General features: G+C 37.4%; 1 protein-coding gene and 1 non-coding gene across 4 annotated transcripts; one reads left to right on the forward strand and one right to left on the reverse strand.

Moving 5' to 3' along the window:
- Positions 1-21,100: 21,100 nt before the first annotated feature.
- Positions 21,101-35,948, reverse strand: LOC110688677 (protein NLP3-like). 3 transcript variants are annotated; one of them, XM_021865412.1, is made up of 5 exons: positions 35,484-35,716; positions 35,076-35,372; positions 23,412-23,495; positions 22,814-23,023; positions 21,101-22,477 (listed from the first exon to the last, which is right to left on the reverse strand). In XM_021865412.1, the coding sequence occupies exons 1-5, from the start codon at positions 35,521-35,523 to the stop codon at positions 21,480-21,482; spliced, it is 1,629 nt and encodes a 542-aa protein (XP_021721104.1). In that variant the 5' UTR covers positions 35,524-35,716; the 3' UTR covers positions 21,101-21,479. The 3 variants fall into 3 exon arrangements, with proteins under 3 accessions (XP_021721104.1, XP_021721103.1, XP_021721105.1); XM_021865413.1 differs by lacking the exon at positions 35,484-35,716 and adding an exon at positions 35,738-35,948 and having other exon boundaries at positions 21,103-22,477; XM_021865411.1 differs by having other exon boundaries at positions 35,076-35,716.
- Positions 35,949-50,668: 14,720 nt separating this feature from the next.
- Positions 50,669-50,740, forward strand: TRNAD-GUC. Its single transcript has one exon. It is a non-coding gene; the product is annotated as a tRNA-Asp (tRNA).
- Positions 50,741-72,089: the final 21,349 nt, after the last annotated feature.

The raw sequence follows: 72,089 nt of genomic DNA on the forward strand, positions 1-72,089 counted from the left end.
TTCAATTCGGTAAGTTTTTAGATACTTTGAAGCAAATTCACCTTTCCATACCATTCACCGACGCTATAAAACAAATGGCTAACTATGCTAGGTTTTTGAAAGATATTTTGAGTGGCAGGAGGAATTGTGATGGGGTGGAAACTGTTAACCTCACCGCGAATTGTAGTGCAATCATCATAAACAAGATGCCTCCCAAATTGGTAGACCCAGGTAATTTCTCAATCCCTTGTGCTATTAATAAAATGAAAATTGATAATGCATTATGTGATCTTGGGGCTAGTGTTAGTCTTATGCCATATTCTGTATATCAAAGATTAGGGGTAGGAGAACTTCTTCCTACCAACATTACCCTACAGTTAGCTGATCGTTCGATCAAATTTCCTAAGGGTAAGGTAGAAGATGTTCCCCTACGAGTTGGGAAATTTGTGATACCTGTGGATTTTGTAGTTTTGGAAATGGATGAAGATAATCATATACCTATTATTCTTGGGCGACCTTTCCTAGCTACCTCTGGTGCTCTCATTGATGTGAAGAGTGCCAAGATTTCTTTAAAGGTAGGAGAGGAGGTCCTTGAATTTGATCTGAACAAAAGCATGCAATATCCTTTGTCTACTTCCGAAAACTGCATGATGATTGACACTATTGATTCGATTGTCTCTAGTATGCATACACTATTGCTTTCTACTAACCATGATCTTGAGCCAAGTGATACCGATGAGAGCAGGTACATAGAGGAGCAAATGCTAGAGGAAGATGATGGTGATAACGGTTTCAAGGAAATTACACCCATGTATGCACTTGCTAAGGCCACCACAAAAGAGGTAAACGAGGCCCCTAAGGTAGAATTGAAACCTCTACCATCACATCTAAGGTACGAATTTCTTGGCCCTGATTCAACTTATCCTGTCATTGTGAATTCTTCTTTAGATGCGGATCAAACTCGGAAGTTGTGTGATGTATTGAGAGAGCATCAAAGTGCCATAGGCTATACCATTGATAACCTCAAGGGTATTAGCCCCGCTATATGTATGCATCACATAACTCTCGAGGATGGTGCGAGGCCTTCTATTGAGAGGCAGAGGAAACTCAATCCTCAAATGGGGGAGGTGGTGAAGAAAGAGATCACCAAACTTCTTGATGCAGGTATCATATTCCCCATTTCAAGCTCTAGATGGGTTTCCCCTGTGCATGTTGTCCCTAAGAAGGGGGGAATGACTGTAGTTGAGAATGAGAATGGTGAGCTCATCTCAACTAGAACGGTGACCGGCTGGCGGATGTGCATAGACTATAGACGTCTAAACGCATCTACCAAAAAGGACCATTTTCCCCTCCCTTTTATTGATCAAATGCTCGAAAGACTAACTAGGCACAAGTATTATTGCTTTCTTGACGGTTATTCGGGGTTTTTCCAAATACCTATAAACCCGGATGACCAAGAGAAGACGACTTTTACTTGTCCATATGGTACTTTTGCCTACAGGAGAATGCCTTTTGGACTTTGCAATGCACCGGGCACCTTCCAACGGTGTATGATGAGCATTTTTGGGGACATGTTGGAGGCCGAGATGGAGGTTTTCATGGACGATTTTTCTGTTGGGGGAGCCTCCTTTGATGATTGCCTAGTGAACTTGGGGAAATGCCTACAACGGTGTGAGAGAGTGAATTTAGTCCTGAACTGGGAGAAGTGTCACTTCATGGTTGAAGAAGGTATTGTCCTCGGTCACAAGATCTCAAATGCAGGCATAGAGGTGGACAAAGCAAAGGTTGAAGTTATAGCAAAGCTACCACCACCGGTCAATGCAAAAGGGGTAAGACAATTCCTAGGGCATGCGGGGTTCTACCGGCGATTCATAAAAGATTTCTCTCTTATAGCCAAGCCTTTGACTGCCTTATTGCAAAAGGAAGTCGACTTCAAGTTCGACAAAGAGTGCCTACAAGCTTTTAACACACTTAAGAAAGCTTTGATTTCGGCACCGATTGTGCAAGGACCACGGTGGGATCTACCTTTTGAGTTGATGTGCGATGCTAGTGATACGGCTATTGGAGGTGTTCTTGGGCAACGAGTTGAGAAGAGGGTTCACGTGATCTATTACATGTCCAAGACCTTAAATGAAGCACAAAGGAACTACACCACTACAGAGAAAGAGTTCCTAGCCATTGTTCATGCATTTGAGAAATTTTGGGACTACCTCATTGGTTCCAAAACGATTGTTTATACCGACCATGCTGCCATCAAGTACCTAATTTCGAAGAAGGAATCCAAACCACGCCTCCTCCGATGGGTCCTCTCTTTACAACAATTTCATGTGGAGATCCGGGACAAGAAGGGAGCCGAGAATGTGGTTGCGGATCACCTTTCGCGCATGGAGTGGGAGCAACAAGAAGATGATGGGTTGCCCATTTGTGATGAGTTGAAGGATGATGTTTTATACCTCCTCAAGGAGAAGATTCTACCATGGTTTGCGGATTTGGTAAACTACTTGGCTTGTGAGGAGTTTCCCCCCGATTACTCCAAGAACCAACGGAAGAAGATTAGGAGAGATGCAAGGCATTACATATGGGATGATCCAATTTTGTTCAAGAGAGGTGTAGATGGTCTCCTAAGAAGGTGCGTTCCGGAGGAAGAAGTTCATAGTGTGCTGAAAATGTGCCACTCCGACCCTTGCGGAGGTCACATGGGGGCTAATAAGACAGCCCAAAAGGTTTTGCAATGTGGGGTATGGTGGCCCCATATCTTTAGGGACGCGTGGGCATTTGTGAAGACTTGCGATGCTTGCCAACGGAGTGGAAACATTTCCAAGAAGAATGAAATGCCTCAAAAACCCATACTTGAACTTGAGATCTTTGATGTGTGGGGCATTGACTTTATGGGACCCTTCCCTTCCTCCCGTGGGAACCAATACATACTTGTGGCTGTGGATTACGTGTCTAAGTGGGTGGAAGCAATTGCCTCCCCTACAAATGATCACAAGGTGGTGGTGAAACTCTTCAAGAAGATTATATTTCCAAGGTTCGGGGTTCCTAGGGCGGTTATAAGTGACAACGGGTCACACTTTGTGCATGGGGCCTTTCAAAGGATGCTTCGAAAGAATGGAGTACATCAAAGGTTCGGGACAACCTATCACCCTCAATCTAGTGGGCAAGCGGAAGTCTCCAATCGACAGATAAAGTCCATCCTTGAGAAGACAGTGGCGAAGAATAGGAAAGATTGGTCCGATAAGCTTGATGATGCACTTTGGGCATACCAGACTGCTTTCAAGACCCCAATAGGCACCACCCCATACCGCTTGGTCTACGGGAAAGCATGTCACCTCCCGGTCGAACTAGAGCACCGCGCTCAATGGGCTATCAAGAAGATAAATTTTGATCTAGCAAGCGCGGGAGAACAACGGATGTTGGACCTTCATGAATTGGAGGAGCTTCGGATGGACGCATATGACAGTGCGAACCTATACAAGTCCCGATCTAAGGAGTTCCATGACCGGAAGATAGAGCGGAAGGTGTTCAATGTTGGTGACAAAGTCCTCTTATATAACTCTAGGATGAAGCTCTTCCCCGGTAAGTTGATGTCAAGATGGAGGGGTCCATTCACTGTCAAAGATGTTTTCCCTTCCGGTGCGGTTGAGCTTTATGATTCTAGTGGGTTGCAATCCTTCGTGGTTAATGGGCAAAGGTTGAAGACATACTATGAGGGAGCCCATGTTGGTGTGATAGATGTGTTCGAATGCGGTCACAAGAGTTGAATGTGACCACGTCAAGCTATCGACGTTAAACTTAGCGCTTCCGGGAGGCAACCCGATTTTCTTGCTTTTACTAGAGTAGTTTCTTTTGTTTTGTAGTTGGTTTAGCTCCTAATTTGTGTGAGTTTTGTGTGCTCTTGTGTGTTTTTGTGCAGGTAGAGGATTGGTTAGAAGTCGGAATGAAGAGAGTGATGCGTGCCTTGAAGGAAAAGAAAACCTGCAGACTGCAGCAGACAGCACGGCCGTGCCATCAGACAGCACGGCCGTGCCAGTATCCAGCACGGCCGTGCCAAAATCTGCACGGCCATGCCAAACCTCAAAAGCCCACTGACATTCTAGCACGGCCGTGCCATTTTCAGCACGGCCGTGTCACGTACTAGCACGGCCGTGCTAATTTTAGCACGACCGTGCCATCTGAAATTCAATTTCGCAAAAAGCCTGCCAAGCCAACACGGCCGTGCCAAATTCGGCACGGCCGTGCCAAACCTCAGCACGGCCGTGCCAGTTATAGCACGGCCGTGCAGCGCGGGTTCCGGATAGTTTTTTCGTGTTTTTTAAACACGATTTCACTCAAACTCTCTAATTATTCCCCAACTCTCTAACACTCTTTCCTACCCTTTTTCTCTCTAAACTAACCCAAACCCCCAACCTCCTCCCTCAATTCCTCAAATCAAACCCTAATTCCCCATATTCTTCTTTCAAGATCTCGGCACCCTCCTTGCATTGGAGCATTTTTCAAGTGATTGGACGCAAAATTCGGCCCTCTTTGAGCTCGCCACAACTCCACTTCGTGGAGTCCTCGGTGAATTCGTTCTTAAACTCATTGATTTTCGCAATTTTTGTCCAATTTCATTCGTTTTATTGAATATTTGTTGTTGAATTGTGCTTTATTGTTGCAAGTTTGGGTGAACTAGTAGTGTTAGGGTAGTACATTGCATGCTAGGATAGTTTCTTGCTTGTTAATTGGTATATTGTGCTTAATATCTTGAATCAAACATGGCTAGAACAAAGACATCGACTAGGAGACCGGGTCGGGACGATGCATCCTCATCCATGGTTCCACCCACGGTGGACACCATGGGTATTGTTTTTAATAACCCGTCCTTTTTGGACAAATTTGTAGGATTATCCCACCGACCGATCCGGCCTACCAAGTTCTACGACCCTTTAGCCGCTAGGGCTCTAGGGATCGAAAGCGACATGGTTCAACTATTTTCATTTACCAACTTTGATTCTTTCCTTACCATGCATGCTCTCACTTACAAGAGGCTTACCCTCGAATTTTTGTCTTCTTTGTACGTGCATCGGGATGAGAATAACTCACCCCGGTACTTGTCCTTTCAACTAATGAACTCGGGCACCATTCAAATGTCGGTGGCCCAAGTTAATGCCGCCTTTGGGTGGACATCCGACCTGAAATATGGTCCTAAGGATGGCCACTCAAAACACTACAACTCCGGGTTGTTTTGGCGGCAAATCACGGGGAAAATGGATAGAGATCCCCGTAGGGATAAGGCGACTTCCATCGTCAATCCCGCCTTTCGGTTGTCCCACAGGACCTTCTCCTCTACTATCTTTGCTAGAGGAGATAGTTCGGGTGTAGTCTCCATTAGGGAGTTACAGTTTATTTGGCACCTCACCCGTGGGGACGGGCGTCTAGACATGGGAGCGTGGTTACTAGACCACCTCGACGGTGTAGCCCGGGGTAGGGGTGATATTACTATCGGTGGCATGATCACCATTCTTGCGCAATATAATGGGATTGATTTTTCTGAATTGCAGGCTATCCCAGGCAATACGAGGCTTGATATGCGCACCTTGAGAGCCATGCAGTGGCTTGAAGGGACATCCCAGCCGGATTGCTATTTGTGGCTCGTAGCAGGCAAGCCATACGCCTACTTGCCCGATCCGGAGAGGACGGTGGTTTACAACAAAGACAACTGGATCTTCGACCCCGACTTCGCCTGACACGAGGACGGAGGCACGGAGTATGTAGACCGCAATCCCCAGCCTCACCAGGGGGATGAGCAGGCCCACGGGGGCCAAGGAGGTGACGATGCTGATGATGATGATGATGACGAGGAGGGTGGCCCGGATGCGGCCCAGCAGATCCCGGCGCAAGACTTCGCCTGGCTCCGCCAAGGAATGGAAGATTTGAAGCTCGAGGTAGCGGATTTGCGCCGGTCGAACGAGGATATGACCTCCGCCTTCAGAGACCTGAAGAGGAGTGTTGATGATATGGCCTCCCGTTTCCCTTATGGCCCGGGCGGGCCTAGCTCGTGATCCCTTTCCCTTTCCCTTTCGTTACCTTCCTCTCCTTACTATTGTAAGTCCTTGATGTATAAACATTGAGGACAATGTTTGATTCTAGCTTGGGGGGGTCTTACTTGTATTCATTCTAAAACAAAAAAAAAAAAACAAAAAAAAAAAAAAGATTTACTGCTTTCCTAGACTAACCTTGACTTGTTTGCTAGTATGTCTTTCCTTTTTGCAGATTGGGAACATTCGAGACGCGACATGAGTTTGGAGAACGATGCTATGGCCGTTAATTGGAGCTCCCGGGAAGCAAATTTGGTGAGATCTTTTCTTTTTTTTTGTGTGCTTAGGATAGTTTAGTTTAGGAAGAAGTTGAATGGTTCGAGGATGTTTGATCGGTTCTAAGGAACCTGGGATCGTTGATGTTGATATCATTCGATCACTTGTTTGTCGATTGGGATTTTATGTGATTTTTATGCCTCGTTATGTGCCTTTCAACTTATTCAGTTGGCTTAGTTGTACATATGTTTGTGTTAGATAGGAAAAGCTTCTGCTATGAGGATGTGTGGTTTAGCTTATATGATATGCCTCGTAGTCTTTTCCTATGTTTTTGGATCATAATAAACTTGTCTAATTGCAAAATTTTGGAATATTGTTCATGTTGGATTCGAAATGTGAATGAATGTGTATGGAATGTCTATTTCCGCTTAAGCCAGTGATGAATACACAGTTCGAGTCTATTGTTGATCAATGTGGACGAGTCTAGGCGAAGGGTAGAAATAGAACACTTTTGTCATGTGAAACTCTATGCCTTTGGGCTGTGGTAAGATGGAGTCGCTTCCCGGTTGTGGATTTGACCCCCTTGATTGGTAGTTGCGTTATTTGTTAGATCCCGTGAGGTTTATTTGTTCTAGCCTTCATCATTCTTGTTGAGTGGCATATTTGGATCCTTGATTACGCATTTTTCGATCTTTGTGTTGACTAGTAGCTCCCGAGACTGACTTGACACTTTTAAGGGAGGAAGAGGGCACCTTTTTCATTTTTCTTATTTTGTTCCTTTTGTTTTGTTACAAATTGATTTTCTTTTTACATCATCTTACTTGCTAACCATGTTGAGCTTTAATTCCATTCTTGGTTAACCGTGTTACAAACCCGATGGCCAATGTTTTACCAACCCTTAGTTGTGAAGCGTTTACCTAGATAGGTTTGTTGAGCTTATTGTTTACTAATCAAGAAATAAAGTTTGATAGTTGGTTTGAGCAGGTGTGAAAGTGAGCCTAATTGTAAATATGTAATGTGAAAGTCATTTTGCCGTCAATAAAAAAAAAAAGAAAAAAAAGAAGAAGAGAAAAGCCGTCCGAATTGTGAAAAAGGCAAGGACACATAAATAAAGTTTTGAAGTTTGAAAGAGGTCATTTGAGTGTGTATTATATGGATAATTTGGGATGTGTAAGAATGTGAATCAATGAGATTGTGGAAAGTGAATTACATCTTTTGAACTATTGTTTTTGAGAATTGTGATTCTTGCGCTTCATTTAGGAATTAACCCCACTTTTTTAAATTGTTTTCACCTACCTTACCCATTGCCAATACATTACAACCCTTTTAAGACCCTTAGACTTTAGAGGTGTTCGGTTCTCAAACGGTGGAGGGAGATACCTTTCAACCCTATGGAAAGATTATGCGTAATCGAGATGTCAGGATACCTTTGTTATTTCCTCAAAACATCACTTCTTCCGGTTCCTTCGAGGAATCACGAGGGGCCAATTAGGGTGGTGATTTGAAGCAAAAGGGGAGGACGTGGCCGGTTTGGTCGGGTTTAGAGGGAAGCATGATTTCTTTGTTCTCTATGCTTGGTTTAGGTCTTGTTCGCATTTGATCAACGATATCTTGGATTGTGTGTCTCGTTGCTTGTTTGAGTGAGTTTTCCTTCCGTGCATGGTTGTTCTAAGTAGGATCCATTGATTTCATTCCGTGCTTAATTTGATTTGTTCGCAATGGCATAGTTTATTTGATCTTGTGTGTGTTTCCCTTGGTTTTTGCTCGAGGACTAGCAAAAGTGTAGCTTGGGGGGTTTTGACAAGCGCACTTTAGGGCGCGCTTTAGAGCATATTTTAGGATGATTTTGGATGTATTTGGGGCCGCTTTGGCCGATTATTACCTTGTTATGCTTACGTTCCCCATATTACGTGCTTCACGGGTTTTCGGTTTGTTTTTGATGTGTTTTCAGGTAATATCAACCGAGTTTAATCGGATCCCGAGCCCTTGATGCGTAACTGAGCTAGCCTTGACCGGAGTCCGAGGAGTTAAGGAAGTTCAAGTGCCGTGCATTGATTACATAGCACAGGCAGCACGGCCGTGTAACCATAGGCACACCCGTGCTGGCCTATAAGCTAGCAACCCCAGGCAAGGCAGCACGGCCGTGCAAGCCAATAGCACGGCCGTGTCAGTATCCACGCACCAGCACGGCCGTGCAGGCCATTAGCACGGCCGTGCCAGATGTTGCCCGTGCCCGTGTCAGCTTTAGTATGAGCCCGGTGCTAGAGCATATTCAGCACGGCCGTGCCATTTTTAGCACGGCCGTGCCAGGAAGCTGCACGACCGTGCCATATATAGCACGGCCGTGCCAATTTGAAGAAGAAATCCGGTTTACTTCCTGACAAGCTAGCACGGCCGTGCCAAATACAGCACGGCCGTGCTGATCCAGGGTTAACTGCGCGCTTGACTTCTCCGAATTAGAAGACGTATATAAGGCCCAACTTTAAGAGGATTCCAGGGATAGTTTTAGAGATAGTTTTGAGAGCCTTTGTAGAGAGTTATTGGAGAACGTTCTTAGTTTTAGATATTCATTAGTTTTCTTAGAGATTATTCTAGCGATTTTAGGTTTCTTGGATTGATTTGAAGCAAGATTTGTGAAGATTCTTTGTATTATTCATTGACGACGGATATCAAAGTTCTGAACTTTTCCATTGATTCGCATCAATACAATTGGTATTATTCATTCTTGTTTATTAATCAAGCTTTATTATTCCTTAATCAGAATTCATGTTTATATCTATTATGCTTTTGGAATTCATTATTGCTTTGATTATGAATATGTGTGAGTAGTCTCCTAGCTAGGGTTTCGGGATGAAACCCGGCCTAGGTAATCTATGTAATTGAGGGTTGATTTTGATAAACGGATTGTGATTAAATTGATTATATGCGATTGCATGTTAATTCATTATAATAGGAGTAGCTAACCTAGAATCTTGAATTTGATTGCATGATATTCTTGATTTGAACAAGAGATTATGAATTGAGTATTTCATTATTGAATGTGGTTTGATTATGTATCGAGTAATGTTAAGTGCATGAGAAATCCAAGCTTAGTATTGCCCGTTGTCTTCCTATCACATGATGTTGATCAGACATATAGTCTTTGCATATCCCGTTTGTCTCTGTGATTCCTTGTTGCGTAGTTACCGATGGTTTGGTGAATTCCCGTTCTCCCTAGTGTCTTAGTTTATTGATTTATTCCATCTTATTAGTATTATTTTAGAACACCATTTTCCATTGATTTCGAACTAGCTTAGGTTTAAGATTGATTTGCAATTACTCTCGTTCCTCGTGGACCGAACCTTTATTTGCCATTGTACTTGGTTATAGGGTGTTCGTATAAGTATTGTTTGATTGAGAGTTAGATTGTAGCGACCGATTTAACCCTTGTCAAGAGGATAAATCCTTGCTCATTCAAGCAGTCCTACAAAGCGAAAGCTTCGATCCCTCGAAGCTAATCACTCCAGCTGAAGAATCACTACAAGGGTGGCGCAAGACCGCCAAGGTGACAACTCCAAGTGGAAGAAAGATATCTATCACGACAGGGCAATGACCAATGTTTGAAGAGTCGTCTGAGTCAGAGTCTGAGTCGGAGTCTCTCCCTATAGAGTCATCTAGGTCTTTAGTAGTAGCACCTCCCCCCTCTATCTCTTCTCCTAGAATAGTTAGTGATCAAGTCCCTGAGGACATATCACTCTTTGATGTAATGATCTCAGAGTACAATAATATTTCTTCTTCTCCTTATTTCTTGTGTTCTTCTCTAACCCAAGATGATGAGCATTGCTTAACTAACAATGAAAAAGACAAAGAATTTATTAAAGCAATGGAAACACTTGAAAAGAAAACACCGGTAATTGAAGAAACTGAGACGGTTGATATCTCAAATGATTCAACCAATAAAAGAGAAGTTAAAATCGGACTAACACTTAACGAACAAGAAAGAAACGATTTAATTAACTTATTTAAAGAATTTATCGATGTATTTGCTTGGTCATACGAAGATATGCCAGGAATTAATAGAGAAATAGCTCAACACACTATACCACTAATTCCAGGAATGAAACCTGTAAAACAAAAGTTACGTCGAATGAAACCCGACGTAGCTCTTAAAATAAAAGAAGAGGTTCAAAAACAAATAACTGCAGGTTTCATCAAGGTATCTAAATACACTGAATGGGTCTCTAACATCGTCCCAGTTCCGAAAAAAGATGGAAGGGTAAGAATGTGTGTCGACTATCGAGATCTAAATAAGGCAAGTCCAAAGGACGAATTCCCTTTACCACACATCGACATTCTAGTAGATAACACGGAAAATCACGCGCTTCTCTCGTTCATGGGCAGGTACGCAGGTTACAATCAGATCCTCATGGCAGAAGAACACATGGAGAAAACAACTTTTATAACACCATGGGGCACTTACTGCTACACGGTAATGCCATTTGGGTTGAAAAACGCGGGTGCTACTTACCAACGTGCAACAACTGCCTTACTCCATGACATGATGCATAAAGAAGTCGAAGTATATGTCGACGACATGATTGTGAAATCAAAAGACTGTCCAGGCCATCAAGTAGCCTTAAGGAAATTTTTCGAAAGGCTAAGAAAATATAATATGAGGTTGAACGCATCTAAGTGTGCTTTTGGAGTCACCTCAGGCAAGCTTTTGGGTTATGTCATAAGCTCTAGAGGAATAGAGATAGACCCAACCAAGATCAAAGCAATCATGTCAATGCTACCGCCCAAAACCGAAAACAGATTCGAGGATTTATTGGCCGGTTGTAATACATAAGTAGGTTCATATCAAAATTGACGACGATATGTGAACCAATCTTCAAAAAGCTCAAGAAGAATGTACCAGTGATATGGGATGACGAGTGTCAAAAAGCCTTTGAAAAGATCAAAGCCTATCTCGCAAATCCTCCCGTATTAGCACCAGCACTTCCCGGAATACCTCTTAAGTTGTATTTGACGGTTACCAAAGAGACAATGGGAGCTATGCTAGCACAAAAAGTAGAAGGCAAAGAGAACGCAATCTACTATCTAAGCAAGAAGATGCTCGAATACGAAGCACGTTATACACCACTTGAGAAGTTGTGCCTCGCCTTAGTGTGGGCCACAACCAAGTTAAGACATTACATGCTAGTGCATACCGTCTTCGTAGTCTCCCGATTAGATCCACTCAAATATCTATTCGAGAAATATACACTCAATGGACGCATATCGAGATGGATAGTCAATTTAGCTCAGTTTGATGTAAGGTTTATGCCGCAAAAAACTATCAAAGGATCTGTGGTGTTAGACTTTCTAGCGGACTTTCCAATAGAAGACTCGATGCCAATACAAGACAATGAATTTCCAGATGAAGACTTAATGGTTACTGAAGATGATACTTGGACCTTGTACTTCGACGGACCTTCAAACCAAAAGGGATATGGCGTTGGAGTATTACTAGTGTCTCCTAAAGAAGAGCATGTTCCAATCTTCATAAAGCTTGATTTCAACGTTACCAACAACGCTGCCGAATACGAAGCATGCGTGGTAGGCCTCGAAACAGCTTTGGCATTGGGAGTAAAAAAGTTAAGGATATTCGGAGACTCTTCATTAATCATCAATCAAATATCTAAAAGGTGGAAAGTAAGGAGTGAAAGTCTAGCCCCTTACCAAACCTATCTAGAAACTCTTACTAATCAGTTAGAGAAGGTAGAATACACGTATCTACCTAGAGAAGAAAATCAATTTGCTGATGCCTTGGCAAGACTAGCCTCGATGGTTAGGATTCCCACGGAAATAGAGAAAATTCCTCTAACTATAGTGAAAAGGCACAAACCAGCATACATCCAGGCTATAGAAGATGACGAAGTAGTCCAAGATGAAGAAGAAGAAGAAGAAGAAGAAGAACCGTGGTACACGGATATACTCAATTATGTCACCAAAGGAGAATACCCTCCCCATGTTGACAAAAGAGCAAAACGAGCATTAAGACTCTTGGCTTCCCAATATGTACTCATAGACAACGAGCTACATAAAAGGGTACCTAAGGGTCGAGCTCTCTTATGTGTAGGAAAAAAGGATGCACAAAGAGCAATGAGGATAGTCCGTGAGGGAATTTGTGGCACTCACATAAACGACAAAATGTTAGTCCAAAAGAAAATGCGAGAAGGATATTATTGGACTACAATTAATAGGGATTGCCATCAATACGTAAAAAGATGCCCTAAGTGCCAAATATATGCCAATTTATAACATGTTCCTCCATCCTTGCTCTACACCTACACGTCGCCATGGCCATTCTCTACATGGGGAATTGACATCATCGGCAAAATCACTCCCCCAGGAACAGGAGGCCACGAATACATCCTAGTAGCAACTGATTACTTCACAAAATGGGTTAAAGCGCAATCATACGCTAAACTCACTGCAAAACATGTAGCACTCTTTATCGAGAAAAATATTATTTGTCGATATGGAGTCCCACATGAAATGATAAGTGACAATGGAACTCACTTTCAAGCCGAATGTGAAGAATTGATACAAAAATATGGCATTCAACATCATCATTCTTCCCCTTATAGGCCTCAAGCAAATGGAGCAGTCGAGGCAGATAATAAGAATCTAAAGACTATCATCAAGAAAATGACGGAAAATTATAAGGATTGGCCTGCCAAACTTCACTTCGCATTGTGGGGTTATCGCACGTCAATTTGCACATCAACAGGAAATACGCCATTTTCCTTGGTATATGGAATGGATGTCGTACAACCTGTCGAACTAGATATTCCATCTTTACGCATCGTGTTAGAGAGCAAACTCGATGAAGTTGAATGGACTAGGGCAAGATATGAAGAGCTAATTCTACTCGATGAAAAACGACTAGAAGCTCTACATCACACTCAGTGTTATCAAACTCGTATGGCTAGGCATTTTAATAAGAAGGTCAAGACAAGAAACATCAAAGTAGGAGATTTGGTGTTAAAAGCATTAAGGAAAAATGTTCTAGATCCAAGGGGAAAATTTAGTCCTAATTGGTCTGGACCCTACATTGTCAAAACAATCCTGTCAGGAGGTGCAGCAAAATTAACTGATATAGATGGCAATGAGTTCTCGAACATGACAAATCTTGATCAACTTAAGAAATACTACCCATAATTACTTGAGTAGGATACTCAAGAGAGCTACGTTTGGCCTGATTCCTTAAGAAAGGATACGTAGGCAACCCTTTACGGGTGCGGCCACTTTATTTTTTCGGTTTTCATTGCTTTAATAAAATAAATTTAAAGTAAATAATTTAATTAAAAGCTGAAATTTCATTAATAAAATAAAATTACATTATTGATGGAATTTAAATAAAGCTTAAACAGATTAACTTTAAATAAAAACTATAAACTAAGTGTAATAATTGAAAATTAAGCAATGCTCCTAATCTTCCTTTTCTTTCCTAGCCCTTTTCCAATTTTTTTTTGCTTCCTCCTCCTCATCCACAACCTTAGCTAGTAGGCATCCTTTAGAGGACATACATTCAATCTTGGAGTAAATAGTTTCCCCTTCAGCTAGGACTCCAAACTTCTTTTCTACCCAAGCTTTTTTCTCTGTGGTGTCAGCTTTCCTTTTCCTCTTATCTTTTGTAGTACTTTTCTTCCTAGGCATTGCAGGTGTTTTGAATTCAATTCTTTCACCTAAGCGTTCCCTAACAGGAACCACCTTGTAACCTAGACGACTCTTCACATCAGTTTTACCCTGATTTTTCTTCAAGTCCTTTGAAGGTTTCTTCAGCAGCCACTTCTTCACATCATTAGGCAAGGAAGGAGGAACCTTTTGGGTAATTACTTCCCATAGAGGTCTGGCACTCCAATAAGCGTTAAATGTGTCTACTTCTTGGGAGACAGGGAACTCGTAAGGAGGACGAAGATCTCCGGAAGGAATAGTGAGAAGTAGGCCGTATTGTATTTTTACCCTGTAGGGATAATAATAGGTCATACGGGACAAGCTTGGAAGACGGCAGAAAGGTTTCTTGTTGACACCAACCATCCTTTCTATTTTCCACCAAGAGATGACCCACTTGATGGCAAAATTGCAGGATTCGAAGACCCTCTTCCACTCGTGGCTCCCCATCTTAGAGAAGTGTTTCTTCCTCCTCACGAAGCAATTCGGAGTGTACTTCTCAATGTTGTCTGGATGGCGAATTAATTCCAGCCTTTCCATTAGCCACATCTGTAAAAAAAATTGCAATGCAAATAAATTATTATTACTATACAAAAATATATTTTTGATTTCTGTAATTAAAAATATTATTTTTCTACCTGTAATAAAATGGAGAGCCCCGAAAAGGTGCTTTTAGGTTCCTCTTTAATTCATCGAGACTAATCATAGTCTCTCCAACTATCAATGGCATTGGATTTCTCCCTGACTCAATTTGTTCTAACACGGTGGTTATAATTGATTGACCCTCATTATTTTTAACACTAGTAAGAAAAAATTGATTAAGCATACAAAATAAGAAAGCCCTTCTTCTATAAATATGAAGAGATTCGGAGTGAGGTTTATCAAAATAATGGCGAGCAAATTCTTTCAAATTAACTATGTTGCCATCTACTATTTTTGATAGATCCCTTTCTTTTAAATTGAAGAAGCGTTCAAAATCTTTATAATAATATGCATCTATCCTAGGGATTACTACGAGATCTATTGCAGGGAAACCTAAAATAGCACCAAATTCTTCCGGCAAAGGGCTAATTTCATCATACCCTATTCTAAAGCAATGAGTATCAATATCCCAATATTCTAGAGCGGTATGAATAAAATCAAAGTCGAGATCTACCCCTTTGATACCATAAATACCCCCCAAGTGAAACACATCTAATTCTTTTCTTTCTTTGGCATTAAGAGACCGACACCATTCATGGGTGTAGTTGGTGAAAGTCTTGGTGACTAGAGACATGATATTATTTTTTCTAAAGCTAAGAATTATTTTAGTTGCTGAAATTATGAAGAGAATTGGCTGGCAAGGGGCTATTTATGCACGAAATCGGAGCAGTTTTAATCTGGGAAGGATACGGAGTCAGCGCTATTTGGCGCCAGACGCTACTATTGGCGCCTGACGCCAGACCTTGGCGCCAAACGCTAAGTGTAGCGCCTGACGCTACACCAAAACGCGTGGCGCCAGCTGGCGCCAATTTGCCTCGTCGTATGCGCTTTCTCAAACCGTGTTTTTAACTTAATTCGAGTCTGCTAATGACTTTATGGCTTCCTTATCTTTTCTAAATATCTTTTTATTCCTTTTTTTAATTAATATAGATATTATATTAATTATATTACTTTTTTGGATTTTATTTAGACTAATTTCCAAGTTTTTATAAATCCAATATTTTATTTGTCTTTTCCTTTTTTCATTTTTTTTCTTTTTTGGGGGAGAAAGTCGGATACCCTCCATCAATAATAAAAATGACGGAATTTTTGCGCAAAAATTATTTGTCACATTTACTTGCACACACAAACATGCACACAATAATAATAATAAAAAAAATGAAAAAAACATGATAAATAAAATAAACTCATTATAGTATGTATATACAAAATATGTCTAAAAAAATGAGTCTAACCAAAAGGCAAAGTTCTATACAAAGTCAAATAAATAAATAAATAAAAAACACAGGTACAAGCTACGACACTGGAGGACGTAAACCCATCATCGCATGAAACTCCGCTGTACGAGGAGTAACCTCTCCACCAGCTCCGGCTCCAGCTCCAGTCTCCGTGGGTTTGTTATTAATCTTGTTAGTATCATGCCTAGGATCTTGCTATTATTATTATGCTTTAACATGATTCATGATTATTTTTATAATTGTTTTGATTATTATTAATATTAATAATTATATATTATTATATTGATTTTTATTATGTTGCTTGATGATATTTTATTGTTATTGCTTGATCACGCCTTTTATGCATGTTTAATGGGAATTGGTACTTGTAATCACACTTAATAAGATAATTAATAATCTTATTTAAGGTTAATTTGATTATAATTCAAGTGATCGCCAATAATAGATTTATTCGTGCATTAATATTCAACCAACATAGATAAACAGGTTTAGGGTTAATCCTATTGATTGCATGTTAATCAGAAAGCGCACATGAATACGATCAGAATAAAGTAGAGGCCTATTATTAGGGCAGGTTCAATCTCTTTTAGGTTGGATTTGTACCTTTATCCCCAAACCCTATTTGGTTCAAGACCTTATGGAGTTGACGATCTCTTGGATCGTTAAGGGGTGTAACCTTCACCTCGTGAACGGTTTATAAGTTCCTAAAAAAACTTGTTGGCTACTCTTTTGCTCTATCTTTCTTCCTTTTAGACGCCGCCGTACTTTAGTGTATGATCACAGTGGGGTTCAAGCCAGGGGTTAACGCTTGAAATATTCCCTACAGTTATTGTTATTACATCTCTAAATTATAAATCAATGCTTTTTTTAATTCGAGTTTAATTGTATTTTTGGAAATTAAAGTATAATTGATTTTTTTGTATTGTATGGTTATGGATGAATAATTCGAGTTGTGTGGGACTATTTAGAGTGTTTTTATTGTATGGAAGTATGGAAGTATTCGTAGTATGTGTTTTGTTGGTTGAATTGTAACAGGTTATAACCCATTTGATGATGGGTCATTTGGTAGGATATACTACCATTTTTGTATTCGAACCAAACATTTTTTTTAAAAAATATATTTATTAGTAACTGGCGTAATCTAGTGCTAGTTACTAGTAGTATTTTTTTTAAAAAAAATAAAAAATATATTCGTAACCGGCGTTATGATTTGTCAGTTATTAATAATACCCTTATTGTAACCGACGTAACTTAATGCAGGTTACAAATAGTAAACTTTTTTACTTGGAAAATAGACTTTTTGTAACTGGCGTTGGGTTATGCTAGTTACGAATAATACCCTTATTGTAACCGACGTAACTTAATGTCAGTTACAAATAGTGTGATTTCTAACTTGGAAAATATACTTTTTGTAACTGGCGTTGGGTTATGCCAGTTACGAATAATACATTATTTGTAACTAACATGAGCCGGTTACGAATAATTTTTACTAGTTGTAACGGTGGCATTCGCAACCAACAATGCCAGTTACAAAAAGTCAATTTTGCCAGTTACAAATAGCACTTTTTCTACATGTATACATGGCAACAAGAGAAAAATATGATGTTATCTAGTAACAACTAGTAAGACAAATTGTTTTTAAAAGCAACAAATAAAAAACATGTAACCATTAATTATTAAAAAAACTAAAACCTAAAATGTCTCTTTTAATTAGGCAATTAAGAAATTATATTCGTTGCTATTTAGCAATGTTTAAAAAATCTGTTGCCAAACTTATTTGATTTCTAAAAAGCTTTTATTTTTGTAGTGCATCCAAGAAGTAAGTTGGGGGTCGGATGAGGGATAAGAGGTGAGATCCCATTGGGCACCGGCTCAAGCATGAGCTTTGGCGTGAGCATCATCCTAAAGTTTTGAAATGTTTCTTGGAGCACTTGTTATGGCAAAAAGATTGAAGAAAAACAGTGTAGTAGTGTTCATTTTAGAGCATAAATAAAAGAAGAGGGTCCTGTAAGTGAGGAAGAACAAATGAACCCTCTTAAGTCACTATCAAATTTTATAAATAAGGTGATGTGAAAGTTTGAAATTTTGGACTGTCGATCACCTTTCCTATTTCCAGGTGGAGTGATATGAGTAAGGTTAAAAAAAGTTTAACTTCGATAGCTTGATTATAATATGATTTGGATTATATGATTGTTTCAATTAGGAATTAATATTCTATATCTATGATAATGTGTAGTAATTAAACCTTAATTAATGTCTTAAAGGTAGTCATTATGGGCTATGGATCTTATGGCCTTCATTGAGTTATGGGTACCCAAATGCAAAAATGGTGTGTTTTAGAACGATTGGATCAGCAAGTTTTGCCCCAAGTCTTAAGACATCATCATTTTGAGTCTTAAGAATTATGCTTAAGACTTTTTCCATTTTTCTTCTTAAAATCTCAAGAAAGTCTCAAGTTGAGTCTTGAAATTCCAAGACTCAACTTAAAACTTGAGATTGGGACCCACCTTACTTTTTTTTTTTTTTTTTTTACACTTTTCTACATATAATATGTTATATATTTGAGTCTTAGGACTAAAGTGATAAATTTTTTGCAATTCTTAACAAGAATTTGATGACATAATTTTCAATGAGGACCACAAAAAATGATGTCACATTCAAGTCTTAAGACTTGGGGCTAAACTTGCTCTAAGGGTGCTTCTTGGGTTGTTAAACTCAGATTTGTTACAATTTTTAGGGGTCAAATTACCTAGTAAGACGTGACATGTGTGAATGTAGACATATGGATTGATATGATTAATCAAATAAAATAGATCAAGGAGTCACTAATAAAAGTTTTAGCAATTGGTTAATAATTGTTTTAATAGTTCGAGGAATAAAATAAATAAGTAGGTATACATAAAGGTTTTTTTTATAACGGTCCAAAAAGGAGGCTAGCTCCCAACTGACTTAAGACTACAAAGCGAAAATTTAACTATCGATCTTAGCAAACCTAATACAAGAACTGAAGTGGGGATTGGGGGTACAAACGTTGTGAACTTATTGACGATGAAAATAAGGAGATTTGTCGCCGGTACTAGTCAAAGGATGTTCCAAACTTGTTCCGATGTATTTCTTGATCCAGCAATAAAAAAAATGGACTACCTTTTACCTTTCTTTTTCTTTATTCTTGATCTAATTAACGTTCCATGATTCCCCGATATGGCAGAGAACGAGAAGGTAGAGTGTGATGGAAATAACCACTATAGAAACAAGCCTACTTATGAGGGAATGCCTTTGACGGACCTAAAGTTCTGCTGGAAAAATAGAAATTTCTGAAAAATGTGTTGGATTCTGATGCTCAATCCGTCAGAACATTTCCGTCAAAAAATATTTATTTCGCTGAAATTATTTTTTGTCGGAAAGTATCGATTAAAAAAAGGGGGTCTTTTTCTGATTTGAATACAAGTTTGAAACCCCAAAACCCTATTAGAGTGAGAAGCCTCCGCAGGCCCGTTGCTACCCTTGAGCATTTCCATCGCCGACACTGCTGCTTTCCCCTAAGACTCCCCCATCGCTGCTCCCACCGGCCTATTTCATTTAATTGCACTTTTTATGTGATTTCAAACCTTAACCACCTAAAACTATGCTATATTCACATGTTAGGAAAAATAATGAGTTCATTCAATAACAAATGTAGAAAATAATGGGCAATGTTAAAGTCATTTAGCCTTATTTGTCTATTTGAATGAATTTGGATGAAAATGCATCCTAAAACATAGTTAAGTGCACCATTCATTTGATTTCACGCCTTATACACCTAAACTATTTTATATTGACATGTTATGAGAAAGAATGACTTCATTTAATAAGAAATGAGGAAAATAAGAAAAGTAGGAGTAATTTTTGCTCAGTTTGCTTGAATGTTGAAGAGTATGAACCTTTAACTTCTTATGTTTGGTAGTTTTTTTTTTACATAATTTTTTCATATCATTTATATGTTGTAGGAGACTTACCAGAAAAATGTTGAAGAAGTAAGTTGTCAAGGGATTCGGAAGAGTCATAATAAGTTGTACTAGGAAACGGTGGGTGGGCACAGTAAGAAGGGTCGTGTTAGGGGACTAGACCAAAGTTCACAACTATACTATGGCAACCAGATGGGTCGAGTTTCTAGTTCTTCACGGTACACGTCGTCGGTTGTTTCTCGAATGCAGGATTAGTTTGAGCCGTAGGGTGCAGGCTCTTCGCAATGAAATCCGAAGTGAAATTCAAAGTGAAATGAAAGTCAAGAAACAAAACCAAATAGAATCCCGAATGGCTGAAATGGAGAGAAAAAATAAGCAGATGATGGATGAGATGATGAGTCATTTCACCAATTTCGACACATGTTCCATTATCAGTCCTCAGCATCGAGACCTTAGGAACTACCCGGGTAGTGGCGAAGTAGGCCAAGTTACCTCGCCGATTGTGTAACATATATAGCTTTTGTTTAGTGTAGTTTGCATATGTAATTACTTCGGATTATGTATTTTGCTCGTGCATTATTTATATGTATATAAAAATATATTTTAGTAATTCGATCATGAATTAGGTGTATGTATAGGTGCAAGTTTCTCTTGAGAAAAATAATCCAAAAAGGCATCTCTTTATTTCTGATGAAAGCACCTTATATTTTCTCAAAAAAATGTATACTTTCAAACGTTTTTTTTCATCCGTCGAAATTTTTTGACAAAAACAAGCATCTCAAATTTCCGACGGAATTAATCCGTCGGAAACTTGACATGTTTCGACGGACTTAAAGTATTGACCCAATCAGTCTTTGACAGAACCTAGCCCATTAAAAATTTCGTTAGAAAATGGGTTTCAAACGGAATGTCCATAGAAAAATGTTAAATTTCCTACAAAATGTTTTACGACAGACATTTCTCCAACGCAAAGGCGTTTTTCAGCAGATTTGCCTATGTTTTCGAAGCATTTTTTCCCGGTTTTACTGTAGTGAATTATGTTAAACCCCTAATTATTCAAAAACTAATTCAATTACAATTAAATTGGAGACCATAACTGCAAAATATTTGATCTTACCTGATGCGACAATTACTTAATTAAAAAAAGATAGAATTAATTTGGTCAAAAAATTTAGGAGAGAATGTTTTAGGTCAGGTTTGGAACCCATGATTACAAGGAAAACACATTAGGGAAGAATTTGGGGATAAAATAGAGAAAGGAGGGAACACGTGGGAAAATATTAAGGGATCGGAGGACAATTTTTAAAGTCACATGCGCACACGTGTTAGGCTACAGCCAGAGAAATAAAGTATATAACTAGATTCCCCCTTAATCACAAGAAAAATGACTTTCCTTCCTCACCACTTTGAACATAGAAGAAGGTTCTTCCTCACAAATAAGTGAACATATATCTTCCTTTCTAACAAATTTTCCATAATAATACTATGTATATCTGGTTTAAAGAAAACTTGGAAAATATCTTTCATTTGCATGAAATAATAAATTATTCATAAATTTGTATAAAGAACAATAAAGTTCATGAATGGAACCATGCATGAAAACCAATAATTGAATATATATTTCATAACTTCAATAATGTAATCTCAAGGTCACCTTTGTCTTCCTCCTCTCTTTGAATATCTTGGACCAATAGTCGAACTGCATTTTTTCTTGATGATCTTGAAATGTATATAAATTCCTGCCAGTCTAAATCAGATGCAAGTAAAGTCCACTCATCTTCATCATCCAAATACTTCATTTTAAAGGTTCCCAACTTTAAATTTAGTCTTCGTGCCACTTCTTTCTTAAGCCCCGTAATATTTTCTTTGAAGGAAAAATGAAATCTTACCATATCATCTTTGTATGTGGCCTTTATGAGTGATGTCATTCCATCTTGCACACGAGCTTGTTTTAGTGGTGGAGAGAAGACGCTTGAATATTGGCCTATAGCCGAACTATGCACGAAAATCTCTTCATTGGATTCAACCAATTTGTCATTTGTTATTGTATTTCCTTTATTTGTGTCTGATGTAGTCCTATTACATGCATGAGAGTGTGTAATTGGAAAGAGTACTAATGATCTATGATCACTTAAATTCTGATTTAAACATTTGTATTGTTTGACATCTCGCGATGAAGAACCAAATTGAGCTACCTTTTCACTCTTGTGAGTATCATACTTTGTCATGTATTGGCTTAAATCTTTCATTGAAACAATTGAGTTCAGGGTTGCAGCTTTAAGTCTTGATAATAATCCTTCATCACTTTGAGTACCATAAACACTTTTGTTTTGACTTACATCATCCGGCCTTAGAGAGATTGAATCAAGGATTACTTTTTTTGATTGAGATGGAAATTTTGGCTCCGTTTTACTTGTACATGGAGCTTGCATGCACTGATTAACAACATCGTCATCTAGTGCTGAAGAGATTGATTTTAGGCTTGCAACTTCAAGTTTAGAAGAAATTTCGGAAACCTTTTTACTTTGTGAAGTACGTCGAAAACGTTTTATTCTATTGTTTGGTTGCCATTGAGAAATTCCTAATTGCCTACACTTACGCTTCAAGGTAGACCTGCTCACTGAAATAATTTTTCCCAAGTAAGAATTCATATAGAATGTTGCAAACTAGTAAATAAAATTCTTACAGCTATTGAATTAGTCTTAGAAAAGTATATTGATATAAAATCATCATTAGGCAGTAAGAAATGTAAAGAGGAAACATTTAATGCTTAAACTTCCATAAATGAGCCCTATGTGATTTGATCCCTAGACCAGTAGAATGTGATGTAGCCTTAATTCTTGTGCAAACAATAAATGTCAAGAACATTATATATCATTAGTAGTATGCATGTAAGTGTTGAAGGATATTACTGGCAAGCTAACCAATTTAAGAGGAAAAAAATGAGATGACGTACCTTTAAGGCATTCTGCAGCTTCAATAAGAGTGAAACTTCGAGAAATATAGGAATTTATGTCTTCTAAACTCACTTTTTTCTCTTCTTTCCCTCGTTTACGTTTAAGAAAATTTACTTCCTTGCCTTTGTTTACAGAAGTATTTTGGCATTTCTTCTTTTGATCAGCTCCATTATTGATGTTCAGTGTTATACTTTTATTATGTTGTATCTCTGCCAATTTACAAAACGTTAAGTACCAAAGTGATGGAAGGATAAATCCCATTCACATATCTAAAATTAAAAAAAGGTTTTAAGAAATAATAATTTCACTTGTTGAAAAGACATTATTTTGAATCCCATAATAAAAAAAGATGTTGAGTAAATATCATGCACGAATAATAAGATTTTAAATTAATTGAATCAAATTATATTGATTTGTTAACTAATACTACGTAATTAGTGTATTGATATTATATAATTCTACATATTGTTGAACATGAGTCTTATGTTGAATTACATATAGTCATATACTATTACGACTAAATATATGATGGATTAAAAGAAAATATTAAAAATAACTGATATTTAAAAGGAATTAATTTTTAAAACAAGGAATTACCTATTGGGTGAAGCAACAAATTAGTGCTTGGAGACTTATTATCCGATCCATTTGTAGAGTTCTTGTGTTTTGCTTCAAGATCACCTAAATGTACGTTGTCAAGGATGTTATTTTTTTAAAAAATTATTCGTTACCTTTTTTTTACCAAATTATAGTAATTAGAAGAAATTTAAATTATTTTATAGTGAAAGAAAAACCTAAAATACTCCAATCTGAGGAAGAGAAAGATAAGACCATTATTTGGAATGACCTATTTAGTTATAACTCTCTACTATGTATGTAGATCCTATAGTGTTTCACATTTTTTTCACATAAGCACAACAACGCACCATACAAAACAAGAATGCTAGTACACCAATTTAATTTATATATACAACAAAGTGTAATGTGTATTAAGGCTAGTCTAGTTGGCTTTTTGAATATTTTTGTTATTCGACATGTACAAAGTGGGCATAGCCTTTTGTTGGATCTTGCCAAGCATAAGGCACACAGGTCTGACACAACCCCAACTATATTTACTAATTAATAGTAGTGATTGAAAAAGATCAAACGACTAAGAAATGAAATTCAAATAAAAAATAAATTTTGACAAAGAATGAAATAGATAAGATCCCAATCTAAGAGAGTCTATTACATGTCACTAAGGGCAATTATGATTCTGTGAATTACAAGATGTTGTAGCTTAATTTTCTAATCATGTTACATTGAACAATTGTGAAAAACTAGAACAACCATGTATATGTTAGTTTAAGAAAATAATAAGTAATTAACTAAATAAATAATTTCATGCAATGAAAATTTAGAGTCGAAAATTACCTATTGAATCATGTTACGACATAGCCTGAAGCGAATGTACTCCACAACATCAGCTATAATATTAGGTGTGTGCAACAACTTTTTTTTTTTTACTTAAAAAATTGGTTCCTTTCCACCATAACATTCATTAAACCGTTATCCCCCCCCCAATCTTGTAACCTTTCCTTCACCACCACACACCCAAAGCGATTCCACCAATCTATCCAATTTTAAAGTCAAAATTTACTTCACTAAACATCTTATGTCCATTGTTTACATTAGCCTCTTATTCTTCTATCCTATTGTGGTAACCCTACAAAGCCCATCCCACCAATCTGTCCTATTTTCTTAGCCTTACTAACTCATTCCATTCGCAAAAAAACCACACACTCCGACCCACTCGCCATACAAGCTCAATCTTTTGATTTTTCTCCCTTATCTTATACAAGTACATGTTTCTTTAGAAGAACAATTGAGGGTAAGGAACCACTATCAACAAGTATGAAGTCATAACCATTAAGAGACTACCATTATATAGGTGAGGAGCTAAGCATCACTAGTGTTTTACTACCTAGCTAGCATGGCCATTGTACCCCTTTCTCCATCACTCTTTGCTTCTTATTTTCTGTTTCTTCCTCCACCACCACCACATTCCTGAAATATTGCAGCCATAGATCCCTAATTCTTGACTCCCCCACCGCTGCCATAACGATCCTAACATATTGAGAAATAATTAAAATGTTAACATTAAAACCACTATAACACCTATTCAATTCACATACAAAGTAATTATTTTCTTCCCCTGCTCCTCGACTTTCATTAATTAATAGATTTTAAATCACATGATGGTTACAACAACTTTCCTAAAACATTCTTTGAGATTATTCATTCCAAGGGACAAAAAATTGTTTAGGTTTTTTTTTTTTTTTTTTTTTTTTTAATATTCTTATATATAGCTTATGCATGGCATGGGCCAAAAGGCTGTTTTTGTACTAATAAGCATTACCATTCAAATTAATGTAATACAAGTAACTAATCGATACTTTGACTGAATTAGATGGATTTAACAAATTCCATCTACAGACCCATATCATACAAAATGAAAATTCGAAAAACAAACTATATAAAAATTATGAACATACTCTTGTAAATAAAATAAATAAAATAAAGATATCTACATACTCTATTAAAAATGTTTAAATATGCACTAAGAATGACCAATTCGTGAGAAAATTATGTGTTCTTCCCTACCATGGCATATTATCGGGGATCTTAATGGCTTATATTTACTTAATGATAAGTAAGATGGAAAACCCCTGTCCCCTGCTAGGTGTTTTAGACTCCAGCATTTTGCTCAGTTTAGGCAAGCTATAGACATCCTTTTCGCTCCCACATTATTTATGAAAGATTAGATCGTTCCTTTGTTAGTTCTCAATGGTCTTCTTTATATCCGGATGCTACTCTCTTATATAAAAACTTCTCTGTTTCATATCATTTCCCTATTGTTTTGGTTACTAACAATAATTTGACACCCTGACTTTCTTCATTTCGATTCTAGAATATCTGGACTTCAGATGTAGAAGCTAAGAATATTATCGTTAAGAATTGGAAGACCCGTCATACTGGCTCTCGTTTCTTTTGCATATTAAAAAAATTGAAGCGTGCTAAAACAGACTTAAAGCATTGGCATCATTATAAATATGGTAATGTGCAAGCTAAACTAAGTTTGAATCAATCAAAATTGATTATGTAGAATCTCAATTGCTACCTTTTTCCGGATAATTCCCATGTACGTCAATACGTTATTCGGTTGATTCGCAGGCGTGAAAAGATTCTTTTGTTTGGTAAACATTTTTAGGGTAAATATTCAAGAAAATTATGATTAACTAAAGGTGACCACAACTCTAGATTTTTTCATGAATCAGTTAAGGTTCGCTCTAGTAAAAAAAAGCAAATTTATCGTCTTCAAAATGATGATAATCATTGGGTTGATAATCCATCCGATATTACAGACCTCTTTCTTTACTGAATTCTCTAATAGATTTAAATCTGGTTATAAGCCTTATCAAACCATTTCTTCACCTTGGATTGACCCGGTCATTTCTCCAGATTACAATCTGCAACTCACAATGGTTTTCACAGATGATGAGATACGTGCTGCTTTTTTTGACATGTCCCCTTATAAAGCTCCTGGTTAAGATGGTTTGGCCCAATTTTTTTTTAATTTTATTGGAACATAATTGGTCAAGATATTTGTAAAGCTATAAAAGGTTTTTTGTACAATGGTATTTTTCTTAAGGAAGTAAATCATAATATTATCACGTTAATTCCTAAAGTCCACTTGCCCTCGAAGGCTCGTAAGTGTAGACCCATTAGTATATGTACTTTATACAACAATCTCCAAAATTTTGGTTGTTAGATTGAAACCTTATTTAAAGAAGATCATAGGCTCTCACCAAAATGATTTTTCCCCAAATCATCCTATTCAGGATAATATTTTGTTGGGTCATTAAATTCTATACATATTCATTAAGTCCAAAAGTAAAATAGGTTGGCTAGCTCTGAAACTAGATATGGAAAAGGCCTATGATTGCATTGAATGAGATTTTTTATGGGCTACGCTGTCCGCCTTTGGCTTTAATGCTACTTGGATTAATTGGATTAAAGCTTGTGTTACCACTGTGTCTTATTTTCCTATTGTCAACAATGTCACCACTTCTCTCATTAAACCTTCTAGGGGGTTACGACAAGGAGATCAGTTTTCCACTACACGACTCTTTTTGTTATATGTATGGAAGTACTGACAAAATAATTATTACTTCTTAATAAAAAAATTCCTTAGGCCTCGGGGTTAAAATTGCACAAGTAGCGCCTAATATACCTTGCTTACTCTTTGCGGATGATAGTCTTCTATTTTGCAAGGTCACTTCTACACTTGTGTCTACTCTTCGAAATACTTTGGATGAATTGTCCATGTTATCTGGTTAGCTTATTAATTTTATTATGTCTTCTATTATTTTTTCTAAATATGTATCTAATAATTCTAAATCTTCTTTAGCGTGTTTCTTTAATATATCCCCTAAATCATTTCTTGGTCGATATTTAGGGGTTTTCTTTACCTCGTCACATTATACTAAAGATAATTTTCAGCATCTTATTGCTAAAGCTGATCATAAAATGAATTCCTGGACCACAAATTTGGTTTCTACAGCTTGCAAGGTGATTTTAATTCAAAGTCATCTTCAGGCTATCCCCTCTAATGCCATGACTACATCTTATGTACCGTCTTCTGTTACCTCTTCTCTAGACAAAATTAATCGTGATTTCTTTTGGAAGCAATCTCCGTCTAAGGCAGGTATGTCTATGGTTGCTTGGGATACTATTTGTCAACCTAAAAGCCAAGGTGGTTTAGGCTTGCGTAAATATGATGCTGTTAATTCTGCTTTCTTAGCTAAGTTAGGATGGAAAATTCTTACGATCCTACCAACTTGTCAGTTCAATCGGTTACGGAAAAATATCTTAGACAACCCCATTTTTTGACTTACCGTTCTTAGTCTAAAGACTATTGGATTTGGAAAAAATTACTACAAACACAAGCTCTCTTAATTAGAGGACTCCGTTGAAAGTTGGTAATGGTTCCTCTATCCTCTTTTAGTAGACATTTAGTGCGCTGACACTAATATCATAGCATTATTAGATTTGGACCCGGATACAATTTCCAATATTGATATTACCGTAGATATGTTTATCACTGATGACAATTCATGGAATGTTTCCCTCTTGCCATCTTATCTCCCACATGATCTTTCTCACCTCATTCGAGGTATTCCTCTTCCTTCCTCCCCTGTTCCAGATGAATTTTGTTGGGGAATTTCTAAGGATGGAGAATTTTTGGTCAAATTTGCAACTTGGTTAGCTCACTCTCCTTCTATCTTACCCCTTAAATGGTAATTTCAATGGATTTGGAAATTTGATATCCTTCCCAAAATTATGATGTTTTTATGGCAAATTCTCCTAAATTGTCTTCCTATTAGACATCATTATTGATGTCTCTCCCATTTATGCCCTTTGTAACTCCCTTCCTCAATCTCAAGACCAACTTTTTCTTTCGTGCCCTTTTATTAGAGATTTTTGGTCTTCTATGGTTGTGCATAACTGGGTCGGCTCCCTTGTCTCTTCTTCGTCAGTCCATGACCTTTTACACTCTCTTAAAGCTTCTTCTCTAAGGGATATTTCAAATATAGCCCTTCTATTCTGGAGCATTTGAAAATGTCAAAATGCTATTATCTTTATGAATTTTAACCCTACCGTTGATACCATTTTTCGTGGTGCTTTTACCCTTTTTCAAGAATGGCTAGCCCGTTCTCATTTGAATAATCTCCATTCTACTGATCCTCCCGCTCACTCCTATGCTTCCCCTCCTACCCCTTCTTTTATTTCTTGGTCTCCTCCGCCTCTAGATTTTTGTAAACTAAACTTTGATGGCTCTACTTTACATAACTCGGCAACGGCTGGTGTGGTCCTTCGTGAACACCTAGGTAACCACATAGCTCCTCGCACTAATAATTTGGGTTCTTGTCCGGTCTTTTTTGGCTGAAGCTATTGTTCTTTGTAATGGTCTAATTTTAGCAAGAGACCATAACATCTCCCATATTTTCATTGAAGGAGATAATCTAAGTGTTATTAACATTTTATAGGGAAAATTCTGGTTCCCTTAAAGGCTGCATCTGCTCATGGATGACATCAAAAGGATTCTGGAGTCTTTCTCAGCTTTTGAATCTCAGCATATCTATCTTGAAGGAAATCGAACAGTAGATTATGTTGACTGTCTAGGCTATTCTATCCCGACCCATCAAAAAATTGACCCCAAGATAGCAAATTTTCTTATTTTTTACTTTTCGATAAATTAGGTTACAGTCTTACGACAAGACATTCCTAATTTTCTTGTATCTTACTTTTCAAAAAAAAAAAAAGTTGTATTGCATGTCTTCAACTCTACCATGTGTTGGTTTAGACAACTTAATCGTCTAGATCTATATACTATGTATAAATTTTAACCTAGACCTTTTTAGATAAGCATGAGAAAATTTACCCAAAGTTGTCTTTTGATTATGGGTCCATGAAAGTCATTTATTACTATTTTTTTCGTGGTTAGGATGAATGATCCAATGGAATTAGCATCTCCCACAGATTAATTAAGTCTAGCAATGCAGGTAATCAGTTCTAGAAAGTAGAGGATATAGTGAGAGGTAAGAGAATTCACTTACTCCCAGCAAATGTATTTGGTGTGGCTTAAATCACAAGGTGAGTTCCCCACATACTTCGCCAAGGTTTCTTACAAAACAAAAATACAAGACATGTGAATAATCATCATGTCATGCTACCACTATACTCTAAAATCCTCCTACAATCATAAATAATACTCCTAAGTGACAATCGTAAATACTTGTACACTAGAAATTAAATTGCTCATAAAATTTGTAAAATAAAGGAAAATTTGACATTTGCTACCAGCGAAAGCACCTTGCTTCACATTTACTAACGGTTTAATTTTTTTTTTTTATCATACCACCACCCAAACCCCAAAGTTATAGATATTGCTACCACTTAACGGAATCCGTTAAAATTACGTTAAGTGGGACCCATTATTTCATTAAATAATAATTTAATTTAAAAAAAAACAAAACTTAAAAAAAACATTCCCAGCCAACTCCTATCCCCGTCAGCCACCTCCCCCCCCCCCCGTGTCGTGCCCAAACGTCGTTATCTAACCGCCAGAAAACCCCAGACCTCGGCCGACACACCAGAATCCCTTGCGCGACACCGCTGCTCTGCCCTAGCCCCTAAATGCCTTTCCCTCCATGAAATCCTAATATAGCCCCTTCCCTACCCTTGAAACCTCTCGATTTCTCCTCGCCCAGCCCCGAATCAGGATTTTTGAGAGTGGAGGAGGAATGATTTGGAGGTTTTAGAGGTACGAGATGGGTTATTCTAGGGTTTCGTGGGCTTCGGGACTGTGGTTAGGGATAAGGAGGAAAGGCGACAGTGTGCATCGCGGTGGCTGGGGTCGTACCAAAGGAGAGAGAAAAATTGATGGCTGCTTTGGGGATGGATAGGGGATGTAATAGTGGTAGTCACGAGGGGAGAGGCTTAGTGACGTCCAGGGGAAAGGGTTAGCCGGTTGTCGGGGAGGGGAGGGGGTTGGCAGTGAGGTTTCATGGCAGCGTTGATGGGGAAAGGGAGGTTGGACGGTGCCACTGTGGCAATGAGGGTAGCTAAAGATGGAGCGGTGGCAGTGAGGTGACTAGGGTTGCTGGAAGGCGGCAATGAGGTGGTTGGACGGTGGTTGGGCCCCACTACCAAAAACAGTAACGACATAAGGCAACAGGTAGTGATATCTATAATTTTGGGATTTGGGTGGTAGTAAAATTAAAAATAAAAAATTCAACATACAGTAAATGTGAAGCAAGGTGCTTTCGCTGGTAGCAAATGTTAAAATTTTCTAAAATAAATTAAAGTAACATTTTTGGGAATGAATACGTGTAATACCCCGTATTTTTATACGTATTTTATTTAATATACATACATTTATACGTATTTTATTTAATATATATATTTTATAAGGGTATTTAAATAACTCTAGCATTTTAATTATGATGTTTTAATTATTTATCCCATGTAAATTGGGAATATTTTACAAAAGGAAAGGTCGTTTAATTAATTAATAGAAGTTGGGGTTTTATTTTAAGAAATTATGATTTTTTTTAACAAGTTTTAGTAGGGAAGGGATTAGGAAAAACTAAAGCAGGAAAGTTTAGGGTAAAAGGGGAGATAGAGAAGGGGTATAAATATCCCTCTTATGAGGCAATTCAACGTTGCTCAGAGTGGAGAAAACCCAAGGTAAACTTCTCTCCCTTTTCTCTTTATTTTTTTCTCTTTCTTTTTTTCTTTCTCTCTCCTTCCCTTCCCCTCTTGCCGCACACACCACCACCGGCATCCACCACCACCGGTGGGCCGCCGGCCACTAGCACCAGCCGGCAGCAGCGGCGACCACCAGCAGTGGCGCCGGCCCCCTGCTGTCGGCAGCCCCGTTTTTCAAAAAGGAAAAAAAAAAAGGTTTTCTTTTTAAAAATCAAATCTTTATTACCCAAAACTAATCTATGCTATAGTCTAATTATAAATTATGAGTTTGGAGGTTTAATTTTGATGTTTGGTTATTGTAATTGTGTTAATTAATTTTCAGATTTGGTTTTTAATTAAAAAGCCCCAATTTTTGAAACCCTAGGTTCTTGACTCATGATTTATTGAAAGATTATGATGTATAATAGGGTAGGCCTTTGTTTTAAGTGTTTTAAAACCTAATTACAGCAAGTTTTAATTATAATAAAGTGCTGGAATTTTATGTAGAACACTTGATATTAGGTTTCTTGAAGAAATTTTAATTATCCATTAATTGGGACTTAATTTATGGTTTTTTAAATATAATTTCAGCTTATTCTAATTAAATTATGAAGGGTTTTAAAATAGTATATATTGCTGGAAATTTGTTTAGAGTGGATATTAATACTCTATTATGGATTTAATGTGTAGGAGACTTTGAAGTAAGCGATTTCTACTAGTCGTGGCAGTTTTAATAACGTACTCAAGGTACGTTCGCGTACTTAGCATATTTTGACGATGTAGAATCATACTAGGCTTGATTTCAATCAATTACAAGTAGTATCATGCTAAGGTTTATGTATGGAATTGTGAATTTATGGTGTTGGTGATTGAATTGTGAAGCATGAATTATTTGTGATGGTTTATGGTTGGAAAATAATATTTTGGGCATGTTGTGTTTGAACCACACTTTTATTTATGGCATGTTAGAATGCATAATTAATTAAACTACATGTTTAATTATGTTTGGAATATTGAAAAGGAATTTTATTATGGTTCAAATATTTTTATTGATGCTTTAAGCATGAGGAAGGAGCTATATAAGTGTCTATGTACACAAGGAATAAATAGTATGTTGGTGCCTTTGTGCACTTAAGGTGTTTTTAACACCGAGGGATAAGATTTTTGGCGCATTATGCGTTTAAGGTGTCTTTGACACCGAGGTAGAATTAAAAATGATTCAACAATAAATAATATGTGGTCACTAATTATTCAAGAATTAAATTGGTATGTTTGTTTGATTGTATAATTATTGTTGATTGACTTATTATGCTTTGAGAGTCATCACCAAGTTTAATAATATGTAAATAACGTAAAGTGAAAGAGATTACGCACCAAAAACTCTTGGAACGTATATACCTTGAGTATGAACAATGGGGGGAGTTATGGGGTTTTATATTTAACCATAACTTCTAATGGAGTACAGGACGCTGTATATTCCTTTTTTATTATTTATTATTATGCGCAGGAATTCCACCACCTTTGTGTGGTTTTGTCGCTGGCACGGTTAGCTCCCGTGCCAGTTAACCTCAAATTTATTTGGGGGAGGTTAGGAGGTGGAAACCCGTTCGATGCGTAATCAATGCAAAATGAATTAATTAGTGTCTAGTCATTATGTTATGTTGATTAGTGTGTTTGTAAACAGGTGCAATGAGGTAAGTGTGTGTTGATAGGTGAAAGCATGTTAGTGTGGCTAATTTACGCTTATGTACTCAGCTTTGCTGATTGTGTGTGTTTGTGTTTTTGGCCATGTCTTTATCTTGGCCCTATGATGACCCATTTTTAATGAAGAGTAGTGGAAACAAGTAGAGATAAACATTTCAGGTATTGAAGCATGATCATGATGGGGCATGAGTGAAAAGTGAATCCTACTAGTTTTCATTAGATTACAATGTGTTTATTGCTTTATTTATTTATGATATACTATGTGTGGACTAACATAAAGGTTTGATTTGGGAACGGTTTTTGAATAAGGGCCTTTAATGGTCCAAGTTGTAATTTGATTTTATTTGACTTGTTCGTTTGGTTTTAAACTTTATTTTCGTTTGGTTTTAAACTTTATTTTCGTTTGGTTGACTTTGGGTTGACTTGTTTAATCGGTTTTTAATTTTGAGTCTTCCGCTGTGTATCTTTGATAATTGCCTTAGCCGTTTTCACGGTGGCGGTAATGTCTTAGTTATTCCTAAATCGTATTTTTAAAAGAGTAGAATGGGTATTTAAAGGAAAGGAATTTCTAGGGTGTTACAATACGATATAAAGTAAAGAATATTTGCGAGTGGGGCTAGTGATATGGAAGAGTAACAAATATAAATCTTCACAATAACAATGAACCCATGCTAAAATGGAATCAACAGTAAACATTTCAAAAATGGATGAAAATTGCAAAGTCCAAAGTGTTACAAACATTTATAAATAAAGCGCGAAAGAGTTATGAATATTTTAAATAATGGTTGTTTGAAATATAATTATCACATATACTTTAATGATTATGTAGTCCATAATTGATTTATTTTCTTTTCGGAAAAAAGGTCAAAAATAATACAAACTTTGAGCGGTGCGTAAAAATTAGTCAATCTTTTAATTATTTCCGAATAATACAAACTTTGAGGGGTATCCGTTTTAAATAAGTTAAAATTGGTTAGTTACTTGTTGATCATGTTATATGGAATACATGTTATTGTATTATTTTTTTTAAAATGTCAAACAAGTTTATAAGATAATTTAAAAAATTAATCGGTCAAATAAGTTGTAGGTAAAATAACTCGTCTAAAGCAGATGTCCCTTAAAGTTTGTATTATTCAGAAATAATTAAAATATTGACTTGTTTTTAGCGGACTGCTCAAAATTTGTATTATTTTTGACAATTTTTCCTTTTCTCAAATTATAAAGCATATTTCTTTATTTTTGGTACATAAGAATATCATCAACATTTTTAATTTATTCAATATTTGGTTTAATTTATGTAATTTTTATTTTTAATTTGTAATTTCTCGAAAAATATATTTTTTTTTAATGCTGGATTATGATATTCAAAAATAATATTCGTATTGTAGGTATTAAAAGTCTAATTGTCTTCATATTATAATGTAAAGAAAAAAAAATAGACGATCATATTACTCCTCCGTGTTTTTTTAAGTGTTACAGTTTGACCGGCATATAGTTTTAGGCAATTTAATTGACTTAAATAAAATAAGAGGTAAGTGGGGTAGTTGGAGTATTAAAAAATTGTAATAGAAAGATAGTGAGGTTAATAGTTTATTGAAAAATAATGAATGTGAAAGGAAATATATAATAAAAAAGTAATAGTGGTTTTGGGTGGGGACCGTGAGAGGAGAGAGATATAATAGTTTAATGTAGCTTTTAGCCAAAAAAAAGAAGCGTAACACTTAATAAAAACCAAAACTTTTGTATACATCCGGTTTATACTAATATTAGTGTACATCGAGCCGTATAAGGGTAACTTTTAGCCAATTTTAGGGTAACTTTTTGTCTTTTTTGGGTAACTCTAAACATAATACAATTTTTATATAAATCAACAACAAGAAAAGTTTTATAGAGGTAATTTAATTACATTCAATCACTAATAATTGATTTTTAGTCATTTAAAATGTGATTCGTTACTAATAAAGCGTAGATAATTTTTATTTGAATTGGGTTACTTTAACGCATATTGGGGTAACTTTTATTCATTTCAGGGGTAATTTTTAATCAATTTAGGTTATCTTTATAATGGATGTACAATAATTATTGTACACCCGATTTTTTTAAAAGTTTGTGAAAAAAAAAGTCGAAAATGAGAAGTGTAACACTTAAAAAAAACACAGAGGAAGTATTGTTTTATAATTAAGATAATATGGTAGTCATATTTCAAACAACCAGTATAAAGACATCTTAAAAATAGGAATTCAACGAAGGTGCTAGGAAACTTACAAGATGCCGATGAAGATAACTTGCAGGTGTAGAAGGTCAATTCAGAAACGAATACCAAGTGTTTCCTCCAATCATTTGCAAATATTCTTGCAAAGAAGAGTCTGCAAACTTTGTGGTTAGATTTAGACAAGTCCCGGAGCATAACAGTAGCCCAAGTAGGACGATCGAATAGAGCTAATAAGCTATAAATCACGTCTTTCAGTTTGTCCCTTATTCGTACGCAGTCGTAACACCTTATTTCTAACCATAACATATCAATCTTCTTCTTACAACTTCCATCGGTTTGAATTTCTACAGCTGAAGACGGACGCCAAAGGAAATTTGTCAAGAACAACAAAAAAGAATGATTATTGACGGATGATAATTCCCTCTTAATCTTGATAAATAGAACATAATCTAGCAAATTACTTTGGCAAATTTTAAGACACTTTGACTTGTTCCAATTCATGCTGTCTCTCTTTTGTTTCTGACTTTTGTTCTGTTTATGGCATCCAGTATTGCAAGCAATAGCCCATTATATATACACAAGTATTGAAGTGTATTCATAATTACATAAAGTGACACGTTAATTATGAAAGGGATACAACTTGTTTTTTAAACGAAAAGGGGACAAAAATAGTAGTCGTTAAATTTTTTTTTTTTTTTTTGGTAAAACCCCTTACCTTGAATGAAGATCAGTTCATATTATACCTTGAATTAGGAATTTAGGACCCTTAGCTCTATTCTAGCTTTCTTCAAAATTTGAAATGTCTTTTGTTATTTGAACCTTCTACCAAGCCATGTTTGGTAATTGGCTTTTTAATGGATTTTTTGTTAGCTTTTGGCTTTTGACTTTTTTAGGTGGTCAAATAGCCAAAAAATGTGTTTGGTAATTGGCTTTTTAGTCAGCGAAAAAGTTGGCTTTTAAGCCAAAATGAAAAAGTTGTTTTGAGTAACTTTTTTGTTGGCTTTTGGCTTGTTGGCCCACAAATTATCTAATAATCAGCCAACAACCAACAATTAATTTACCAAACACTTTTATAAACAGCCAGCTTAAACAACCAATTTCAAAAACCATTATAAACAGCCAAACATTCCAACCGGTCAAACAAGCCAAGTGAACCAGCCAACAACCAACCTCCAACAGCCATTTGCCAAACAAGGCCTTAGTGTGTCTTGTGTCTGGCTTGTGACCGCCTGTAAAATTACAAAGTAACCCCTATAACTATGACTAAGTAACCTCAGCTGATCGAGTAACTCCTATAAATAACACTGATAGTGTAACTCCAATAATATTAATCGAGTAACCCTTGTAACACTGACTAAGTAACGAACTCCTATAAAGCTATCGAAGTAACCTCATATTGGCTAGCCACACGATATGACCAACCACAGATAGCCCTTGTAACACTGACTAAGTTGTCTAAGTAACCCCTATAACACTATTGATGTAAACCCGTGATGATTGGCCACACGATGTGGCCAGTAGTTAACACTAAAATATATCAATTCAAATTATTGTTATTGTTAACTGGCCACATCGTGTGGTCAGTTATCATAGGGGGTTATTTCATTAGTGTTACTAATATTACTAAGTAAGAGTTACAAGGGTTACTTCGTTAATATTATAGGTATTAGTCAATTAGTGTTATAAGGGTTAATTACTTAGTCAGTGTTATAAATGTTACTCAGTAAGAGTTATAGGGGCTACTATGTTAGTGTTATAGGTATTAGTTGGTCAGTGTTATAAAGGTGGTTACTCAGTTAATATTACTCTAAGGGTTTTTTTTATTTATTTACAAGTAGTAACATAATTTAGTCATCCAAACACGACACAATGATATTATTATTATTATTATATGCATTACCACTTGAAAAAAAGTTGAAAAAAGTAAATGATTCTTGGAAAATAAATTTGCTTATTTCTGTAAAAAAAAAAAAAAAAAGAAAAAAAAAAGCTTATTATGCCGCAATAGCATCGAATTAATTTATAACTAAAATATGATGTATCGATGCTTAAAGAAATACTTAAGAGCTCGTTGTCAAAAAAAAAAAAAAAAAAAAACAAAACAAAAAAAAAAAAAAAAGAAATACTTAAGAGCTAGCTGTAATATTGTCATATATGGAGTATATACTTCTTTAGTTCTTTATTTATTAATTGCAATATTTGAATTTGAAAATAACATACTTTACTATTTAAATATTTACATATGATATGATTTCTCTTTCTCTTGTCGTTAAAAAAATTGACAGCAGAATTATGTTAGTCCAAGAAAATACAAATTGAACCTCTTTAAAACTTAGGCCCTGTTTGATTCACCTTTAAAAAATAATATTAAGTAAAAATAATTTCAATTCAGTAAAAATAAGTTTAGTTCAGTAAAATTAATTTCAGTTCAGTAAAAATAATTTCAGTTCAGTAAAAATAAGTTCTGTTCAGTAAAATTCAGTTTTCTTAAAGAAGAATTATAATAGAATATCAGTAAAAATAATTTCAATTCAGTAAAAATAATATAAGTTCAGTAAAAATAATTTCAGTTCAGTAAAATTAAGTTCAGTTCAGTAAAAATAAGTTCAATTCAGTAAAAATAATTTCAATTTAGCAAAATTAAGGTGAATCAAACAGGGCCTTAGAATATGGTTGGGTACTTATTCGTTAATGAACCCCTTGAACAATATTTAATCTTATAATGCCGACAAAATTGACGCATTCACCTCCATGATTTATCCATGACACGCAACACAACTTGACTTTGCCAACAAATTTTAGCATTTTGTAAATTGAGTGGTTGTGTTACGTCACTTGATTTGCATCATGCCAAGGAAAGTTATACATTTCTTTATTGAAGTTATGAGCTAATTACCCCTTATTTAATAGTACCCGTTTTATAATAATAGCAACACTTTGACTTTTGAACTATTTATTTACTTATTTCAACTGCACATTTTACCAATATATAAAAAACATATATTGGCATATAAAATACTTTTGGATTGGTCTTTAAGTATATTTTTATTATGTTAACCTTTTACACTTCTTAATAATATATAATTACAAATATTGATGCTCAAAGTTGTGCATTGACATAGTGTATCGATTAAAGAGTTGTAATTATTATGAAATGGGGATATATCGGTAAAACATGCATTTTTTAGCTTGGATGAAATATTTCGTTAACTTGATTAAATTTCTGAATGATGTCATCAGTTTATAGGGTGATATGATTAATTATCGGATAAGATTTGTGGTTATATAAGCTTGATAGTATACTAGATTAATCCCGTGCGATGCACACATAAAAAAAATTCTTTGAAATATATACCTTATGTGAGAAAAATTATAGAAACATAATCATTAATTACAAAGGTATTTAGATCTAAATAATTTTTAAATTCAGTAAAAATTTAAGCAAAATATACAATACGAACTATACTCTTTATCTAGGAGTAACTATATTTAGAGCCATATAGTTTTTCGTAAATCCATAATACTGTAAAAAAAAATATAGAGTACAACATAATATAATAATTGTCTTCAGAAAATATAAATTTCACATAATATAATATTTAAGGTAAAAATAATAAAGATTATGATATCAGCAATTGATTTAGGGCATGTTCATATTTACTGAACTGAACTGTACTGATTGGAGCTGAACTGAACTGAATTGAACTGAACTGATAAAAGCTGAACTGAACTGAAATGAATATTTTATGAGAGAGGGAAATTAGGAACTGAACTGAATTGATTGGAGCTGAACTGAACTGAACTGAACTGATTAGAGCTGAACTGAACTGAACTGATTAGAGCTGAACTGAACTAAAATTAAGTAAATGTGAACATGCCCTTAGGCGGGAAAATTTTTAACCACAACTTAACATATGTACAATTTGAAAAGAGAATAATGTAAGCGGTTGTTACTTTACTAATATTTATTTATCGGCATTTATAGATTTATTATTATTATTATTTTTTTATTTTGTTCTTATCATGTAGGATAATATCATTCATCGTCTTGATGATATTAGTAGTCGTGGAAACTTTTGTATATTCTTTAGTATGTATATGCATGCTTATTGATATTTCTCCCTCCGTACCAAATTAATTGACACATTGGACGTTTTTTACTATTCATAAATTAGTTTTGACTATAAACTTTTACTAACATAATAAAGAAAAAAAATTGACAAAATGCTAAAAGGTATTTGCAATTTTTTTTTTAAAATGATCTTTTGCAACATTTTTTTTAAAAAGGTTATATAAAAAAAATAATAAATAAATAAAAAGTGATTATATGCAAAATTTCCTTTCAATTAAAAATTATTCATTTTGACAGCATATATATGTACAAGTACATCCTTTATTTTTGTACCCTTAAAGTTCTATATTAATAATAATAGCACGAATATTAAACTAGATTTTTTCTTAGAATAAAATCCAAAATAAGCGCTTATTAACATTTTTCAAGCGATGACTACCTCTACTAAGATCACTACCTTGCCCAATCAATAAACCTATACTAAAGGCGAATCAAAATAATTTCCCGCTTAATTTTACTTTCCAATTTTTAATTATGATAATATATTTGAATTAATAAGTTAAATAAAGATCTTACTACTATCCATGTAGAGCCTGTCAAAAGTTAACCCGACCCGAAATACCAACCCGTCTGAACCTGAAAAAAATGGTGACCCGAACCCGACCTGAAACCAACCCTGGACCCGAGCTGACCCAAGTATTTAAGACCCAAACCCGAACATTAACCGACCTAGAGATGACCCTACCCAAATGTAACCCGTAAATTATTATTTACTGACCTGAACCGATCCTGACCTAACCGCAAATTGACCCAAACCCGTTTTAACTCGTGAAAACCTGAATTCAACCCGACATGTTCCTAATCCGATCCGAATTCAACCCGACTCGAATTTCAACCCGACCTGTTACAAATCCGACCCGAATCAACCCGACTTGTTATTGACCTGACCCAAATTCAACCCGACTTGTTATTGAATCAATATGTATAGGTCATTATCTCATGTTGGTATTGGAACGGAAATTGAATCCGAACTCTATTCCTTCAATATTTTACTTTGAATTTTAAGAGGTTAGTTTCACAACATGTTTTTAGGGACGAAACATGTTTTCCGCAAATTATTGACTTGAACCGAACCCGACTCGAACCCGAGAATGACCCAACTTGGAAATGACTTGACTTGATTATAACTCGCAAATTATTGACTTGAACCGAACCCGAGAATGATCCGACCTGATTATAACTCATAAACAATTGACTTGAACCGAACCCGACTCGAACCCGAGAACGACCCTAACTCGTTTAAACCCGTAAAGACCCGAATTTAACCCGACCTATTTTTCACACGACCCGAATGTAACCCGACCTTTTACTAACCCGAACTAAACCCGACAAGATGTATGACCCGACGTGACCCGAACCCAACCCGGATATGTTATGACATTAACCCGTATTGACCCGACCCGAGATGACCAGACTCACACTAACCTAACTCAAACCCGACCCGTTTATCCAAATTGACAGCTCTATATCCATGCATGCACGGGATTTATACTAGTAATTAATATAAGTAATGAGATCAATCAATATTATACTATGGTTGATTGGTGGCCAATCATTAATACATTGGCTTTAATATAACGTTCATATAGACATTTAAGTAGTATAGTACAAATTTGACCAAATGTTTTTCTGTTTAATACTAAGACCTAATAATGTATTCTATGAAGCGTTCAAATTGGGATGTGCGCATTCGAATAAGTGGCTAAGACTAAGGCCTTGTTTGGTTGCTATAGGAAATAACTTTCCATGGTAATTTACAATTCATGGGAAGTTATTTCACTCATGCAATTCCTAGGAATTTAGTCTAATTTGTTTGGTAGGTATTAAGGAAATTATAATTCATGGGAATTTTGAATGACCTAGGGGGACCTAGGTAATTTACTTCCTGCATTATGTGGTAACTTTAAATTCCCATGAATTCCAACTTCCTCCATTTTGCACTTTTTTGGTTAACCAAACAACTTATCAATTTTGTATTTCCTAGGAAATTTGAGTGCCTATGGAAAATTAGTGTAACCAAACAACACCTAAGAGTGTCTGAGTGCGCTTTATTCATTCACTTGAATGATAATATTAATGTAAATAACATATGTGAACTTAGCACTTAACTATAAAAATAATTGTTTTAAAAAAAAAAACAAAACTATCAAAAATAATTTTCTTAAATAGTCTAAATAAATAAATAAAATTACCCTTATTTTCTTAAATACAGAGTAATTAAAGTAAGGTGAATTGAATAGCGCAAGGTCTAATAATATGCAAAAATGTATTTTATTTAAAAATTAAGAGGTTTTAAACAATACAAAACAACTATAGCTGAATGAATTTCTGCTTAAATAAAATTAACGAAAAAAAAATTGTGAGAAATCTTCTTATAATTTTTTTTTATTAATAAAATTATACCTTACAAAAAGTTTATTGTGAAGTCTTATCTTATGCTGAAAGATGGGGTTTGATCCTGTAGGGAATATTTCGAGCATCCTACATATGAGCCTCACTGTGATCATACACTTAACTATGGTGGCGTCCAAAGGGAAGGAATCTAGAACAAAAAAAATCGCCAACAAATTTTAGGAACTTGTAAACCGTTCACAGGGTGAAGGTTACACCCCTTCACGATCCATGAGATCGCTAACTCCGTAGTGGTTTGGAACCATGACTGGATATTCGGGGATGAAGGTACAAATCCAACATAAAAGAGATTGAACCCGCTCTAATAATAGGTCTCTACTTTATTCTTCTTGTATTCATGTACGCTTTCTGACTAACATACAATTAATAGATTAACCTTAAACCTTCTTAATCTATGTTGGTTGAATATTAATGCACAAACAAAACTATTTATGGCGATCACTTGAATTATAATCATATTAATCCAAAACAAGATTATTAATTATTTTATTAAGCGTGATTACAAGTACAAATTCCCTTTAAACATGCATAAAAGGTGTGATCAAGCAATAACAATAATAATATAATATATCAAGCAACATAATTAATAATAACAATCATAATCATAATAATATCAATAAAGCATAATAATGTTAGCAAGATCCTAGGCATGATACTAACAAGATTAATAACAAATCCTAACATGTCACTAAACATCAAATATCAAAGCTTTAACCCTAACATGATAGAAGAAATATGAAGCATTCTAAGCATGATACTAGAAAGCAATAAAAGAATTCTAACATGATACTAGAAATTAATATAATGTAAACATGTTTTCAAAAGATACAACAATTAAAACAACTTACTTGGATGCCTCGTATCTCTTTCTAATAACAAAATACATGCATTAGTAAATTCAAGGAAAATATTAAATCAAACAATTTTAAATAATTGAAATAGAGATTTAGGACCAAACCCTCATAAATTATCAATCTTTCACGTCTAGGGCGAAGACAACTTCCAACTTGGCTAGGTGTGTCTAGAACTTGTGAATGTGGAATTTTGTAAGAGGGAAGGTTTAGAAAGAGGGAGAAAGAATAAGTGTAGACACCCAAATGTGTCTCCCCAAAACCAAACCCAGTGATGAATACCTTTCACGTCATTTGATTATCGAACAAAGCGAAAGTGTGGAAAGTCTAGTGATGAGTATGTTTTTATTAAAATATCTCTTCTTTCTGTTTTTGAAAATATTTCTTTTCTTACCCTATTTTTGAAAAACGTGCATTATTGTTTAGTTTGGTCCATGATAAGGGTCCAATAATTGTGTAGCTGGATGGGGCTTAAAAAGAACTTTCCAACGATAAATTATAAGCCCAATTCCGATGAATAATGAGGAAGTTATGGCCAAAATACTAAACTGGGCCCAAACCGGATTTTACCTACGACCCAATGATCATGTGGAGGGTCCAAAGGTTTAATCCTATTCTTAAACTAATTAGGATTAATTGGAAGCTTCTATAAGTTTCTAAAAGATCTTAATTTTCCTTTTTGAAAAGATAAGATCAAAGAATTTGAGTTAAATAAAAACTTTCCTTTTTTTTAATCCTAATTCTATTCGAATTTAAAGATGTTCAAAGACAGTCAAATTTTATTTTCGTGCCTCATAATATTTATACAAATTTATATGGTTGGATAGATCTTGAAATTATCTTTCCAATGATATATTTTAATATTAATTCCGAGCTATAACGAAAAAGATGTGAATAAAACACGAAACTCTATCCAAAACTGACACCATTGCACTATTTCGGCAATATCTTTTTATCTAAAAACTATTTTATTCTTATTCTAATTGGTTTGAAAATTAGACTTCAAGAGCTTTCCAACGACATATTATATGCCTTATTTGGACTTCTGGATCAAAAGATATGATAAAAACAAAATTCGCAAAAACTGCTGTCCATCGAAATCTATTTCGATTCGAATTCGGATTCTTTTCTTTATTTTCCGACTCTCTTTTTTCTCTATAAATAGAGGTCATATCTTCCCTTTTTCAATCACCAATTCTCATCAAATATCATCAACTCTCATCAAGAAATTCTTGATTTTCTCTGTCTTTTTCTAAACTACCCTTTTACAAACACAATTCCTCATACATTATCACTAAACATATCTAGCATTGTTCGAAGTTGCCTTCGCCCTAGACGTGAAAGGTTTAATTTCTGAGGGTTTGGTCCCAAATCTCTATTCAATCATTTAATTTAATTGTTTGTTTATTATTTTCCTTGAAGTTACTAACGTGTGTATTTTGTTATTAGAAAGAGGTACGAGGCATCAAAGTAAGTACTTTAATGGTTTTTATTGATGTTATGATGTAGAAATCAGGTTTAAATTGTTATGATATTCCTAGTATCATGTCTAGGGTAATTTTAATATTAAATATGATTGTTACGATGCCTTTTGTTCTCTTCCTAATACTTATGATTGTTAGTATCATGTTAGGGTTAAAGATTTGATTTTTATTGCTTTTAGGTTGGATTTGTACCTTCATCCCCGAACCCTTATTTGGTTCTAGACCTTATAGAGTTGACGATCTCTTGGATCGTTAAGGGGTGTAACCTTCACCTCGTGAACGGTTTACAAGTTCCTAAAACTTGTTGGCGACTCTTTTGCTCTATCTTCTTCCCTTTTGGACGTCACCGTACTTTAGTGTATGATCACAGTGGGGTTCAAGCTAGGGGTTAACGCTTGAAATTTATTCCCTACAATAAGCTTCTAGATTTTAGAGAAGATAGAATAGATGAATGATGATTCTTAGTTATTGAAAAAGGGGTGATATAACATCTATTTATAAGTAAAAAACAGGGTCGAAGAAATAGAAAAGAATTTGAATTCGAATTGAAAAAAAACTCGACGGTCAGCAGTTTTGGCGGATTTTGTTTTTATCATAACTTTTTATACATAAGTCCAAATAAGGAATATAATATGCCGTTGGAAAGCTCCTAAAGTCTAATTTCCAAACCCAATTATAATAAAATAAATAATTTGTAAAATAAAAGATATGGCCAAAATAGTGGGACGGTGTCAGTTTTTGATAGAGTTTCGTATTTCTTTCATATCTTTGTCGTTATAGCTCGGATTTAATATCATAATAAATCATTGAAAAGATAATTTCAAGATCTTTCCAACCGTATAAGATTTGTATAAAATTTTGAGGTACGAAAATAATATCCGACATGTTCCTTTTCGCACAGAACAAGGACTCTCAAAAAGAGAAGTTTTATTCAATTTTGAATTTTTTGATCTTATCTTGTCAAAAAAAGGATAATTAAGATATTTTAGAAACTTATAGAAGCTTCTAATTAATTTTAATTATTTTAGGATTGAGATTAAACCTTTGGACCCTCCTCATTATCATTGGTATGTTGGTAAAATCCGGTTTGGGCCTAGTTTAGTATTTTGGCCATAACTTCCTCATTATTAATCGGAATTTGGCTTATAATATATCGTTTGAAAGGTATTTTCAATCCCCATACAACTAAACCATTATTGGACCCTTATAATGGACCAATAAAAACTGGAATGGACGTTTTCCATAAATAGAGTAAGAAAAGAAATATTTTTGAAAACAGAAAGAAGTATTTTATTAAAACGACCACATCACAAGACTTTTTTCACTTTAGCTTCGTTCGATAATCAATGACGTGAAAGATATTCATCACTGGGTTTAGTTTTTGGGGGGACACATTTAGGTGTCTTCAAAAGCCCCCATTTTGACTGAGTTTGGAGAAATGCGAGTTTCGAAAATAAAAGTCTAAGTAGCGATAAGGACGGAGAATGATTCAAACCGTTCTGCGATTCTAAATCATTTTGTAATGCTGATACCTGCAAACTAGCGTTAGTTAAGCAGATAAAAGAGTTAAGAAAAGCGTATCTTGCACCGTCGAGCACACTTCTCTAGAGTAACTGATTTTGTTGTTGTTTTTGCTGGTAACGACCTCCACAGTGCCTCGTGAACGCCATCGTCGAAGACCGTTGCTTGTAACCATCCTAAATTGTTTGTGACAATCCTCCTCAGTACCTCAGGAATATCGTCGAAGGTGACTGCTTGTAGCCATCTTCAAAGTTGTGGCAATAACTCGCCACGGCTATACCTCGCTGCTATAGACAATCTCCTCTATACCTTGGGACATCGTTGAAGACCGCTGCTTGTAGCTATCTTAAGTTATTTGCTTGAATATTTGTTGTGTTGATGTCTTGGGGGTGATGACAATCCTCTCTTCTTTAGGAATAATTGCCAACACAACTCTTGAATGATGTACGACAATCCGATTTAGGGAAAGTTTTCAATGCCACGTAACAATCCATCCTAGGAAATGTTGCCACGATGAAGCGACAATCCGTATCTCGGAAATTTTGACAAAATCCAAATTTGGGAAAAGTTTCCAATGCATCGTGACAATATGTCATAAGAACCTTGCTACGATCGACAATCCACGTCTTGGAATATAACTCTTGAAAATAATCCACCTTGGAAATTTGCCAATATTATGAGACAATCCTTTTGGGAAAATATTGCCACAATTGACAATCCGTGTCTTGGAACATTTGCAAAAAAGATTAGATTGACAATCCGTCTCGGGAAAATTTGCCACTACTGAAATGAATGACAATCCACGTTGGGGAACCTTTGCCAAAATGTTAAGATGAATAGAGACCTACGACAATCCTTTGAGAAATTTTTCCATTTGGAACTTGAAGCATGAAAATCCAATCGGATATATTGCCAAGGATTTTATGAATGTATGACAATCCAAACTTGGAAAACTTGACAAATAGAGAAGGAGCACGACAATCCATGCTTGGAAACATTTCCAGTTTGAGATGACAATCCAATCTTGGAAAAATTGTCGAAGATTTGATGAATGTATGACAATCCGAACTTGGAAAAACTTTCCAAATAAAGAAGGAGCACGACAATCCACGCTTGGAAACATTTCCAAATGGGACAATCCAATCTTGGAAAATTTATCGTTGAAGAATGATGCTCGACAATTCACTCTTGGAAATATTGTCAGTTTGAGATGACAATCCAATCTTAGAAAATTGTCGTTTTGGTGATGTGCTTGCTTTTGAACCAATGCCTTGGTGCTTGTAATGAGCCAATGAGTAGGCGCTTAAGCTAAGTGAGATGATCGTCGTCTGGCTAATTGTGGGGAATATTTCAGGCATTACCCCAAACTTGAACCCCACTGTGATCACACACTAAAGTACAGTGGCGTCTAATTGGAAAGAAGATAGAGCAAAAGAGTCGCCAACAAGTTTTTAGGAACTTTTAAACCGTTCACGAGGTGAAGGTTACACCCCTTAACGATCCAGGAGATCGTCAACTCCAATAGTTCTGGAACCATGACTGGAAGTTCGGGGATGAAGGTACAAATCCAATCCAAAAGAGATTGAACCTGCCCTAATAATAGGCCTCTACTTTATTCTGATCGTATTCATGTGCGCTTTCTGACTAACATTCAATCAATAGGTTTACCCCTAAACCTGTTAATCTATATTGGTTGAATATTAATACACAAACAAATCTATTATTGGCGATCACTTGAATTATAATCACATTAACCCTAAACAAGATTATTAATTATCTTATTAAGCGTGATTACAAGTACCAATTCCCTTTAAACATGCATAAAAGGTGTGATCAAGCAATAACAGTACAATAAATAAATATCAAGCAACATAATAATAATAATAATAATAATAATAATAATAATAATAATAATAATAATAATAATAATAATAATAATAATAATAATAATCATAATAATAATCATAATTAAAATAATCATGTTAAAGCATAATAATAGCAAGATCTGAGACATGATACTAACAAGAATAATAACAAACCCTAGCATGTCACTAAAAATCAAAGTTTTAGCCCTAACATGATACTAGCATGAATATTGGGAAGAGAATAGGAAGCATCGCAGGAATCACAATTGTCATATTTGATATTAGAAATTATACTTGTTACCCTAAACATGATACTAAGAATCAATAAAACATCCTAACATGATACTAGGAATCATAATAACAATCTAGACATGATTTCTAAATCATAATATTAATAAATCAATTAAAGCACTTACTTGGATGCCCCGTATCTCTTTCTAGTAACAAAATACACTCGTTAGTAACTTTAAGGAAATAATAAAATCAAATAGTTAAATTAAATAATTGAAATAGAGATTTCGGACCAAACCCTCAGAAATTAAAACCTTTCACGTCTAGGGCAAAGGCAACTTCGAACTTGGCTAGGTGTTTCTAGATCTTGTGAATGCGGAATTTTGTATGCAAAAGGCTAGTTTAGAAAAGAGAGAGAGAAAGTGTAGGGAATAATTTCAAGCGTTAAACCCCTAGCTCGAACCCCACTGTGGTCATACACTAAAGTACGGTGGCGTCCAAAAGGGAAGAAGATAGAGAAAAAGAGTCGCCAACAAGTTTTAGGAACTTGTAAACCGTTCACAGGGTGAAGTTTACACCCCTTAACGATCCAAGAGATCGTGAACTCCATAAGGACTAGAACCAAATAAGGGTTCGGGGATGAAGGTACAAATCCAACCTAAAAGAGATTGAACCTGCCCTAATAATAGGCCTCTACTTTATTCTGATCGTATTCATGTGCGCTTTCTGACTAACATGCAATCAATAGGTTTAACCCTAAACCTGTTTATCTATGTTGGTTGAATATTAATGCACAAATAAACTATTATTGGAGTTCACTTGAATTATAATCAAATTAGCCCTAACAAGATTATTAATTATCTTATTAAGCGTGATTACAAGTACCAATTCCCTTTAAACATGCATAAAAGGCGTGATCAAGCAATAACAATGAATATATCAAGCAACATAATAATAATAATAATAATAATAATAATAATAATAATAATAATAATAATAATAATAATAATAATCATAATAATAATCATAAAACTATAATAATAATAATAATATTCATAACAATAATCATGAATCATAATCATAATTAATAATCTTAAATCATGTTAAACATAATAATAGCAAGATCCTAGACATGATACTAACAAGATTAATAACAAACCCTAGCATGTCACTAAGCAATAAAAATCAAATCTTTAGCCCTAACATGATACTAACAATCATAAATATTAGAAAGAACATAGGAGGCATTGTAACAATCATATTTAATATTAAAAATACCCTAGACATGATACTAGGAATATCATAATAACAATTTAAACATGATTTGTACATCATAAAATCAATAAAAAAAACATTAAAGTACTTACTTTGATGCCTCGTACCTCTTTCTAATAACAAAATACACACGTTAGTAACTTCAAGGAAAATAATAATCAAAAAAATTAAATTAAATAATTGAAATAGATATTTGGGACCAAACCCTCAGAAATTAAACCTTTCACGTCTAGGGCGAAGGCAACTTCGAATATGGCTAGGTGTTTCTAGATCTTGGGAATGCGGAATTTTGTATGTAAAAGACTAGTTTAGAAAAAGAGAAAGAGAGAGATGAATGAATGATTACAGCAAAACTTGATGAGAATTAGCGAATGATTAAAGAGAATGAAAGAGAATTGAAAACTGGTTGTAGGTTAATGAAAACAGAGTTTTTACGACGTTATTTATAGAGAAAATCAGCCAAAAAGATAAAATTAACAAAACAGAGTATTGGCGCAACTGAAACAGAGCTGGCGCCAACATTAGGCTATTGGCGCCAGGCGCCAATGCCTGGCGTTTGGCGCTAACACCGTTTTTGATGCGCTTTCTCAAATCAGATATATTTTACCGCACAGGAGGATAAAATCTTATCTTTTCCTCAAAAAATGCTCTTTGATTTTAATTAAAACTCTGAAAAGTCAACAAAAGTCAATTTATCAATGCTAATTGAATTAGGAATGAAAAGAACCTTCTAGAAGAATCTAGCAGACTAAAACCATTCCTAATTAGATTAGGAATGATAAATCTATATTAGGTCCTCCCCTAGATCATTGGGCCGCCCAAAAGGCTCAAACCGGGCCCAGTTTAGTAAATTGGCCATAACTTCCTTAATATTCATCGGAATTGGGCTTATAATATATTGTTGGAAAGCTCTTGTCAAGCCCCATCCAACTACATTACTATTGGACCCATATCATGGACCAACCAAACTGGGATTGGCTGTTCTCTTAAAATAAGTTTTCAAAAACAGAGAGAAGAGAAAAGAAATTAAAACTATCCGCAACGCTAGACTTTCCACACTTTCACCTTATTCGATTATGATTCGACGTGAAAGGTACTTATCACTGGGTTTGGTTTTGGGGAGACACAAATGGTTGTCTACAGAAGCCTCCACTTTGACTGATTTTGGAGAAACGCAAGTTTCGAAAACAAAAGTCAAAGTAGCGATAGGGACGGAGAATGATTCAGAACGTTCTGCGATCCTAAATCAATCTTGTAACACCGATACCTGCAAAACTAGCGTTAGTTAAACAGATAAAAGAGTTAAGAAACGCGTATCTTGCACTGTCGAGCACACGTCTCTGAAAGTAACCGATTGTAGCCGCTTTACTGTTTTTTTGATGACCTCCTACAAGCTAGAGAATGCCATCCCGCTTGGAAAATGCTACGTCTGTAACTGCTTCCGATATAGAAGATTGCTTCGCCTGAAACGATCCTCCTCCGCTATGATAATATTCCACGTCCAAGGGAATACCATCGAAGATTATTTCTCTCGAAACAATCCTCATCCGCATTGATAATATTCCACGTCCAAGGGAATACTATCGAAGATTGTTTCTCTTGAAACAAACTCCTTCCGCATTACGACCATCTTCCACGTCTAAGGGAACATGGTCGAAGACAACTTCACTTGAAATTACCTTCAGTTGTTTGTGACAACTCTCCACAAGCTAGGGAATGACGTCGAAGATATCCTCGCTTGAAGCCATCCTCATTTGATGCTAATTTTCTAAAGGAAATTACTGAAGATCTCCGCTTGTCGATCTTTAAAAGCTCGCCTGAACTTTGCTCCTGCTATGCCTGTACGTCGACGCTTCCGTTGCTTTGAACCTGTACGTCGTTGTAGTATAGTGGTAAGTATTCCCGCCTGTCACGCGGGTGACCCGGGTTCGAACCCCGGCAACGGCGCCAAAATTTGATCGGGATTAGATAGGTCGTTAGGACTACTAACCCTAACCAAATTAGAAATTTATAATACCTAAACTTACACTAAACTAGTTAGTGGCAAGTAAAGGGTCGAACCCAAAAGGACTAAGTGTATCAATTTGTGCTAATTAGACTACTAGGAAAGCTTGTGAGATAGAGAGAGGTTCAACTAAACACAACTAAGAACAAATAACTAAAACTAGGGAAAGTGGAATCCAATTACATCAATACATTCAATAACATCATACAATTAGATGAAAATGACCTTGATTAGGAACAATCAAAACATTTAACTCACTCTCGCACAATTAAGCATGTTAATTATCCTACTAAACTAATTCACTCTCGTGCAACTAGCCTAGCAAAGGTATGGAAGAAATTAGGGCTCTCAACCAACTCACTCTCGCACAATCGATTGAAAGCACAATTAAGAACATAGAATCAATTACCTAGAAAGATTCTAATCCATAAAAGCATAATCCACACACAATAATCAAGAAACGATTCCATACTAATCACAATCAATCATTCAATTCATTAATATAACCTTCATCCAATTCCCTAGAACAAAACCTAAGTTAACATAATGAAGAAAGACATAGAAAACAAGGTAAAATAAGAATAAAAACAAGATTAAATAAACAAACTAATTAATCTACTCAAATCAACAAACAAAAAGCATAAAACCAAGAATTAAGCAAAGAAATAAAGATGAGAGAAAGTTAGAAAATGCTCATTGAATAGATGAGAAGAAGTTCCACAAAGTTGCTTCTTCAACCTCTCAAAAACTCCATGGAAATCCAAGCTTTCTCTCTCTACACTACTCCTAAACTAACCCTTAGAGAGAGAAAATATAGGCTAAACTAATCTAAACTATCTAAAATAAAAATGTTGATTGATAGTTTCCTAGAAAATAACCCAAAGAGGGTATTTATAGTAAAAGCTAAAAATAATATAAAAGAAAATAAAAATAAATAAAACTAAACTAAAACAATTAAAATACTAAACTAAAAACCAAAAAAAACAAAACTAAAAATAAAATAAAATAAAAAGGAAAATGAATAGGAAAAAGAAAAACCCAAAACCCACTAATTTCCCCCCAAAACACACGAAACAATCAGACTCCCAAAAACCCCCTTCTCGTGGCTGCTCTGAAATTTCATCACCATCACAGCAAACAATCATCACCGTTCATCGAAAATCATCATCAAGCATCATCACATCGCAGCCGTTCGATTTTCATTAAAAGTCACGCGCGAAGCTCGTTAAATGGTTCGGTCGAACCATGGGTTGGTGCGGCCGAACTACGTGGTTGGTTCGGTCGAACCATGGGTGTGTTCGACCACACCTCTTCAAATTACAAAACCTCAAAAGTTTCTGACTCGAACTTCGACCGAACTCCTTTGGTTTGCTCGAACTTGATTGATTTTTATTTGCTCTGATTTTGGCCGCTTGATTGAGGTGAATTGTTGCGATTTGTTGGCTGCTACTGTTGCGGCTGCTAGGTGTGGGGGTCTGGTTGGTGGTTGATTGGTGGCGTATTGGTTGTTGGATATGCGTGGGTGAGTCGGGTGGTTGTTATTGTTGATTGGAGTTGCGGGTTAGGGAGAAGGAGAGGGAAATCAGGGGAGTTGCGTGGTTCACGTGGTGGTTCGCAAGTGGTTGCGTGAGGTGGTTGTTGTGGGCGTTGTTGTGGCTGTGATAGGTGGTGAGTGAAGGTGAGATTGGTGGTGGTTTGGTGACTGTGGAGGCTGTTGGTGTTGGGTGGATATGGTTGGGATGGTGGTGCGCTGGTGAATGTGTGGTGAAGGGGGCTGCATTGGTGGAGCTGGTGGTTTGGGTGGCTGAAGGTGGTGGTGTGCGGCTGTTGTGGTTGAGTGTGGTGGAGGTTGTAGGTGGAGCTGGTGGTTTGCGTGGTGGTGGTAGTGGCTGCTGTTAAGGGTGGCTGAAGGTGGAGGTTGGTGATTTGGGTGGTTGTTGTTGATTGGAGGTGGGTGTGAGAAGGAGCAGGGGCTGCTGGTGCGAATTGCCTCGAACCTCGGACCTTGAACCCGATCGACCACGGACCAGAAAACACCTACAACAAAAAACAACATGAGGGGATTTTTAAAAGATAAAATAAAATAAAACAAAATAAAATAAAATAAGATAAGATAAATAAAGTAAAATAAAAGGCTAAAACTAAATAAATAATAAAATAAAATGAAATAAAATAAAATAAAATAAAATAAACTAGAACCTAAAAGAAAATAAAATAAATAAAAAGAGAGAAGCGGGAAATTATTAACTAAAACTACAAAAAATAAACTGAAAACTAATAAAAACTACTAAAATACTCAAAATAAAGATAAAAGACGAGAATAAGCAAATAAAAGAAATAAAGAACAAAGTGGGCTAAATTATTGTAAAATAAGCCGGAAAGCGACTCAATAAACACCCTAAAAGTGACATAAAATTCACTTATCAGTGCCTTTTGCCGATAAACCACCATGTTGGTGCCTTTTGCGAATGAACCAATATGTCGGTGCCTTTTGTCAATGAGCCAATGCTTAGGCGCTTTGAGCTAAGTGAGACGATCTTTCATCAGGTCGATCACTTGGTTTAATCAAGCCGATTACTAAAAATCATGTCAAATTGCTTAGAGGGGCTAACTAGCGTACCCAGGAACCCAAAACATGTTGCAAGAAGATAGAACAACCACAGCGAGTGGCTGAGCGTTCTGGCGCCGCTGAAAAGCCATCAGCGACACACAAATAGCCTTAGCGCCAGGCGCTAGGATTGGTGCCAGGCGCCAAGCCTGAATTTTGACGCCAATGCCTAGAGCTTGGCGCCAGCACGGGGTTTTCCTTAAATACCCCTTTCCTCTTCATTTTGCTGTTTTGTTCGTCGCGTAAGTTGCTCGAAAAACCGCAGAACTTCAATTGCTTATTTCTTGCTCGTTTCTCAACCGAATTCACTCAAATTCATTGCAAATTAAAGCTCTTTTCATCTACTTTCCCGATCTATTTAAGTTTTCTTCAAACTCACATCAGTTTTTATGAATTTTTGACATGTTTATTCACGAATTTCATGTAAATTCGAATTTTAAAATGCTTAATTCACTTTGTTTATCAAATTTTATGCCATGAAATTGCTTGATTATGTTTATATATTGCCTTGGGAGTAATTTGAGACTTGTTTGACTCAATTTGGTGAAGAAATGAGGAATTTTCCATTGTTGGACCCCCTAAGGTCGTGAAGAACAATGTGACCCGTTCTTGATGTTTTTGCTAGCAATTCTTGTCCAATTTGTCACAATAATTACTATAGTATTGCAAGAAATTGTGTGATTGCTTGAAAAATGTCGTTATGCTCAATTTGAATTTGTGCTCTGTTTTAGTACTACGTACTCTGTTTTTTACGAACATAGTATCATGCAGCTAGGCGAACCTTAGACACTATAGAACCTTAATTTATGATAATTTTGCACAATTTAGTATGGCTAGACGGCGAGGTTTGGGTTCACGGTCCCAAAACACTCGACGGGAGCATGAGCCCGTAGAGGACGACGCTACACCATCTACTTCGCTTGGTCGACTCCCCGAGTGGGATGAGCGGACCCTATTCTTTGCCCCCGTCCACCATATTTCTGAGATGGTGAGACAGGGCATCACGGTCGGGAGGACGCGCTATCACGGTTCCGGCTGTGATGGCTTGGGCGATTTGTACAAGATGTACATCGCTAGGGATCTTGAGACGAGACTCCTATGGGAGTCTTGCGGACTGGCTACCTTGTTTACAACCTCTGAGGCGATGGTTGCCTCTGGTGGGGGTCACCATATAGTGCGTGCTTTGGTGGAGTTCTTCTGGGACACCACCAACACTTTCCACTTCCCCTGGGGCGAGATGATGGTCACCCCCACGAATTTCAGTCTCATTACAGGACTGGAGTTCAACTCTGTGCCACTGTCGTTTGACAGTGGAATCGACGTCTTTTCTGCTGAGGTCGAGGAGCTGTTGGGGCCGATCACTATTCGGGCCCGAGATGAGGTCGAGACGTCTCAGTTTAGTGCCAGGGGGATTCACCGCTTGACACTGGCAGCGGCTTTTGATGACGATGCGACCACCCGAGAGCAGCGGGTGCGCATCTTTGCACTGATGTTTTGTCAGGGACGTTCTCTCCGGACAAGGGTAGTAGGGCGTTGCTTTACTACCTTCCTGCTGTCCGCGATCTACACCGGATCGGGACTTATGACTGGGCCAGCTTGGCCTATGCTGACTTCATTCGTGCACTGAGGGACTCGTGTCGACATCGGCCCTTTGGGACAAATGTTGCTTTGTCCGCCTTTTGGAAGGTCGTAGAGTTAAACATTATTCCCTATAAAGTTTAGCTCTACATTTTAGCTATCATTTACTTACAATTTTAACTCCTTGTAGATCTGGTTCTACGAGCACTTCCCCTCTGCTGCGCCGGCGAGACCATCGCCGCACGGATTTCCAATGAGCGCTTCTTGGGGCAGCCGCCGTGTGGATATGTCCACTACATATGTCTGAGACTGGATCATCGCGGTATGACTTTTTAATTTATTTGCCTTTTCGCGACGCTTTAGGTGGACTCTCGCCTGATTGATGTTCTACGCAAGGTCCTGAGGTGGTGTACCGGCCGTGGGGCGGCTGGACAGTCCCTAGGTTAGCCGCAAAGTACTCTGCTGAGCGTCACTATTTCCTGGGGACTTATGGAGCGATCACGTACTTGGGAGAGAGGGTTTCTAGACAGCATTCCTCTGATGTTTTCGTCGTTCCTGCTCCTCCACCACATCACATGTTCGACAACGCACGGTTGTTGAGCATGTCCGAGGGAGCTGGTACCCCTTGGCGGTCTTACGCGATCCCCGGGCGGTGCTTTGCTGAGGAGCTACATACTGCTGTTGTTAGCTCCAGCCCCCGTACCGGCTGAGGATGTGAGGGAAAGATTTTTCAGCTTTTATTTTCCATTAAGTAGCCCCCAAGTAATGCTTTACTGACTTTTTTGCTTTATCAGGATGGTGCTGCTGAGTTCGTGCCACCCCGTATGTCCATCTATTATCAGGGGACATATGGGCCGATCGAGGAGATGATTCCTCCGGCTCCCGAGGACGAGCGCTTGACAGGGTAAAGTCGTATCCCCTAATAAAAAATAATTACCTAAATCACTAACTAAGGTAGATAGGGAAGTAGGGTCGATCTCCACAGAGAAACAAGTCTTTTTACTACTAATTAATTATTATAATCTAAATTATTTAAGTGACCAATATTTATAATTAAGTACGAAACTAAACTACAAAGAATAAGAGTAGGGAGAGAACGATATATAAAGGGATCTAGGGCGTAGGTTCCCCAATAAATAATACTCCAGGGTAAAACATAGTAATCAATCATTGACATTGCATAAATAACATGATTAACGGGCTCTCGCAATTTATTAATCAACATAGACGTAACAGGCTCTCGCAATTTACTAGATCTAAGTCCTTATTGAAAATAGCCTTTAATATCAAATTAACATCTGCTCGATTCATCAATTTAATATTGCTATACTTTTACAAGCCGCAATTGTAAAACATTAAAACAATCCAATAAGAAATTATCATGCAATACCAATAATCAATAATAGTCAATCATCAATGCATCAATTAACCAGATTGTAAAGGGCTCTCGCTACTTATTACAATCACACAATTAATTTACCGGTATTAAATCTCTTTTCTGGAATCTTGACTTAACCATTTATAAATTAACTTGCCTATTGAAACTAGACCTAAACATTAATTCTCATCTCTCGATTCTTGAATCAATATTGTCAAACTCATGCATAAAAGATAGGCCTAATCTAGTCATAGAGCATTAATCCAATCAATAGGAAATTAATCTAGCATTGATAATCAACAACAATAAATTGCCCCTTCATATTATTTATTAGATCCCCATAAACCCTAGAAATTAAACTACTCACACATATTAAAAACTAAACTAATCAAAGTAATAAAATAAATCATGATGAAAGGACTAAAATAAATAACTAAGATTAAGGGAAGAGAAATCGTTACCAAAATCAATCTGGAATTAATGGAAGAATTAAGAACAAAAGTTTAGAGATAGATTAAGAGAGAGAGAAAGTCTAAGAAAGAAGAGATAAGGGAAGAAGAAGAGATACTAAAATCGTATTACGTAGGAGTATTTATACTCCGTACAAAAATCCTAAACTAAAACAAATTAAAACGACGCTAATCGTCTCCTAAAAATACACGCGCCCGATCGGGCGAGGCACCGCCCGATCGGGTGCGCCTTTTTGACTCTAACACTAATCTCGCGCCCGGCCGGGCGCGTCACCGGGCGCCAGACCAAGCTTCTCCCGCCTGGCCGGGCGCCAGCCTTTTTGGTCGGGCGGCTCATTTGGGCCAATATTTGGACTTCGATTGGGCTCCAATTCTTCGGGCCAATCTGGATTTCCTCTTTGGGTCTTGAATACTTGGTCCAAATGCCCCGGTATCACCTATACCGAGCCCTTAATCACCGGTTCGATGGCTCTAACCGGCCCTGGGCTAATATCTTTTATGCATGAGTTTAACAATATTGATTCAAGAATCGAGAGATGAGAATTAATATTGTCAAACTCATGCATAAAAGATAGGCCTAATCTAGTCACAGAGCATTAATCCAATCAATAGGAAATTAATCTAGCATTGATAATCAACAACAATAATTTACCCCTTCATATTATTTATTAGATCTCCATAAACCCTAGAAATTAAACTACTCACACATATTAAAAACTAAACTAATCAAAGTAATAAAATAAATCATGTAGAAAGGAATAAAATAAATAACTAAGATTAAGGAAAGAGAAATCGCTACCAAAATAAATCTGAATTAATGAAAGAATTAAGAACAAAGGTTTAGAGGGATATTTAGAGAGAGAAAAATAAGTAGAGAGAGAAAGTCTAAGAAAAGAAGGTATTAAAATCATATTACGGAGGAGTATTTATACTCTGTACAAAAATCCTAAACTAAAGCAAATTAAAACGACGCTAATCGTCTCCTAAAAATACACGCGCCCGATCGGGCGAGGCACCGCCCGATCGGGCGCTTCTTTTTTACAAATCACTGGGTTTGGTTTTGGGGAGACACAAATCGGTGTCTACAGAAGCCCCCACTTTGACTGAGTTTGGAAAAACGCAAGTTTCGAAAAACGAAAGTCAAAGTATCGATAGGGACGGAGAATGATTCAGAACGTTCTGCGATCCTAAATCAATCTTGTAACGCCGATACCTGCAAAAAAAGCATTAGTTAAACAGATAAAAGAGTTAAGAAACTCGTATCTTTCACCGTCGAGCACACGTCTCTGAAAGTAACCGATTGCTTTGATGACCTACTGCAAGCTAGAGAATGTCATCTCGCTTGAAAATCGCTACGCCTTGTAACTGCTTCCAAATTAGAAGATTGCTTCGCCTGAAACTATCCTCTCCGCCGTGATAATATTCCACGTCCAAGGGAATACCATCGAAAATTATTTCTTTTGAATTAATTCTCATCCGCATTATGATCATCTTCCATGCCTCAGGAACTATGATCGAAGACAATTTCGCCCGAAATTACCTTCAGTTGTTTGTGACAACTTTCCGCAAGCTAGGGAATGATGTCGAAGACATCTTCTCTTGAAGTCATCCTCATTTGATGCGATAATTTCCCAAAGGAAAATACCGAAGATCCACGCCCGTCGATCTTTAAAAGTTCGCCTGAACTTTTCTTTTTGCTATGCATGTACGTCGGCGCTCTTTGCTCTTGAACCTATATGTCGGTGCCCTTTTTTTTGCTAATGAACCTGTATGTCGGTGCCTTTTGCTAATGAACCTGTATGTCGGTGCCTTTTGCTAATGAGCCAATGCTTAGGCGCTTTAAGCTTAGTGAGACGATCTTTTCATCAGGTCGATCACTTCATGTAATCAAGCCGATTACCTAATCATGTCAAATTGCTTAGAGGGGCTAACTGGCGTACCAAGGAACCCAAAATATACTGCAGAAGGCTAGCACTACCCCAAAAGGTGGCTGGCTGCTTTGGCGTCGCTGAAAACCGTTCAGCGCCAGTTTTATCGCATTAGCGCCATGCGCTGAAATTGGCGTCTGGCGCCAAGCACATAATGTGACGCCAATGCCTAGGGACTGGCGCCAGCACGGGAATCACTTTAAATTCCCGTTCTCAGTTCATTTCGTGCTCTGGTTTGTTGCGAACGCTGCTCGAAAGAAGTCGAAACTTCAATTGATCGTTGCTCATTCGTTTCTCAACCGAATTTTCTCAAATTTGTTGCAAATCCAAGCACTTTTCATCCATATTCCCGATCTATGTAAGTTTCCTTCCAACTCACACCGGTTTTTATGAATTATTGGCATATTCATTCACGAATTTCATGAAAATTCGAAACTTATAATGCTCAATTTCTTTGTTTATCAAACTTTATGCCATGAAATTGCTTGTTTATGTTTGTATATTGCCTTGAGAGTAATTTGAGACTTGTTTGACCCAATTTGGCGAAGAAATGAGCAATCCGCCATTGTTGGACCTCCCAAGGTCGTGAAAAACAATGTTGCTCGTTCTTGATGTTTTTGCTAGCAATTCTTGTTCAATTTGTCACAATAATCACTATAGTGTTGCAAGAAATTGTTTGATTGCTTGAAAAATGCGTATCATGCTCAATTCGAATTTGTGCTCTGTTTTAGTACTACATACTCTGTTTTTGCGAACATAGTATCATGCGGCTAGGCAAACCTTTAGATACTATAGAACCTTGATTTATGATGATTCTGCACAATGTAGCATGGCTAGACAACGAGGCTCCGGTTCACGGTCCCGAAACACTAGACGGGAGCATGAGCCCGTGGAGGACGACACTACACCGTCCACTTCGCTTAGTCAGTTCTTAGAGTGGGATGAGCGGACCTTGTTCTTTGCCCCTGTCCACCACATTTCTGAGAGGGTGAGACGGGGAACCGAGCCGGGAAGGACGCGACATCACGGCTCTGGCTGCGATGGACTCGGCGATTTGTACAGGATGCATATCGCCAGAGATTGAGAGACGAGACTCCTATGGGAGTCTTGCGGGTTGGTTGCCCTGTTTGAGACCTCCGAGGCTATGGTCGCCTCCAGCGGGGGTCACCACGTAGTACGCGCTCTGGTGGAGTTCTTTTGGGACACCACCAACACATTTCATTTTCCATGGGGTGAGATGATGGTCACTCCTACAGACTTCAGTCTTATCACAGGACTGGAGTTCTCTTCTGTGCCGCTGCCATTCGACGGCGGTATCGACGTCTTTTCTCCAGAGGTCGAGGAACTACTGGGGCCGATTGCTATTCGGGCCCGTGCTGAGGTCGAGACGACTCAGTTTAGTGCTAGAGGGATTCGCCGCTCGACGCTGGCAGCGACTCTTGATGACGATGCGACCACCTGAGAGCAGCGGGTACGTATTTTTGTGCTGATGTTATTATCAGGGTCATTCTCTCCTGATAGGGGTAGTAGGGCATTGCTTTACTATCTCCCTGCTGTTCGCGATCTCCGGCGGATCGGGACTTATGACTGGGCCAACTTGGCCTATACTGACTTCGTTCGTGTACTGAGGGACTCGTGTCGCCACCGGTCTCTTAGGACAAATGTCGCTTTGTCCGCTTTCTGGAAAGTTGTAGAGGTAAACATTATTCCCTATAAGATTTAGCCCTATATGTTTAGTTAGCATTTACTCATGCTTTAGCCTTTTGTAGATCTGGTTCTATGAATACTTTCCTTCCATTGCGCTGGCGAGACCATCGCCGAGGGGGTATCCGGTGAGCGCCTCTTGGGGCGGCCACCATGTGGACCTGTCTACTGTACGCGTCCGGAGTCAGATCATCTTGGTGCGATTTTTGGCGCTTATCTTGCTCTTCTGCGACGTTTTATACATGTTCTTACCCGATTGGTATTTTTTTATAGGGACCTGAGGTAGTATACCGGCCATGGGGTGGTTGGACAGTCCCTGGATTAGCTGCACAGTACTCTGCTGAGCGCCGTTATTTTCTGTGGACCTACGGAGCAGTTGCGTATTTAGGAGAGAGAGTTGCTAGACAGCACTCTTCCGATGTCTTTGTCGTTCCTGTTCCTCCACCACGCCACATGTTCGACGAGAGAGAGTGTCGAGCATGGCTGAGGAACCTGGTTCTCTTTGGCGGTCCCATGTGATCCTTGGGCGGAGTTATGCTGAGGAGCTACTTCCTTTGTTAGCTCCAGCCCCCGTGCCGGCCGAGGATGTGAGGGTAAGATTCTTGGCTTTTCGTTTTTCGCTGAGTAGCCTCCAAGTAACACTTTACTGATTTCTTTTTCTGTTTTATTAGGATGGTCCCACTGAGTTTGTGCCACCCCGTATGTCCATCCACTACCAGGGGATGTACGGGCCGATCGAGGAGATGATTTCTCCGGCTCCTGAGGGCGAGCGCTTCGTGGAGCGGTCGATCCCTCGTCATCAGACCAGAGTAAGTCTAGCTCTAATTCAGAATCTTGTATTCAGTTATCATGCATTTTTACTGACTTAACTTTCCTTGACAGTTCTCACGCGAGGTGGTTTCGGCTATGGCACGATGCATAGATGCCTTCCGAAGCCAACTCGTCCGGATGAGGAATGCAGCTACCTGTCGTCGAGACAACGCTGTCCGAGAGGTAATTTTTCTTTACTTATTACTATGCTTAAGTTTTCACCTTGTTTCTGATTTATTTCTTTTTGCAGGGTCAGCCGATTGCTTCTCACACCCGTACGAGGCCTGAGGGGCGAAGAGAGCCGGCGAGGTCTAGCTCGAGACGTCGTCGCACTTCGTCAGGAGGTAGAGGTGGTCGTTCCGAGGCTGCTCGAGTCGACGTTGCTGAGGGCTCAGGGTCTTCTTCTGAGGAGGTTCCGGCTGCTACCTCGGCTTTCAGAGGTGGTGGGATGAACGAGGTTGGCTCGTCATCGCAGCAGCCTCCGCGGTCTCAGCCTCGGGTTGGCCTCGGCTGGAGCGGTCCTATTTTGAGTTTCCCTCCTCCTACGGAGACTGGAACTGGTGCTGAGGCTGGAGCTGGTGGAGAGGTGACTTCTCGGACGGCGCAGTTTTATGGCATGATGGGCCTGCGTCCTCCGGCGCCGTAGTTTATTTCTGTATATGCATTTTATTTTGACTTTTAATAGAACTTTGCCTTTGACTTGTTACTTAGACACTCTGTTCTGTAAATCTATTATTATGTATTATTATTATGTTAGTGTATGTTAGTGTGTGCAAATGTGATAACAATTTTGCGCAAAAACTCCGTCATTTTTATTATTGATGGAGGGTATTATCCGACTCTCTCCCCCAAAAGGAAAAAATAAAAAGGGAAAATAAAACGGAGAGAAAGGCTGATTTTTGAATTTTAATAACAAATCCAAAAAAAGAATAAAAAAATAACTAAACATAATTGCTATATTTAATTAATTAAGAAAAGGATAGAAAGATATTTAGAAGAAATTAAACGGGGCCATAAAGTCATTAACCGACTCCAATTTAATATCAAAACGCAAAATGAGCACACGCGGCTGTCCTGCTGACTTGGCGCCAGCTGGCGCCAGGCGCTATTGCTAGCGTGTGGCGCCAAGAGCTGCTGTGTGGCGCCAATTTCGGGTGTGTGACGCCAATTGACGCTGACTACGTATTCCAGTCAGGTTGAAATTCCTCGCAATTTGTGCATAAATAGCCCCCTGCTCAGTCGATTATTCACATAATTCCAGCGAAAAAATTATTCTTCTCTCTAGAAAAAATAATAATCATGTCTTTAGCCACTAAAACCTTCACCCAATATTCTCATGAATGGTGTCGATCTATCAATGCTAGAGAAAGAAAAGAATTGGATTTATTTCACTTGGGGGGAATATATGGCATTAAAGGGGTAGATCTAGACATAGACTTCATTCATACCTCTTTAGAATATTGGAACATTGACACACATTGTTTTAGAATGGGGTATGATGAAATTAGCCCTTTGCCAGAGGAATTTGGTGTTATTTTAGGCTTCCCTGCAATAGACCTGGTAGTGATCCCTAGAGTAGATGCATATTACTATAAGGATTTTGAGCGCTTCTTTAATTTGAAGGAAAGGGACTTATCAAGGATAGTGAATGGCAACGTGGTGAAATTAAAAGAATTCGCACGCTATTATTTTGATAAACCGCTTTCTGAATCTCTTCACATATATAGAAGAAGGGTGTTCTTATTCTGCATGCTTAATCAATATTGTCTTAGTAGTGGTAAAATTAATGAGGGTCGATCAATTATAACCACTGTGCTAGAATAAATTGAATTAGGGAGAAATCCGATGCCTTTAATAGTTGGAGAGACTATGATTAGTCTAGATGAGTTGAAAAGGGACCCAAAAGCACCTCTTCGCGGTTCTCCAATTTTATTACAGGTAGAAAAATAATATTTTTAATTACAGAAATCAAAAAATATATTTTTGTATTGTAATATTGATTTATTTGCATTGATTTTTTTTTTCAGATGTGGCTAATGGAAAGGCTAGGATTAATTAGCCCTCCGGACGACATTGAAAGTTATATGCCCACTTGCTTTGTAAGAAGAAAGAAGCGCACCCTAAAATTGGGCGCCATGGGTGGAAGAAAGTCTTTGAATCACGTGACTTTGCTATCAAGTGGGTCATCCCATGGTGGAAAATAAAAAGGATGGTTGGTGTTAACAAGCAACCTTTCTGCCGTCTTCCAAGCTTGTCTCTCATGACATATTATTATCCCTGCAGAGTAAAGAGACAATATGGCTTGCTTCAAAATATTCCTTCCGGGGATCTTTGTCCTCCTTATGAGTATCCCATATCTCAAGAAGTAGATAAATTTGACACGTACTGGAGCGCTAGACATTTATGGGAAGTGATTACCCAAATGGTTCCCCCTTCTTTGCCTAATGATGTAAAGAAGTGGTTGCTGAAGAAGTCTTCAATTGATCAGGGTAGAACTGATGTGAAGAATCGTCTAGGTGACAGGGTGACACCGGCCAAGGAACGCTTAGGTGCAAGAATTGAGTTCAAGACACCTATAATGCCTAAGAAGAAGAATTCTACTAAAGACAAGGGGAAAAGGAGAGCTACCACTACAGACAAAAAGGTTTGGGTGGAAAAGAAGCATGGGGTGCTAGCGGAAGGGGAAACAATCCATTCCAAGATTGAATGTAGGTCCTCTAAAGGATGCCTACTAGCCAAAGTAATGGATGAAGAGGAGGAAGCAGAAAAGAATTGGAAAAGAGCAAAGAAGGAGAAGAAAGATTAGAACATTGCTTATCTTTCGATTTATTAAATTCTTAGTTTTTATTTAAAGTTAATTTATTTTAGCTTTATTTAAATTTCATTAACAATGCAATTTTATTTTATTAATGAAATTTCAGCTTTCAATTAAATTGTTACTTTAAATTTGTTTTATTAAAGCAATGAAAAACCGAAAAAATTGATTTTCCATAAATTCTTCGAGTACGAAAGTCGAAAATTTTTCGAAAAAACGCCAAAATTCGCCCAGATTTTATTACTGAATTGGCGTCAATAATAGCGAATTGGCGCCAGATATTGAGGTCTGGCGCCAGGCGCCAATACTGTCGTCTGGCGCTGATGGCCTTTTGCTGGCGCCAGGCTCTGTGCTGCGACACCTGTTGCTTTTCCGACTTTTGTTGACTTTTTGTTGATTCTGGAATGCGGAGATGTCGAAAAATAAAGTGGCCGCACCCGTAATGGGTTGCCTACGTATCCTTTCCTTAGGAATCAGGCCGAACGTAGCTCTCTTGAGTGTCCTACTCAAGTAGTTATGGGTAGTATTTTTTAAGTTGGTCAAGATTGGTCATGTTTGAGAATTAATTGCCATCCATGTCAGTTAATTTTGCAGCACCACCTGACAGGATTGTTTTGACAATGTAGGGGCCAGACCAATTAGGTCTAAACTTTCCCCTTGGATCTAAAACATTTTTCCTTAGTGCCTTTAATACCAAATCTCCTATTTTGATATTTCTTGTCTTGACCTTCTTATTAAAATGTCTAGCCATACGAGTTTGATAACACTGAGTGTGATGTAAAGCTTCTAGTCGTTTTTCGTCGAGTAGGATCAATTCTTCATATCGTGTCCTAGTCCATTTGACTTCATCGAGTTTACTTTCTAGCGCAATACGTAGAGATGGTATTTCTAGTTCGACAGGTTGTACGGCATCCATTCCATATACCAAAGAAAATGGTGTATTTCCTGTTGACGTACGGATTGACGTACGATAACCCCACAATGCAAACTGAAGCTTGTCGGGCCAATCCTTGTAATTTTCTGTCATTTTCTCGATGATAGTCTTTAAATTTTTATTAGCTGCCTCGACTGCTTCGTTTTCTTGAGGTCTATAAGGAGACGAATGATGATGTTGGATAACATATTTATGTAGCAATTCTTCACATTCGGCTTGAAAGTGAGTTCCATTGTCACTTATCATTTCATGTGGGACTCCATATCGACAAATGATATTTCTCTCGATAAAAAGTGCTACATGTTTTGCGGTGAGTTTAGCATATGATTGTGCTTCAACCCACTTCGTAAAGTAATCAATCGCTACTAGAATAAATTCATGGCCTCCTGTTCCTGGAGGAGTGATCTTGCGAATTATGTCAATTCCCCATGTAGAGAATGGCCATGGTGATGTGTAGGTGTAGAGCAAAGATGGAGGAACGTGCTGTAAATTGGCATAAATTTGACACTTAGGGCATCTTTTTACATATTGATTGCAATCCTTATTCATGGTAGTCCAATAATACCCTTCTCGCATTATTTTCTGGACTAACATTTTGCCATTTATATGAGTTCCACAGATTCCTTCGTGGACCATTCTCATTATTCTTTGTGCAACCTCCTTCCCTACGCATAGGAGAGCTCGACCTTTAGGTACCCTTTTATGTAGCTCGTTGTCTATGAGTACATATTGAGAAGCCAAAAGTCTCAAGGCTCGCTTAGCTCTTTTGTCAGCATGAGGAGGGTATTCTCCATTGGTGACATAGTTGAGAATGTCTGTGTACCATGGTTCTTCTTCTTGTTCTTCATCTTCGTCTTGGACTGGGTTGTCGTCTTCTATAGCCTGTATATATGCTGGTTTGTGCCTGTTTTTGATAGTTAGAGGAATTTGCTCGATATCCGCGGGAATCCTAACCATTGAGGATAGTCTTGCCAAGGCATCAGCAAATTGGTTTTCTTCTCTTGGTAGATATGTGTATTCTACCTTCTCTAACTGATCAGTAAGAGTTTCCAGATAAGTTTGGTAAGGAGCTAGGCTTTCACTCCTCACTTTCCACCTTTTAGATATTTGATTGATGATTAGAGAGGAACCTCCGAATATCCTTAACTTCTTTACTCCTAATGCCAGGGCTGTTTCAAGGCCTACCACGCATGCTTCATATTCAGCAGCATTGTTGGTAACGTCGAAATCAAGATTTATTGAGATTGGGACGTGTTCTTCTTTAGGTGATACTAATAACACTCCGACACCACATCCCTTTTGGTTTGAGGCTCCGTCCAAATACAAGGTCCAAGTATCATCTTCAGTGACCATCAAATCTTCATCTGGAAATTCACTGTCCTGTATTGGTGTCGAGTCTTCTATTGGAAAGTCTGCAAGAAAGTCTGACACCACAGATCCTTTAATAGCTTTTTGTGGAATAAACCGTACATCGAACTGGGCTAAGTTGACTATCCATCTTGAAATACGTCCATTGAGCGTTGATTTCTCGAACAAGTATTTGAGTGGATCCAATCGAGATACCACGAAAACGATATGCACCAACATGTAATGTCTCAACTTAGTTGTGGCCCACACCAAAGCGAGGCACAATTTCTAGAGTGGTGTATAGCGTGTTTCGTATTCGAGAATCTTCTTACTTAAGTAATAGATTGCATTCTCTTTGTTTTCTACCTCTTGTGCTAGCATGGCTCCCATTGTCTCTTTGGTAACCGTCAAATATAACCTAAGAGGTATTCCGGGAAGTGCTGGCGCTAATACGGGAGGATTTGCGAGATAGGCTTTGATCCGGTCAAAGGCTTTTTGACACTCGTCATCCCATATTACTGGTACATTCTTCTTGAGCTTTTAGAAGATTGGTTCACATATCGTTGTTAGTTTTGATATGAACCTACTTATGTATTGTAACCGGCCAATGAATCCTCGAATCTGTTTCTCGGTCTTGGGCGGTGGCATTGACATGATTGCTTTAATCTTGGTTAGATCTATCTCTATTCCTCTAGAGCTTATGACGTATCCCAAGAGCTTGCCCGAGGTTACTCCAAAAGCACATTTTGAGGGATTTAACCTCATATTATATTTTCTTAGCCTTTCGAAAAATTTCCTTAAGGCTACTTGATGGCATGGACGGTCTTTTGATTTCACAATCATGTCGTCTACATATACCTCGACTTCTTTGTGCATCATGTCATGGAGCAAGGCATTTGTTGCACGTTGGTAAGTAGCACCTGCATTTTTCAACCCAAATGGCATTACCGTGTAACAGTAAGTGCCACATGGTGTGATAAAAGTTTTCTTCTCCATGTCTTCTTCCGCCATGAGAATCTAATTGTACCTTGCGTATCCGTCCATGAATGAGAGGAGCGTGTGATTTGCTGTGTTGTCTACCAGAATATCGATGTGTGGCAAAGGGAAGTCGTCCTTTGGACTTGCCTTATTTAGATCTCGATAGTCGACACACATCCTTACCCTTCCATCTTTCTTTGGAACTGGGACGACGTTAGCGACCCATTCGGGGTATTTGGATACCTTGATGAAACCTGCAGTTATTTGTTTTTGAACTTCTTCTTTTATTTTAAGTGCTACGTCGGGTTTTATTCGACGTAGCTTTTGTTTTACAGGTTTCATTCCTAGAATTAATGGTACAGTGTGTTGAGCTATTTCTCTGTTAATGCCTGGCATATCTTCATATGACCAAGCGAATACATCGATAAATTCTTTAAGCAAGTTAATTAAATCGGTTCTTTCTTGTTTATTCAATGTTAGTCCGATTTTAACTTCTCTTTTATGAGTTGAATCATTTGAGATGTCAACTGTTTCAGTCTCTTCAATTACTGGTGTTTTCTTTTCAAGTGTTTCCATTGCTTTAATAAATTCTTTATCTTTTTCATCGTTAGCTAAGCAATGTTCGTCATCTTGGGTTAGGGAAGAACACGAGAAGTAAGGAGAATGAGCGATATTATTATACTCTGAGATCATTACATCAAAGAGTGATATGTCCTCATGGACTGGATCACTAACTATCCTAGGAGAAGAAACAGGAAGGGAAGGCGTTATAACTAAAGACTTAGAAGATTCTAAAGGGAAGGACTCTGGCTCAGACTCTGACTCTGACCCTGACGATTCTTCAAACATTGGCCCTTGTCCTGTCGTGATTGATATCTTTCTCCCACTCGGAGTAATCACCTTGATAGTCTTGCGCCACCCTTGCAAGGATCTTTCAGCTGGAGTAATTAGCTTCGAGGGATCGAAGTTTTCGCTTTGTAGGATCGTTTGAATGAGTGAGGAGTTGTCTTCCTCATAAGCTGGCTCATTCTTTTCTCGCCCAAACAGTAATCCCATGACGTTAAAGTCAAAGCATGGAGGTGTTTTCTCCTTATGGACGAGAATTGGGATTTCATCAGTGAAATAGCAATCCAAGAAAATCTCGAATCCTGGTTGTCATATGCCATTTACAACAAATGGTTCGGGAAATTCATAGCATGGATAGTCCTCTCTTTCTTTTATAAACTGACCATTAAGCGTAAGAGGGTACTGATCCATTGGAATTGCTTTCTTTTGAATGCGAGCGTCCCTACGTGCTTTCAATTTGTCCTGGACTCGCTTGAGATCTTTCCGAGTCGGTTCGAAACCAAGTTCGAAAGTATCTAGTTTAGGGAGGCCATTTGACTCTATTGATTTTGCTATCCCCTTCTTCTTTCCTAAGGTCATCCCAGGGAAGTGTCCTTGTTTTTTTAGCATAGTGTTGATAATTATGTTGGAATGGGGGTCGTGGCAAAGAGATGTCCTTTCATCCTCTTGGATTAAGGAGACTTCTTCGTTAAAGCCCCATAGGTCTTCATCATCTTCGTCGTGCTCCACGTTGATGATTGAATTCTCTATTGACTTGATCGTCATTGGTGAAGCATCAATGGTGATGGGGATTCCTCCAACTATAGCTTTCACTTGTTGGTGGAGAGATGAAGGGACGACCTTTAGATCATGGAGCCAAGGGTGTCCTAACAACAGATTGAATGAGGCTTTGATGTCTACCACTTGAAAAGTAGTAGCATGTTCTATTGCTCCTGCCGTCACATTTAGGGTTATTTTGCCAAGAGCTTGACGTCGAGTATTATCGTAAGCTCTTATTCCTTGTGTGGACGGAGTTAAATCCTCATCCTTTATGCCGAGCATCCTCGCAGTTCTAAGTGAACAGACGTTAATAGCCGATCCATTGTCTACGAGCGTCATGGGAACATTCATTCTTTTGCAGACTACTGTGAGGTTTAACGCTTTGTAGTGCTTGTCACCTTCCAGGGGTAAATCTTTATCAGAGAAGGTGATTAGATTAATTGGACTAGGGAGTTCACTCGTGAGGAAGTTAGCTAGTCCCTCAGGATTGGTGTCAGAATCTATCCCAATTTTATCCAAGGCATTCATCACAGCCAACCTATGTTCTAGAGATGTTGCTAGAAGCTTCCATACATTCATCTCAACTTTTGTCTTCTTGAATTGTTTAACAATGTCATTGTCTTCGATGATAGGTATGGGAACTTGTTGTACGGTAGGCATGGGTTGCGTTGAAACAGGAGGTTGTATTCTCCCGGATCTTGTGAGGACGTCTATTGATGCATCTTCTTCAGCCCAAATGTCGTCTGTGGTGTATGATATGGAAGTTGAAGGTTCTAATATGTCTTTTAGATAGACATCTTCTTCATCACTGTCCCATACTCCATTAACATTTATATCCTCTTCTTGTTGAACTTGGACTAATTCCTTTCTATCAATCATTTTCTGCACCAAATCCTTGAATTTGAAGCAGTTTTCTATGGTGTGTCCTCCTGACTGATGGTATTGACAGTAATATCTATCTGTTCTTTTTAATGATTCAAATGGTCTCGGTTCGAGAGGTTTGACCTTGCCACTCTCGGAGAGCATTTTAAACATTTGTGCATACGGGATCCCAATTGGAGTATAAACTTTATTGCTCTTCTTGGGTCTTTCGGTGACTTGTAAGGGAAAGTATAAGTCGTTTTTACTGGTGCCAATTCTCTCTTAGGTTCTTGATCGTATTCCTTGCGAAGTTCATTCAGAATTTTGAGAGTTTCATGTAACAGTTGTGATGTCTCCCTCAGATATAGTGTGAGTATTTGTATCTCTACCTCATTTGCTAGTTCTGGAGGATTATCCTCGACATCGAAAAAGATCTCTTCTTCTTCTTCGGTCACTTTGACAGGCTTAATGAGAGATGAGGGGTCAACTTCGCTTTCTTCATCGGAGATGACCAATGTGTGAGCTAGAGGTGCATTATCAATACTCGGTTTCTTACTGGCAGGAGGCAACGGCAGCTTATTACAGTCAATCAGGTCTTGGATAGCTTCCTTAAGTTTCCAACAGCTTTCAGTAGAATGGCCCCTACCTTGATGATACTTGCAATGTGCATTGGGGTTCCAATTAGGCAACCTTTTCTCGACCGGTGGATCTCCGAATGGTCCAATGGGAGTTATAAGACCTTTTGCATTTAGCCGATCAAACGCGGTGTCATAACTCATGCCAATAGGAGTGAAGTTTCTCCTAAACAGTTTCTTTTGTCCTTGGTTGTTCATGGCAAGGACTTCTCCTAAATTAAAGGCGCTAACATTATTTGAGTGGGCTGTTTTGGAAGAAGAAGGATTGTCGTTCTTCTTTCCTTTCCAGCCACTGTTGGAGTTATTGTTGGCAGCTTTAGATTTAGCTAAGTCATCTTCAATATTAATTCCAATATCATAAACAGCCTTAAAGGTATGAAGGTTATTTTGATATTTAAGATGTTTTGAATATTTTTCTTGGAGATTTTTAATGAACAATCTCACGGACTCCTTTTCACTTAGTACCTCAATCATTTTAGCTGAGGTTTCTCTCCACTTGTTAAAGAAAGATGTGAAGCCTTCATACTCCTTCTGCTTGAGAATTTCAAGTTCTCTATGGTCAGTTTCGACTTGAACGTTGCACTTGTACCTATCAACGAAAGCGTTTGCTATGGATTCCCAGGTAGAGGTCTTTTCTTTTTCAAGAGAAAAGAACCATTGTTGGCAAACGGTCTCGAGAGATAGCGAGAACAGAGAAGGGAAAATTTTCTTGTCGATACCCTTGATACTCATTATTGTTTCAAATGCCCTTAGGTGGAAGTAGGGGTTGTCGATTTCCCTAAACTTTGGGATGTCGTTGGCACTGAACTTCTGCGGAAGAAGATCCTTATCCACCGAGACCCCTTGGGATGTGAGTTTTTGAAACTTTTAGTCGTTGGACAACTTGCTTAGGCTTTCTTGCATGAGGTCCATCTGTTGTTGCTTCGCGGGATCCTCGATCTTAAGTGCGAGAAGCTTCAGTGTCTCAGTTACAGTAGCCAATTGGTTTTTGAGATCGTTAACTTCTTCCTGAGTTTCCATTATAACTCTTGCTTTCCTCTTGCGAGCTATAGGTTTGTCGAAAAGTTGGACTTGTACGAGGAGGTTATCTTTGATTAATCCTCCTTCCTTTCTTGACCACGCGCTGTAGATTAAGCCAGTTTGCGTTTTAATTACTTGACTCGAATCAGTTTGACTTTATGGCTTTTGATTAAATAAAAGAAAAAAGTATGCATATTTTTAGGGAGCAATAATATACATGTGTTTAGGGAATTTAAGTGCTATTATTTATTGGAGGATTAATATCCGACTTACCCCCCTAAAAAAATGACGAAAAATAACGCGCGCACACAAGACTCCTTTAATCATGGTCAAGACATGTGTAATGGTGTGTGTATTGAATGTAAGTGACATGCTTGGACTCTTGTGTAAGACCATGGGACGTAGTGCCTAAACTCGAATATTGATTCAATTAAGCAGAATTAACCGAATTAAACAGGAAACTGAAAAATTAGACATTAGGTGATGACTCGACAAATAATCCGAACTGTCGGCCAAGCGACAGGACTGGCGTCACAATATGGTGGTTGGCGCCAGACTTTTTAGTAAATGTCTGGCGCTACACACCATACAGTGGCGCTACAGCCCAGATTTTGGCACCA

This window comes from Chenopodium quinoa, unplaced genomic scaffold (assembly GCF_001683475.1).
Source record: "Chenopodium quinoa cultivar QQ74 unplaced genomic scaffold, ASM168347v1, whole genome shotgun sequence".
Lineage (NCBI taxonomy): Eukaryota > Viridiplantae > Streptophyta > Magnoliopsida > Caryophyllales > Amaranthaceae > Chenopodium > Chenopodium quinoa.

Excerpts from the sequence above, each read along its gene's own strand:
- LOC110688677 (XM_021865411.1), bottom strand. The coding sequence starts at position 35,523 with ATGAATTGGAACAAGTCAAAGTGTCTTAAAATTTGCCAAAGTAATTTG. Across the intron at positions 23,496-35,075 it reads GTTATCTTCATCGGCATCTT|GTGATCTTGAAGCAAAACAC; the intron begins GTAAGTTTCCTA and ends ACGTACATTTAG. Across the intron at positions 23,024-23,411 it reads TTTGTTGCTTCACCCAATAG|AGATACAACATAATAAAAGT; the intron begins GTAATTCCTTGT and ends GTAAATTGGCAG.